This window comes from Lagenorhynchus albirostris, chromosome 15, assembly GCF_949774975.1.
Source record: "Lagenorhynchus albirostris chromosome 15, mLagAlb1.1, whole genome shotgun sequence".
NCBI lineage: Eukaryota > Metazoa > Chordata > Mammalia > Artiodactyla > Delphinidae > Lagenorhynchus > Lagenorhynchus albirostris.
Genome location: NC_083109.1, coordinates 29,699,243 through 29,758,767, shown reverse-complemented (window position 1 = coordinate 29,758,767; position 59,525 = coordinate 29,699,243). Strand labels below are relative to the sequence as shown.

Genomic DNA, 59,525 nt, shown 5'->3' with positions numbered 1-59,525 from the left:
GGGTTATGGGGATGGCCAAACACAATACCTGACACTGAGCAGGTGAGGTTGACAGCACATATACTCACAGCCCAGGGCAGGAGAACACCACAAGCCACCCAGGGCCACACAGGTGTTGCACTCAGGAATACAGTGAACAACCAGGGACTGTGGGAGGCAGACTTTGTAGCAGCAAGAGGGTGAGTGCCCACTGGTTCCTGCAGGGGATCTGATTCGCTTGTTTGAATAAATCTGAGGGCCGGCAGAGAACTGAAACCCACTACAATAGTCAGAGATAAGCAGAAACTGCACCTCATCCATTTGATAAGGAGGATTGTTTGACTAGGGCAACTTTCAGTTAGGCCATTTGAGGCCCTCTAGATTTTTGTCAAGAAAGCACAAAATACTGAATCTTAATTTCAACCATTCCTGGTTAATTATGAGGGTTCTTTGGTGTATTGATTTTTGAATGACTGTTTGGCCTCTATTATGATGATTGTTTTTCTCATTTAACACACTCATGGATTATTAAGTTCATATACAATAATATTTAATTTTATTTCCTTGATTTGTATTTAGGATTTTTTTCCCCCTCTGAACTGATAAGTATGACTGGTTTGTAGTTCTCCTTTCTGATCCTCCTTTATTGCGAATTGTGGCTTCATAAAATGAAATAGTTACCATTTTTTGGTTTTCTGCGCTCTGATACAGACTTATAGGGTGAGGATTATCTGTTCACTGAAAGTTTGAGAGAATTCTTCCATTAAACCATCTGGGCCTAGAGCCTGTTTTGGACATCTTTCTTGGATAATATTTTCAACATCTTTCTTATTTTTATAATTTTATTTCCCAGAAAATTGTCCACATTATCAAGGTTTTCATATGCATTAGAACAGAGCCAGATACGGTTATTCTCTTATTTTCTTGGTGCTCTTAAGATGCAAAACCACATTCTCCGTGACATAAGAACAGAGAACTATAAAAAGAGATTAAGTTGAGATCAAGACAGAGGTGGGTAGAAAATGGCTAAAATGAAAGGAAAATAAACAGAATGAGATATTTTATTAGAGAAAACAGAGTACCTTTGACTCTGAAGAAAATTAAATCAGTGATGTTGAAAAAACAAAAACAAAAAACTTGAGATAGTGTCTCCAGGATTCAGATAAAAGGGACAAAGAGATTTCATTGACAATGGCAATCCAACGTGATAATTTTAGGGGAGAAAAATATCCTAAACAATCTGTTCATAGAATGGACAAGAAAGAACATAGAAGAAAACTTTTCTCAGTTGAAAAGAAGACCTTTTTTGTTTTTGTAAAAGTAACAGAAAAATGCCTATACTGAGAATTATACTGGCAAAATGTTTGACTTTTGAGGGTAAAGAAAAATCCCAACAAGCACCAGGTGAATTGCTTGCCTAAAAGAGACCAGCCCAGGGACTTCCCTGGTGGTCCAGCAGTTAGGGCTCCACGCTCCCAATGCAGGGGACTGAGGGCTCCATCCCTGGTCAGGGAACTAGATCCTGCATGCCGCAACTAAAAGGAGCCCACATGCCACAACTAAAAAAAGATCTGGCATGCCCCAGAGATCCTGCTTGCTGCAACTAAGACCCGCCACAGCCAAATAAATACATAAATATTAAAAATAATAATAATAAAACAGACCAGCCCAGCTTTGTTACCTTTTTTTTTTGAGCTATAATTGACATATAACATTATATTAGTTTCAGGTGTACTTGCTACCATTTTAAGAGCCAAAAGAATGGGATAAGGACAAGAGAGTCTTGATGGGGATAGTTTGAGATTCAAGAATTCTATAAATAGTCAAGCCACCGTGTGTGTAAAGACAGTAGAAAGGCATTCTCACCTAGGGCAAAGACTTAGAAAAAGGTAACATCCCAGAGTTCTCCTTGAAATCACCAGTCAAGTGGGAGATGAGTCTGAATGAGGAACAGAAAAATTAGTGCATAAAAAACTGGCAGTGACATTGTTACTAATTAAACGAAGGGTTCGCAAAAGCCAAAAACGATTGAAAAAGAGGATTTTTTGACTTAAAAAAAAAGTGTAAAAACAAAAGCTGGGTCTAGGGCTTCCCTGGTGGCGCAGTGGTTGAGAGTCCGCCTGCTGATACAGGGGACACGGGTTCGTGCCCTGGTCTGGGAAGATCCCACATGCCGCGGAGCGGCTGCGCCCGTGAGCCATGGCCGCTGAACCTGTGCGTCCGGAGCCTGTGCTCCGCAACGGGAGAGGACACAACAGTGAGAGGCCCGCGTACCGCAAAAAAAAAAAAAAAAAAAAAAGTTGGGTCTATCATCCTAGATTAAGTGGACAGATAAAAGTAAGTGTGAGGGCAGCAGGCCAAGAGATGGAAATTTCTCATTACACAACGAGGAACATAAAAATAAATGATTTGTCATTGACTTTAATAATTTGTGAAATATAAACTGCATTTTTATTTGATAAAGGCAACAACCAGGAGAATTAAAAACAGGCTTTCTGCATTGCAAATCACTATAGCAGATAAAAGCAAATATGGAAAAATTCAGAAAACAGGAAATAGCCAGAAATAAAAACCATAAAATAAGATGACAGATGACCAAACAAGTCATCTGTTAACAGTAGAGCTACAATGGGTTAAATGCCAGCCGGAGTGGAGACGCTGCAGTTTTTAGGACAGACACTTTGTGCCTCCGGGCTCTTGCTAATTCTGAACCCTAGGCCTGGCTTTCTTGTCTACCCTGTTCAAGGCTAAGGCCTCACTTCCAGACAGACTTCTTCCTCCCGGCAGTCCTCCCGGGCCACCAGGGGCGGAATGAGCACTCTTCTCACAGACCTGGCAAGCGCGTGCGAAGCTGGTGCTCCAGATCTGAGACGAACCACCTTACTCCCTCTCACTCCGAAGGGCCGGGCATCCTGCCATGTTCGGCCCACAGGGTGAAGCAGTCAAACCCTGCTCGATTGTAATGTTATGTCTTTTTCCTTGTCAACCGCCTTTTCCCCCACGACGGTGATCCTCCGCGACAATCAAGTTTCAAACCGGTTCCGATTGCTGACGGACAGTCACGACCCGCGAAGCCTCCCCTATGCCCGCGAAGGGTCTTCCAAGCGCGTTGTCGGATCCACTCCAGACGTCTCGCCCCGCCCCCACCTTGCAGACTTGCAAGGTCTCCACGGCGTTCGCTGGGAAGTCGCGTCCCGAAGAACGGGAGCGCGAGAGGAATAGGGCTCGGGGCTTAGCTTCTAGAGCCCCTTCCCCAAGCCAAGGGGCTCCTCCCTGTCGCCAAAGATGTGGGGTTCAAGGAGGGCGCGGTCCTACTGGACTTGTTGAAGAGGAGAGACTGGGGGCTGAGCCCAAGGGTCTTGAGGGTTAACAGGGAATAAGCAGGGGGCTCGGGGCAGACTCGCGGCGCCCTGGGGTGGGTGAAAGAGAGGGGTCCCACGCGCGGGCCTGGACGCAGCGACGAAAGGGTTAAGGCATTGGGCCCCGCCCCAGCCCCGGGATTGGCGGGTCCGGGGGGCGTGGCTGGAGGGCGTGCCCGCGTTTGCCGCAGCCGCGAGTGGGCGGGGCCCAGGCGGGGAGCGGGAGGGGCGCGGAGCGCAGCCGGGCCCGCGCCTCGCGCCCAGCCGGGCGGGCTTCTGGCTGCGCCAGCTAGCCGGGCTGGCGGCGCCCGCGCCGAAGACCCCGCACCGGACCCTGAGATAGCGAGTAAGTGAGGCAGGCCCACTGCGGCGCCCCTCCCGGCTCCGACCTGTCTGTCGCCTTGCCCGCTGCACCGCGAGGCTCATTCGGTAGGACCCGGAGCCGGGGAGGGGGCGCGTCCCACTGCTGGGATCCTTGGGGGTGAGGGGAGTGAAGATGAGGCCGATGATGTCATGGATGCTTCGCAGGGCCTGGGGGAAGGTGGCGGCCGGAGGGGGTGCGGCCCGGATTATGTCACCTCTTCCCTCTGCGCCCCGCCCCCCGGGCCACACGCCTTGGTGGGGAGCATCGAGAGGTGCGGGAGGGATTCCCCCCACCGCAGAGACCACCCCACCCCCGGGCACCTCCTCGGGATGGCCTGTGGCCGGGGTCTCTGTCGTGGGCAGCGCCCGAGCACCCGCCACCCCCCACCCCCACCCCCGTGCGGGAGGCTCGTGTGTGCGCGTGTGTGTGCTCGGGGTGTGTGTGGGGGGGCGCTGTCAGCCCCCTCACTCCTGAAACATGGGATTTATCAGAGCCAGGATCTAGGGGATGGGGCCCTTCCCCCTTTGTCGCCAAGGGAAGATGGATCTTTCCTCACACATCCCAACCAAGAAGTTCTGGAGACCTCTGCACCCCCAAAAGCCCTACAGTGCCCCTGATACCTTTTCTCCCTCAGTCCTTTTTCTCGGAAGCCCTTCCTGATTTTCCTGTCCGATTCACTGCCTCTTTGCATTGCTCATAACTAGCATTCCCACACACATTCTCTCTGTATCTCCTCAGTGCTAGGGGCCAGAGATCCAAGACTCTGCCGTCCGTTCCCCCTGGGGGTACTCACAGGCCAGTCTCAGAATGAAATATCCCTGGAGTGGCCTGAGCCAAGTGCTCCAAGACCACCCTACCCCCTCTCCCAGGGTAGATCAGGGATGCTCTCCTGGGAGGCAGCATTTGGATTGGTCCTTGAAGGATGCAGGATGGGCACAGAGAGCTGAGAAGAGATTTTGTGTGTAGAGTGGAGAGGGGCTCAGGTCAAGGGAAATAGGATGAGCAACAGGAGAGGCCTTGGGGGCCCTGCTTCAAGCTCTGCTCTGGTTCTGAGGGCTGAGAGGAATGCCAGGCATTTACCCATAATACATTCACTTCTTAAGATTCCTGTAGGGTAGGTGTGAGAACCCACGGTGGAATAACCTGCATGCAGTTCCACCCCTAACCAGCTGAGCTGGGATTTACACTTGGAGCTGATACCTCCATAACTCTGTCTATTGCACTTGGTGCAGTAGAATTTGGGCAGAGCACAGACAAGATCGGCTTTGCCCTTTAGAAAGGGTCCCTTGGCAGCTGCACAGGGGAGGGAGTGCTGAGAAAGAAAGCCCAGTGAGGAGCCCCCCGCAAAGATGCTGGCAGGAGGGGCTGCTGAGATCTTTAGGGGGTGAATGGGCTGAGCTTAGGGCCTCTGAGACCCAAGAGAAGGGTGGGGTATTCCTAGTTTTGGGAGGGACACAGCTACGCTGGGGTGGGTGGTCACTGTAGGATGGAAGGACCTGCCCATGTAACCCCCAGGTATTGTCTCTTTGGCCTGTTCATGACCACTAATACTGTGTGTAATGTCCTAGGCACTGAGAGCTGATAGGACAGAGATAGAGGCAGAATCGGGCAACAGGCTGTCATCCCAGGTTGTTGAGCTGAGGCCATGAGCCTGTCTTTGCCGACCACACTCAGCTACCTGGGCTAGTTCAGGACCCAGACCCACAAATGAAGCTCAAACCCTTCCCCTGGGCTCAGTTTCCACCTATCAGGGAAACATACGCCCCTGCTTATCCTACCAGTCCCTGCTGGGGTTTTGTGGAAAGAAGCTGCAGCAGCCCAAGCTTGGGAGAGAGAAGGGGCAGGGAACGCTTGTATGGGGCTGACCATAACAGGTTAGAATTATGGCAAGAAGCTGTTTGGAGAGCGAGACTCCAGGGAGAGCTGCAGTGGGTTGGTAGTCAAAGATTCCCCAGGTAAACCACAGGGATAGGAGGCTCAGGAAACAGTTCTGGGACCTCATTTCCATCCATCCAGGACTCTGGGCATCCAGGCCTTCCTGGGGACCACACACAATCCAGGGAAACAGTGGGTCTGGGTGGAATATGATCAGCCCCAACCTATGGTCAGATTCTCCTTTACTGAATCTCAGAGAAGGTAGTATTGCATGTTTGTACTGCACCTTACAGTTTGCAAAGAACCTTCCTGTCACTCTCATGATCAACATGATCACTTCTGAGGTTTGCTCCTGTCCACATCCAGGCTTTTGGTGGCGCCCCCATGCCAAGATCTCTAATCTCACTATTGATGCCTTCCTTCAGGATATCACCACACTCAGGTTTCTACCATGTTAAATTCTAAAATTAGAAGAGAGCCCTTGGATCCCAAACCACCTTAAATTACTGCCTTCTCTGGCCTCCTCTTAAAAGAGAGGGGAGGCTTCCCTTGTGGCGCAGTGGTTGAGAGTCCGCCTGCCGATGCAGGGGACGCGGGTTCGTGCCCCGGTCTGGGAAGATCCCACATGCCACGGAGCGGCTGGGCCCGTGAGCCATGGCCGCTGGGCCTGCGTGTCTGGAGCCTGTGCTCCGCAACGGGAGAGGCCACAACAGTGAGAGGCCCGCGTACCGCAAAAAAAAAAAAAAAAAGAGAGAGAGAAGGGAACTCTTCCATCTTTCCCTCCAGACCCCCCTCCTACTCCTGTAGTTTGGCTCTGCCTTGCACCACTTTTCTGAAATCATTCTCTCATAGACACGTGATGTTTCCACCTGCCAAATTCAGGACACCCCCGCCAATCCCAATTTTACCTGGTCCCTTTAAAAAAATTTTTTTAATATAAATTTATTTATTTTTGGCTGCATGGGGTCTTCGTTGCTGGGCACGGGCGTTCTCTAGTTGCAGTGAGCGGGGGCTACTCTTCGTTGCAGTGCGTGGGCTTCTCATTGCAGTGGCTTCTCTTGTTGCAGAGACGGGCTCTGGGCGTGTGGGCTTCAGTAGTTGTGGCTCACGGGTTCTAGAGCGCAGGCTCAGTAGTTGTGGTGCACTGGCTTAGTTGCTCCGCGGCGTGTGGGATCCTCCCGGACCAGGGCTGGAACCCGTGTCCCCTGCATTGGCAGGCAGATTCTCAACCACTGCACCACCAGGGAAGCCCTGGCCCCTTTTTTAACACTAGGAGCTGCCCCCACATTCTTGCAGCCCACTCCATCTTGGTCTTCAGGGCCTGCCTTCTCCTGGCCTTCTTCCCACTCCCACACCACCTCCCAGTCTTCTGGGGCTCTACCACTCGAGCTCCATGCTGGGCGCCACCCACACCACCCTTGAATGCTCATGATTCCAGTCTCTCTTTCTATCCGGTATGTGACAGATATCTTTCTCTGGTCTTCCTCAAATCACCCATTTCCCCCAAACATTCTCCTCCTGTCAAGTTAAGGGTGTCACATCCATCCTGGTGCCCCAGTCCAGATTCCTCCCTTGCCCCCACCCCCTGAACACCATCTGTATGAAATTCTGTCCGTTCTTCCTCCCTGCCCATATCTTCTCACTGGTTCTAAGCCTCAGGCCTCACAGCCTCCACCCTCTCAATCCCTAGCTGCTCCCTACACTGCGTCCAGAGATGGCAAGAGAAGAGGGTCATGCTTAGAATCGGAGGGGGATATCTGGGCTGGAGTACACTGGGAGTGGAGACAGCATGGCCAGGGTGAGTCAAGAGGCACGTAGGGCTTCCCTGGTGGCACAGTGGTTAACAATCTGCCTGCCAATGCAGGGGACACGGGTTTGAGCCCTAGTCCAGGAAGATCCCGCATGCCGCCAAGCAAGTAAGCCCGTTCACCACAGCTACTGAGCCTGCGCTCTAGAGCCCTTGAGCCACAACTACTGGGCCCGCGTGCCTAGAGCCCATGCTCTGCAACAATAGAAGCCACCGCAATGAGAAGCCCATGCATCGCAAAAAAGAGTAGCCCCCATTCACCGCAACTAGAGAAAGCCTGCGTGCAGCAACGAAGACCAAATGCAGCCAAAAATATATTTAAAAAAAAAAAGGGAGGCACCTAGGTCACCAGATGAAAGGAGGCACTCACTCTCAGGGTCCTGCACTTGCTGATCCTGCACCTAAATTGAGCCCTAGGTGCCTCTCTTGACTCACCCTAGGTCTCAGCCTTGTGGGACATGTGGAACAGATTAGCTTAAGGGAGCAATGTAGTAAAGTCCTGTTCTCCACACCTGGGGGGTCGGGGGGAGATGCTGATAGAATGGAATTTTACAAAGTCAGTGTGGACTGGTTTGTGGTAAGTTTTCCAACCACCTAGGGCTGTAATTCCAGGTGTGATGGCCAGAAGACTGAAGGGCAAGAGTTTTGTTAAGGCTCCCCTGGTCAAACACAGCATTAAAAATGGGCATATGGGTAGAAGACAGTTTGAAGTGCACTCAAGGGGCCGAGGGCTGCTACCAGTACCCCTTCACCTTGGCAGAGAAGGAAGGCTCCCTGCCTGGTTTCTGGTGGGAACAGGGGTTAAAGGCCTGAAGGGCGCCCCCTGCCATTTCTGGCACACGTATTTGAGCGTCTACACTCACAGCAGGCACTGCCTGCTCCCACTGCCCGGCTGGATATGAGGATCTCTGGGGCAGGTCTTCCCAGGTGCTGACTTGAGACAAAGGAACCAGGAAGCGGGGCCTTCCTGAGCGCAGGTAACCCGAGGCCCTGCTCCCCCTGCTTCTGTGGGCCGGCCCTGGGGGAGGAGGGACGCACGTCCACTGAAGGGCTCAGAGAAATTCATGGTGAACTAAGCAGGGTCAAGGTCCACAAGGAGCGGGGGAGGGGAGTAATCCAGGAAGTCTTCCCGAAGGCAGTGAATTCTTGGAGGGGTTCTGCAGGCGCGGAATCCTCCTGGGCGCCGCTGGGCACGGAGGCCCCGCTCCTGCCCCCGCCCACTTGTAGGAACAGCAAGCCAGGAGGGAGGCATGGCAGGCGCCCGCGCTGGCGGCGCTGCGTCCTCTGCCCCGGCCTCAGCCAGCCCGGGGGCCTCTGCTGAGGTACTGACCATGGGTAGGGGGCCCTCTCGTGCCAGGCCCCCATGCGGCGGAGTTGGAAAGACCTCCGGGAGGGCCCCCTGCTAGGCGCTGCAGCTGGGGTCCCCGGCAGTCCGCGAGGGGCGGGGCATGCCCTTGGTGGCCCAGATAAGCGCCGCCGCGGCAGCTCCCGCCCACCAGACCCCCAATACCTTTGTCCCCTCCCCGCGCCCGCCTCCCTGGGGTGCCTGGCATGCGGCAGCTCTGCGAGGTAGGTCCTCCATTCCTCCCATTTCGCAGAGGAGAAAACTGCAGTCCAGGATGGCTCAGTCGGCCCGTCCAAAGTCGCGCAGCTGGTCCTGGCCGAGCTGCGAGAGTGAGGCACATGGCCCCTGCAGACCGGGCCTCGGAGGGTCCAAGGCTTGAGGACCCGTCGGCCCCCCACCCCCTTGGAGAGGCAAGGAGAGGATCCTGCACTGGTAGTGAGCCTCCACTTCTGCCCTTGACTGCAACACCCTGGGTTAGGGGCCCGGGAAGGACTCCCATCCACAGTTTTTGGATAGGGGTGGGTTTCTCTCCCTCCCTTAAGTTCTGAGGTTCCCTACTGAATTCAGGTACTGCTGTCCCCTTCCAACCCCATCTCCCCAGCCCATGAGGTTGGGATATAGGGGTCCAGACCCAGAGTAAAGTACACCTGAGTTCTGGGGGTTGCAGTTAAGAGTTGAGGGGGTCACTGTGTCTGGGAGGCTCATGAAGGAGGTGGGTTTGAGGTGGGAGTTAAAGAATGGAATACTGAGCAGAGCAAAGCTAGGAGGGTAGGTGCATAGTCCCTGGGGGTTGGGCTTTGTCAGGTGTGCAACGGGCAGCCCCTATTACCAAGCTATCATTATTTACCCAGCCCCATTCCTTTACCTTGGGTGTTTGGGAACTCTTGTACCCACTATAAGGAAGGAGACACTGAGGGGCAGGGTGCAGGTGGTGCCGGGTCGGGCTTGCATGGGATGGTGGGAGTGGAGGTGGAGCTGACCTATCTGCTTTCCCACCTGTGCCCACAGTGCCCCCCTGGCTTAGTCATGGCGAAGCTGGAGACACTGCCTGTGCGCGCTGATCCAGGGCGGGATCCCCTCCTGGCCTTTGCCCCTCGGCCCTCTGAGCTCGGACCCCCAGACCCTCGTCTGGCCATGGGCAGTGTGGGCAGTGGGGTGGCCCACACTCAGGAGTTCGCCATGAAGAGTGTGGGCACCCGCACGGGGGGTGGGGGCAGCCAAGGCAGTTTCCCTGGCCCCCGTGGCAGTGGGGCCAGCAGGGAGAGGCCAGGCCGCTACCCCTCGGAGGACAAGGCTCTCGCCAATTCACTCTACCTCAATGGCGAGCTACGGGGCAATGACCACACAGATGTCTGCGGCAATGTGGTGGGCAGCAGTGGTGGCAGCAGCAGCAGCGGCGGCAGTGACAAGGCCCCACCACAGTATCGTGAGCCCAGCCACCCACCCAAGCTCCTGGCCACCTCTGGCAAGCTAGACCAGGTCAGTCCCTGGGGCCTTTTCCTGGGGCAGGAGGCAGCCCATAGAGGAGGGTGAAGTGGGCCTTCTTGGACGTTTTTGGGTTGTAGGGGCTGAGATAGAAGCTGGGCTGGGGAGCCTTGGGGGCCAACTCCAGCTGGTAGGTCTAGGGCAAAGACCTGGCTGTGAGGGGGGCAGGTGGTGGATATAAGGTGGGACTCCAGCCAGGAGGGACTCCCAGGATGGAGATCCAATGGGGGTGGGAGGTGGGGCTGAACAAGTCTAGATCAGAGGGAAGAGACTGGGGGCAAGGCTAAGGTCCCATCCTGATGTCGACTCCCCCTTCCTTGCTTTTGCGCAGTGCTCAGAGCCGCTAGTTCGGCCTTCGGCCTTCAAGCCTGTTGTACCCAAAAATTTCCACTCCATGCAGAACTTGTGCCCCCCCCAGACCAACGGGACCCCTGAGGGACGACAGGGCCCTGGTGGCCTCAAGGGTGGACTGGACAAGTCTCGGACCATGACCCCAGCGGGTGGGGGAGGGGGCGGCCTCTCAGACTCAGGCCGGAACTCACTCACAAGCCTGCCCACCTACAGCTCCAGCTATAGCCAGCACCTGGCGCCCCTCAGTGCCTCCACCAGCCACATCAACCGCATTGGCACTGCCAGCTATGGTAGTGGCAGTGGTGGCAGCAGCAGCGGTGGTGGGTCAGGCTACCAGGACCTGGCAACCTCTGACAGTGTGCGGGCCTCCAGCAAGAGTGGGTCATCCTCATCCATGGGGCGGCCAGGCCACCTGGGATCAGGGGACGGCGGAGGTGGAGGCCTGCCATTTGCGGCCTGCTCACCACCCTCGCCCAGTGCTCTGATCCAGGAGCTAGAGGAAAGGCTGTGGGAGAAGGAACAGGAGGTGGCAGCTCTGCGGCGTAGCCTGGAGCAGAGTGAGGCGGCAGTGGCCCAGGTGCTGGAGGAGCGTCAGAAGGCCTGGGAGCGTGAGCTGGCCGAGCTGCGGCAGGGCTGCAGTGGGAAGCTGCAGCAGGTGGCCCGTCGCGCCCAGCGCGCCCAGCAAGGCCTACAGCTGCAGGTGCTGCGGCTGCAGCAGGACAAGAAGCAGCTGCAGGAGGAGGCAGCCCGGCTGATGAGGCAACGGGAAGAGCTTGAGGACAAGGTTGCCGCCTGCCAGAAGGAACAGGCCGACTTCCTGCCCCGGATGGAGGAAACTAAGTGGGAGGTGCAGACTGGGGGGTTGGGCATCTCCCTGTGTCCCCTTCCTTCTGTCTCTCTGGAGAAACCCAGAGCAGCAGCCCACAACTATCACAAGGGGTGTGAAGGTTGTGCAGGGATCAATTAGGAGTGTCTGTGAGGACCAGAGCTGTCCCAGGCTGTGTGAGATTAGCCATGTCTGTCCCAAGTCTGAGGAGGGAAGCCTGCATGTCATTTCTGCCATGATGACGAGCTGACCCTGAGCCCTGGGGCAGCTTGATGCCCTGGGGCTGGATATGGGGGCTGGGGTGTGGGTGAGCAGAGCTCTGCCTTCACCCTGACTTCTCTTCTCACCTGTCCCTGCCCAGGTATGCCAGAAGGCTGGGGAGATTTCCCTACTGAAGCAGCAGCTGAAGGACTCACAGGCGGATGTGTCCCAGAAGCTGAGTGAGATTGTTGGGCTGCGCTCGCAGCTGCGGGAGGGCCGGGCCTCACTGCGGGAGAAGGAGGAGCAGCTGCTCAGCCTGAGGGACTCCTTCAGCAGCAAACAGGCCAGCCTAGAGCTGGGTGAGGGCGAGCTGCCCTCTGCCTGCCTCAAGCCGGCGCTGACCCCAGTGGACCCGGCCGAGCCGCAGGACGTGCTGGCCACCTGCGAGAGCGACGAGGCCAAGATGCGCCGTCAGGCTGGGGTGGCTGCTGCCGCCTCCCTGGTTTCCTTGGATGGGGAGGTGGATGCTGGGGGGGAGAGTGGGACTCGGGCCCTGCGGCGGGAGGTGGGGCGCCTGCAGGCTGAGCTGGCAGCTGAGCGGCGAGCCCGGGAGCGCCAGGGTGCCAGCTTCGCAGAGGAGCGCCGAGTGTGGTTGGAGGAGAAGGAGAAGGTCATCGAGTACCAGAAGCAGCTGCAGCTGAGTTATGTGGAAATGTACCAGCGCAACCAGCAGCTGGAGCGGCGGCTGCGAGAGCGGGGGGCTGCGGGAGGTGCCAGCACGCCTACACCTCAACATGGGGAGGAGAAGAAAGCCTGGACCCCCTCCCGCCTCGAGCGCATCGAGTCCACAGAAATCTGATCCCCTACCTGGGCATGTGGCCTTTTGACAAATACCCAGTCAAAGGCCAGAGTCCCCAGTGTCCCCCCCTCCGCCATCTCTTTTCCCCATCCCCTGTATCCCCAGACCAAAGAGGTTCTCAAAGCAGCTGTGACCAGGCCCCTCCCCTCCCCTCCCCTCACTGGGTGTCTCCCAGCTCTACCACTGCCCCTCTGCGCAGCCCACTCGACCCTCCTCCCAAGGAGGAAACAGGGGAAGGGCAGAGTGAGTGGGGATGAGGAGCCCAGGCAGCAGGGGAACTCATGCTCCTTTTCTTGGCACTCCCTTGTTGGAGAGGTGGCAGGCCTTGCAGTGCCATGAGGTGCCCAGCTCCTTGGTGGGTCTGGGCTGCTACTGTCGGCCACCCTGTGTCCAGAGATGCTCTCTGTACCCATCTCCTTGGCCACGTAACCTGAGGGGGCTTGCGTGCGTTCTGCCAAAGCTGACACCTTGGACTCCTGGCCTCTCTCCTTCCAGTACTTTTCTCCTTCCTTGGGCAGATTGGCAGGACAAACGGGAGCAGGTGGCCTACCTGTGGTTGAGAGGGCTACTTGCCCAGCCCCTCCCTGCCAAGGTCTCTTGGACTCAGGCCTCAGAGCCTGGCCTGGTCCTGAGTGTGTGTCCATATGTGTGTGTTGGAGGAGAGAAGGGCTGGGGCTGGAGGCTCAGTGCCCAGGGAAGATCTGCCATCCTATTCTTGAGAAGGGTCACCTGGAGGCTTCTTAGCTTTACCCTCACCCTTCTGACCAGGATCCCACAGGACAACAGCCCCATCTGCTTGGCTGACCCCACACCCAGGGCCACTGTCCAGCTCTAACTACAGCTATTAAGTGCCACCTGCCTCTCAGGCACTCCCCTCACCTAGTTTCTGAGGTCACATGAGTGTCTGTGATGTCTTCTTGTGTTTTCCCTGACTTGATCCCTCAGCCACCTTCTGCTTTCGTGCTCAGCCTATTGCTTTCATGCTCAGAACATCATTGTCTTAGGCCATCTCTTCCCCCAAACCTCACCTTTTCTTCCAGTAGAAAACTGCTTGATCTTTGGTGCACTGCCCACTTCCAAGTTCCACTGGGCCCAAGCTTGAGCCTGAGGCCCTTGTTTTGGGGGGTGGGGGTGGCTATGATTGCTCTTGAAGAACAAGACTGAACTGAGAGGATCACTGACCTCTGGGTCCCAGAGGCCTGAAGTAGCCCAGTGTTTGCCCAGGGTAGGCCTGGCATGGCCATCAGTGGGGACTGGGGAAGCCAATGTCACTTCCTCCTCTGGGGGCCCTCTCAGAGTCCATCTCCCCAAAATAAGAAGGGAAAGGCAAATTTCTAACACACCAGCAATAAAAATCAGAGGAGGCTTGGCCCTCAGCCCTTGTATTTCTCTCTTTTTACTCTCTCCTTCCCACCCACAGACTGGGTTTGTGGGGCAGGGTGGAGGGAGCTGGCAACTACTGTGAGCAATTCCCCGACCCCTGACCAGCCTCCTCCCATGACTGGTGACTGTTTAACGAGCTGTGCATCCCCCACAAAAACAGGAGTGCCTCTGTGGCCTCTGTCCTTCTGCACAGCCCTTTCCAGTGCCCCTCACCAGATCTCTGAGCTGGGTGGGGGGCTGTCCTGGCAATCACTGCCCATTCCACTCACCCTTCACTGCACCTGCCCCAGAAACTGGGCCTGGGCCAGAGGGGCAGGGGGAAGAGGAGGCATTAGTAGGTTAAAAAAAAATAGAAAAAAATATGAACAGACTTAGCTTTGGGATTTCCAACCACAAAAGAAATTATATATAAATATATATAAATATATATCTCTACCACATGTGATGGAAAGACTTCGTTTTCTTTTCCCAAAGAAATAAAATGGAGAAAGCCTCTTGAGTGGCACTCTTTCGGCATGCTTGTGTCTTTGCAGGTGTGGGAGGTGAGGCTGGGTGAGGGGGGTGTGGAGGGCAAAGCTGGAGTAAACATTTCCCAGAGGAGGCATGAGACTGGAGGTGCTCACTGGGCCATGCCAGGAGGTTGGCCCAAAGCCCAAGCTCCTCCCTGTTGCCCAGGAGGAGTAGTGGTTCCACGTTTCTGCCCAAAGGGGCTTTCTCTTCAGCTCAGACTGTTGCCAAAAGGGTTTCAAACTAGTTCCAGCTCAGAATCTGGATAACAGACTGCTGGTCAGAAGGCAGGTGATGCAGGACAACTAGATGCAGCCTGCAGCATCCTGAGCCACCTTACAGTGATTAGCCAAAGTCTGAGGGCAGAACACATGAAGGCTGAGAACCGGTTTGTAATTAGTGGTGAGGCCCCAAAGGCAGAAGCGACCCAAGCGTGCTTCAAGTAGGAAGCTGTCCTTTATAATTCCTTTGGTCATCCTCACAAAGACCCTCAATCAAGAATGCACTCTGCTACAAGTAACACAACCTGATACACAGGACCTCAGAGTGGTTCATTTTTCCTCACCTGACAAAAAGTCTGGACATAAGCATCCTCTAAGTGTCATAGGTGTTGGTTCATCAAGGACCTAGACTTTTCATCCTCCTCCTCTCCCATCTTTTGCATGTTCCCTCCATGCCACAAGGCGGCAGCCACCGCTGCGTGAAGTGACTGAGGCAGCAGCACTCTATCATGAAAGTAAAAGCTTTCCAAGAAGCTTCACAGCACCATTCCCTTTAAATTTTGTGGGCTGGAACTGAGTCACATGCTCTTCTCACTTCAGGGGAGCCTGGGAAATTGAGTATTGGCAAAGAGGAACGGGATTGTCGTGGCTGCCAAGGAGCCGTTACAGTTCATTTCATCGCCTAGGCTCTCTCTCTGGGTTCTGCTGGCAAGGACAGAGTCGTAATTAGCAACTCACAGTGTTTGCTCTGGTCCAGCCCCGGTGAGAGAACCCTCTCTGAGCAGTGGTGTCAGTGGTCTAGGGCCCAAAATGCTCACCCCCAGGCAAACAGTGCCCTCCACAGAGCTCAGGAGTTGGGATGCCAGGCTTGCCTCTCCTTGCAGTGAAGTGTCCTCCCTCTCAAGACGGTGCCCTGGAGGGAGCACCATTTCTCAGGTCCCCTTCACAGCCCTTAGGATGGGCGGACCAGCAGCCAAAGCACGGACAAGGTGTGACCACCCTGATCACACTGATCGTCTCCAGTGCCCCCAGGGACGGCCGTCTGGGGCCAAGTCCTCCTGGAAGTCTCGAGAGTCTCTTCCCTGCCTAGTTGCCCATACCCACTCAGGTGGGAGCCCGCCTACTTGGGGAGGTGGAGGATCACCCTGGCTCATCTGCCAAAGCTCTGGCCTTTTCAGCCCAGCTCCTCACATCCATTTCTCCTAACAGGCTCGTCTATCCATCACTAACTCTCCTCCTGAGAACGCTTTCTAGATATATCTCTATTATAAATGCATGATTACCTCATTGGGCAGATAAGAAACTTGGCTTAGAGAATTTACGTGACTTCCCCAAGGCCATAAACCCTGTGTAGCGGTCTGAGATTCCAACCTGTATCTAGGCTATTCAGTGACTTTCAGAGCCGTCCATCCACAGCGCGGTTTTCCCTTCGCAGGTCCTGTCTCTGCAGCAACATCTTCCTGTGGAAAACGTCTTTGGAAAACGCTGACAGAGTCTTTTGAGCCTCGGCAGCACCCGTCACTCGCACAGCATACGGAAGTAAGGGGCAGTTGGCCGGAAGTGGGGCTGTGCGGCCCGGGGGTAGCTGGAGGAGTCGCCGAGCCGCGGCCACTCGCGGGAGTGGCGACTGGTGTTGCGGCGCCCGTGCTCCACAGGCTCAGGTGAGTGACGGCGGCCAGAGAGGAGGCGGCGGCGCTCTCTGCCGAGCTGGGCTGCGCTTCCCGGCGCGGGCTGCGGGCACCTGTCCAAGGCCCGGCTCTAGGGAGAACCTCGGCGACCCGGAGTTCTGTGGCCTTTGGCAGGCTGCTTACCTGAACCTTGAGTTTTCCTCTGTGAGACGGAGATGATAACAGTACTTGCTTCACAGGTCTTTTGTGAGAGCGTAGTGAGATATTCTGCCGCTTCTCTTATCACACTTCAATCTGCATGCGATTCACTGGAATCTGGAGGTTCGGATTCTGTAAGTCTGGGGTGGGGCCTGAGATTCAGCGTTTCTCACCAGTTTCCAGGTGAGGCTGATGCCGCTGCTCCGCAGGCCGCACTTTGAGCAGCAAGGCCTTGCGGCATTTTGCTCAGTACCTGGGAGAGGTTGAGTCTTCAGTAAATATCACTACGATATATACCCTTTCCCCATTTTTTAACAGATAGTTTCTGGTTGCACAAGTCTAAGGGTGTTATTGATGTCCCCCTCCCTTTTTTCTCTCCAGGGAAAAGAAAAATAATTGCCATTTCTCTTTCCGTACAAATCATGACACAGCTCTTCTTTCCTGACTCAGGGAGCTTTGGGCCCTCTCCATACCAGTTACGTGCATGGGCCTTCTCGGGTGATGCTTCATTGCCCACTCACTGCAGACCCTTGGACGGTGCTTCATCCTGTGGAGCTGGAGCCAAGTGCTTTAGCACCAACATGGCTAATGTTTTGTGCTTTAGTCATTTGTTGCTGCTGGAACCTGAATTTATGTTTTCTGCACTTTGCTCACACTTTGTGAATAGTAAGAACGGTCACCTAGATTCTGTGACTCACTGCTCTGAATGGCCTTGGGCAAGCTCTGGGATGAATTTGCTTCTGCCTGGTAGACCAGAATAAAACCTAAAGACTCTGTGCTGCATAAGACAGCTGAGAAAGTGAGGTTTTTGGCAGTTATGCACATCTAATTTGTCAGTATGATTTTCTTCCCCATTCCTTGGTTTATTTTTCCTGGTCCCCAACAAAGCCTTGTCATTCATCATGCAAATAAGTCAACTTTGATACCAAAGAATTCTGATGCTTCCCCTTCACTTGTCTGAGATACTATACTGTGCAGCCTTGCAAATCTAGGAAAACAGATAAAGCCAAATGTTCGGTTGTGCTAACAGTGATAGGTACTTGGACTGTTTATTTGGAAATTTTTTCACATGGTTGTGGGTGCACGTAGTTTACATGTTGGGATTTTTGTCAATCTTCTCGTAGACTGCAGTGCCTAGAGGCAGTTCGTTTTTTGCTATTTTAATTCTCAGGGCTACTCAACATATTATTTGCTAAAACAAAAATGGAGTTTGAAGTATCCATTTATTTGTGGTAATTTTATCAGGATATAAGTGGGTTAAATTTTTCTAGCAAAAGAATCAAATCAGAATTAAGGGATGAGATCCGGTAACTGGTAAATTGAATATGCTGAGGGTGTCATATACTTAATCTACAGTTAGCATGGCTGCCTTCCTCCGCCTGGCTCCCCTCCTCTAACTTCTGGACTGTAGTTTAAAACGAAGCTATTCGGCCTTGCTCAGACCTGTACCTGGAAGGTGGAAAGGTAAGATTTCTCACTCTTGTGAAATCACATCATTCAGGGTGGTTTGGGCAGTGCCTTTCAGAACAGCCATGGTTGGTCCAGTGGTCTCTGAGGCTCCACTCTGGTTCTTTAGGACCCCTAAAGAGGAGATGGGAAGGAGAGTATCCTTGGGGCACTTAACTAGGAAAGGGGTTTTGTGAAATGATGTCACATAAATTTGAACCTTTAGAGGAGACATCGGGAGTTATTGATTGGGCATCTCATAGTGTTCTCTTTCCAGCTTTCTTATGGATTGTTTGGGAGCCCTTACGTAAGGAGGAACTAACTCTCAGCTATATTTTTCTCTATCTGGGAAAAACATTCTGGCCTCCTCTATTTTGTATTGCCTTTTCCCCCCACTCTTCTGCTTTATTGGTTCTGTATCTTCCTTGTGTTTCTTCCCTTTCCTTCTCCACAGTACTTAATACCCAGCTTCTGAAGTGGTTATATTTCAGATCTCTATACATAGATATGGTGTCTATACAGTTGTGCTAAAAGTTACATGGTGAAAAAGTGAGTAGCTGCTGTTTGCCATTTGCAATTTCACTCTGCATGGCTCTAAGATTATTTATTTTGTCATCGTTCTGTTACTGGGCATCCACAGAGAAGTTCTACAGACAATAGGAAGTGCTTGTACTAGAAATAACTTTTCAGCATTTTCCTTGAGTATGTAGGTTTCTTTCTTTTTTTAAAAAAAAAAATTTATTTATTTATTTAATATTTTTTGGCTGTGTTGGGTCCTCGTTGCTGCACGCAGGCTCCCTCCAGTTGCAGCGAGCGAGGGCCGTTCCTCGTTGCAGTGCACGCGCCTCTCACGCAGTGGCTTCTCCTGTTGCGGAGCATGGGCTCCAGGCGCGCGGGCCTCAACAGTTGTGGCACACAGGCCCAGTAGTTGTGGCTCGAGAGCTCCAGAGGGCAGGGTCAGCAGTTGTGGTGCACAGGCTCAGCCGCTCTGCGGCATGTGGGATCCTCCAGGACCAGGGCTTGAACCCATGTCCCCTGCATTGGCAGGCAGACTCCCAACCGCTGCACCACCAGGGAAGTCCCAAGGTTGCTTTCTCTATCCACTGATTGTCTTTTTTTTTTTAATATTCATTTTTATTTATTTATTTTGGCTGCACTGGGTCTTAGTTGCAGCATGTGGGATCTTCGTTGCGGCATGTGGGATCTAGTTCCCCGACCAGGGATGGAACGTGGGCCCCTTACATTGGCAGCGCGGAGTCTTACCCACTGGACCACCAGAGAAGTCCCTGATTGTCTTCTTGAAGAACACTTTAATTTCCTGTTAGAACATGCATTTTGTAAATTTAAGTTTTTAAATTAAAAATACATGGCTTGGGGCTTCCCTGGTGGCGCAGCAGTTAAGAATCCACCTGCTGATGCAGGGGACATGGGTTCGAGCCCTGGTCTGGGAAGATCCCAAATGCTGCGGAGCAACTAAGCCCATGTGCCACAACTATTGAGCCTGTGCTCTAGAGCCTGTGAGCCAGAACTACTGAGCCCATGCGCCACAACCACTGAAGCCCACGCGCCTAGAGCCCGTGCTGCGCAACAAGAGAAGCCACCGCAATGAGAGGCATGCACACCACAACAAAGAGTAGACCTCACTCGCCACAACTAAAAGAAAGTCCGTGTGCAGCAACGAGGATCCAATGCAGCCAAAAATAAATAAATAAATAAATTTATTAAGAAAAAAAATACATGGCTTATGTAGTTGAATTCCCTGGTGGCCCAGTGGTTAGGACTCTGCACTTTCACTGCTGAGGGCACAGGTTCAGTCCCTGGTCCAGGAACTAAGATTCCACAAGCCATGCAGCGCTGCCAAAAAAAAAAAAAAAAGAAGGCAAATAGTTTGACAGATCTTATAACACTAAAATTAATTTCCTTTCTTTTCTCCCTCCATTTTTGTTACCCAGAGTCACTTTTCAACTATTTGCCTGTTTCTTTTGGCATTCATTGGTGTATTTCTAAATAACATTTGTGTTTCTATTTCTTGATTTCTAGGATATATCTATGTCTATAAAATCTCTTGACTTCTTTGTTATGGACTTTGATGCTCTAGGTCTCTTGTATCACTACTCAGTTTTCTTCTACCCCACTTCCCCTCCCTTTAATGTCCCAACATAGGTTGCTCATAATTTTTGGTGAGGCAGATATTCAAGGTTTATATAAGTAAGATTATGTAAATATTGTTTACAGCTGAGTAAGGAGAGTAATATAACATTTTCTGTCTTGTACAACTTTTTTGTGTTGTTTGGAATTAATCATTTTTGTTGCTGTTATTGGCTTGGTTTTCCATCTACCTATTACTTGTTCATCCTCAGATTACCCATCAGAAATGTAAATCTTCTCTCCTATGTAATATCCATCTCCTCCAGCATAAACTAGTTGCTCTTTGTGTCTGCTCACAGCTGTAGTCCTGGGATCTTCATCATTATCCTGGGATTTCCCTTTACTTCCCTTCTATGTTGAACTTATGTATAAACTTCAATTATAGTTCTCTTTACCTTAATACTGGGGCATCTTGTTTTTGTTTTTGTTTTTTTTTCTGCGGTATGCGGGCCTCTCACTGTTGTGGTCTCTCCCGTTGCGGAGCACAGGCTCCGGATGCGCAGGCTCAGCGGCCATTGCTCACGGGCCCAGCCGCTCCGCGGCATGTGGGATCTTCCCGGACCAGGGCACGAACCTGTGTCCCCTGCATCGGCAGGCGGACTCCCAACCACTGCGCCACCAGGAAAGCCCGATACTGGGGCATCTTGTAAACTCATTCCTTCATGTAGATTTTGGTCTTTGAGATTTTCTTTTTGTTCTTTTTATAAGTAGTATATACTAGTGATAGCTAGGATCTTACACTATTAGAGGTACGAGGGGCTTTTGGGCTCACCCAGTTCTAGTCCTCTAGCTTCCTGGCACCTGGAAACCGTATAGATTGTTTGGGGTCCCCTCCACACCCCTGTCTGGAATCTGACTCCCCTTCTTGTCTCTCCAATACACTAGCAATGTGGGTTTTGGAATCAGATAATCTTTGATGTGATGTCAAACCCCATTCTGTCCCTTGGCTGTGTAATCTTCAGCAGGTTTCTTAATCTTGTGAAGACTCTTTTTACTTATCAACAGTATGGAGATAATAAAACTTACCTTACAGAAAAGTTGTAAGGATTGGAACTGATGCAGATAAAGCAGCTCATTCAAGGCTTGCCACAGTGGAGACCCTGAGACAATTGTGGCTCTTGTTATTTCCATCTTGGGACGTAGCCTGTATTTTTTTTTTTTGGCTGTGCCGCACAGCATGTGGAATCTTAGTTCCCAGACCAGGGATCGAACCCGCGCCCCCCTGCGTTGGACGCGTGAAGTCTTATCACTGGACCAGCAGGGAAGTCCCTTAGCCTGTATCAAAAAGAGCCACATCAGTTCGAAACACTGGATCTACACCAGTCAAATGATGTTCCACGTGGTTCTTTTGTTCATTTCAGGACCACATACAGTAATCTCATTAAGTACTCTTAGGTAGTATTAATTGCAGTAACTTAAATTATTTAATGTGCTTTTAAAATTATATTATTTATAAAAGTATTTGTTAAATTAATCCATGTACTCTTCTATTTAACAGTTTTAACCCCAATAAAAAGGAAAAAAAAGTGAATTTATCAAAGGTGTAGCAGAAAGTCTCCCAACAAAGAAGCTACATAGTTACTTTCCTTTTATAAAAGTTCATTTGGAAAAACCCGAATGAACTTTTTGGCCAACCCAGTGTATTTTAAGTGATGGCACTTGTTGTGTTCTGTTTGTTCCACTGACTATTTGTATGTACTTTTTCATGAGTGGATGCCTGACACACACTTATTGTGTAAATCACCCTCCTCATTCTGGAGAGACATAATGGGTTTTCAGTTTTTTTGCTATTGTTAAAAAATTTTTTTTTTTTTGCGGTACGCGGGCCTCTCACTGTTGTGGCCTCTCCCGCCGCGGAACACAGGCTCCAGACGCGCAGGCCCAGCGGCCATGGCTCCCGGGCCCAGCCACTCCACGGCATGTGGGATCCTCCCGGATCGGGGCACGAACCCGTGTCCCCTGCATCGGCAGGCGGACTCTCAACCACCGCGCCACCAGGGAATCCTCTTAAAAAAATTTTTTTTGTCTTTTTTTTTTTTTTAAGTTATTTCTTCAGATCTAGTTCCCAAGATGAGAAGAAGGACTTTGAACAATTGCTTTAGTTGCACGTTGTGTTGAATTAAATTTAGATTCCAGGTTCCGAAACAGGTATTCTTTCTTTTTTTTTTTTTAATATTTATTTATTTGGCTGCGTCAGGTCTCAGTTGCAGCACGCAGGACCTTTGTTGTGGCATGTGGGCATTGCGGTGTGCAGGCTTCTCTCTAGTTGTGGCACGCAGGCTCCAGAGTGTGCGGGCTCAGTAGTTGCAGCATGCGGGCTTAGTTGCCCTGCGGCATGTGGGATCTTAGTTCCCCGACCAGGGATCGAACCCACATCCCCTCCATTGGAAGGTGGATTCTTAACCACTGGACCACCAGGGAAGTCCTCTGAAACAGGTATTCTTAAAAGCCCTGTCAGCTGAAGAGTTCCATTAATTGCTCTCTCCTTTGTTCCCACCATGCCTGTGCTGCAATATTAATTGAGATTCCTAGTGACTATTTTGAGGCATAAATCTTTAATTATCATCTAAGTGTTAAAGAAAAATTTATTTCAGTACTGTTTTTCTGATGTTTTCTAATTTTTAAAAAGTGGGCCATATGCATTCATAGGAGTAAGCTAATGGTCTATAGCAAACTTTTTCTGTAAAGGGCCAGATAGTAAATATTTTATGCTTTGCAGGCCATATATTCTCTGCCAAAATTACTCAACTCTGCTCTTGTAGTGAGAAAGCAGCCATAGACAATATTTAACAAATGGCCTGGCTATGTTCCGATAAAACTTTACTTAGAAAAACAGATGGAAGGGGACTTCCCTGGTGGCGCAGTGGTTAAGAATCTGCCCGCCAGTGCAGGGGACACAGGTTCGAGCCCTGGTCCGGGAAGATCCCACATGCCGCGGAGCAGCTAAGCCCGTGCGCCACAACTACTGAAGCCTGCACGCCTAGAGCCCGTGCTCTGCAACAAGAGAATCCACCGCAATGAGAAGCCCACGCACTGCAACGAAGAGTAGCCCCCGCTCGCCACAACTAGAGAAAGCCCACACGCAGCAACGAAGACCCAACGCAGCCAAAAATAAAAATAAATTTAAAAAAATTTAAAAAAAAAACAAAACAGATGGAGGGCTGGATTTGGGCTCTGAGCCATAGTTTGCTAACACCTGATCTATAGCATCTGGACCCACAGATTGAAACATAGTGGGCAGAATGGTCCCCAGGCCACAGTAAGAAACCAAGCGTATAAAGATTTGGCATGAGAGAATTCCGTTCTGGTTCACAAAGAAATTAGAGCATACATTTCTGCCATCCAGAGAAGCCTGTGTAGCTGGGCTACCTGAAAAAAGCTACTGGCCTGCCCTGCAGTCCTCTATTTCTTATGCTGTGGGCTCTGGAAGGCAGGGACTGACGGGAGTTGCTTAGGCATTTCAGAAAGTCATTCTGGCACCCTCAGAACACTCATGGGATTTTCTGCAGCAAGAGCCCTGTCTGGTCCATATCTTGGCAGCTTAGGGCTCCCTGGGTTTTCTTTGTTGGGCCTTGGTATTTCTCAAGTGGAGGGAAAGACAATAAACATTGAAAGCAAGAGTACAGCAGAGTCATTTTCATAGCCTCTCATGGTTTCTACTATAGGAGAAAAATGGGACTTGGGCTGCTCACAGGCAGGATAATCAACACCTGACTCACTGGAAGCATTGCTAATCTGCCTCCTCCAGAGGAAAGCTGTGCTGTCCCCTTGTCAGCAGGGCAGTTGCATGAATTGGTGCTCCCTGAGCCCAGCTTTGAGATGCTCTTTGTGTCCCACCCATGAATTGACAGTGAGTAGGGCCTGGGCCTTCTGCCCTCCCCAACCAAAGTGGGTGAGTTTTTTATTTTTTATTGGAGTATCGTTGCTTTACAATGCTGTGTTTCTGTTGTACAGCAAAGTGAATCAGTTATACATATACATACATCCCCTCTTTTTTAGTTTTCCTTCCCATTTAGGTCACCACAGAGCACTGAGTAGAGTTCCCTGTGCTGTACAGTAGGTTCTCATTAGTTATCTATTTTATGCATAGTAGTGTATATATGTCAATCTCAATCCCAATTCATCCCACTCCCCACCCTTGGTATCCATACATTTGTTCTCTACGTCTGTGTCTCTATTTCTTCTTTGCAGATAAGTTCATCTGTACCATTTTTTCTAGATTCCACATATAAGCTATATTATATGATATTTGTTTTTCTCTTTCTGACTTAATTCACTCTGTATGACAGTCTCTAGGTCTATCCATGTCTGCAAATGGCACAATTTCATTCCTTGTGAGTGAGTTTTTGAGTTTACTTCCCAAGTACATGACTACTCTGTGTTAGTGATTTAGACTGGAGAGGTCTGGAAGGAGGATAGGCATCTTCTAAGAGGTACAGGAGCAGCATTAGAACAACCAAATTCTGTAATCAAAAGGAGGAACAGGGAAGGTTGTTGTGGGTATAATTAATTAAACTTTACCCCAAATCCCACTTTTTACTTTAGCTGTTAGTATGGCAGCTTTTACCAACTTTCTTATTCTCCAAGTGTGCTCTTTATGTGTTGATATCAAAGAGGTGGAATACATTGCTCACTTTTGTTCCCAGCTTTCTTTTTGGAAATCTGCCTGCCTCCTTCCTGTTGGATGTTAGTGGAACAGCTGTTTCTAAGCATAAAGGAAGTCTGTCCAGAGGACAAAGGAAGTTCAGACTGAGGAGCAGTCCGAAGAACTGCCCAATAGTACCCTGGGTTTGGGGCTTTCCTGTGCCTTTACGCAAGATACATGGGGTTTATCCTTGATGTATGCTGTCTTGTGGTTTGGGCGTTCACCAGCATTGAATTTACTTGAGTGGACAGTGGTGTAGTTTTAATCCATTTTTTATAGTGTGTAAGTTTTGGTATTATGATAGGTGGAAGCCACTTACTCTTCATCTGCCCTTCTTTCAGTATCTGGCACCAATTCTGGCCCAGTCATTTGTGATCCATGGCTCTTGTGATATGCCGAAGATTTCCAGGCAGTTTCTGTGGAATGCCTTCTCCTCCAGCTCTAATCAAGAACCATGTAAACAAGAAATTGCTTGGTCAAACCAGTGAGGACTGTGTTCTGACTGCCAAAATGATCAGTTCTGACACCAGAATGGCAGCCACTCTCAAGCTGTTAAAACCTTTAAGATATCGAGCTTTTTGCAATCCTTTTACCTACATTGCAACCCAAAGTGTGGCATGTTGGAATATGAGAAGCTGCACATGGCGCAAAGGACAGGACTCTCCAGAAAACAGCCTCTGCCATCCTGCCAAAAAAGTTAACATTTGTAGCACCTCTGCTTCTGGGAGAATTCTGACAATTAGCAGTACCCTCCCCGGTTTGGAATTCAGCAGGGCTTCTGCCTCTAAGGCCAGCACGTTGAAGCCGGGCTCACCCAGGGCCATGAGAGTTGATGAAGAGGATGTAGAAACTTTTGATTCCTTTGAAGACCCTCGAGTTTTCCTACAGCTAAGACCAGAATACCAGCTTCACAGCTATAACAGGTCTGAGACTTGTCAGCCCCTGTCTGTTTCAGAAGGTGAACTAATTTTGCACAAAGTCACAGTTTATCAAGATAATCTCCAGCCTCAAATTATTGCTGACTATTTTTGTAAGCTGAGCTCTTTGCCTGCAGAGCAGCATCCTGTTTTGCTGTCCAGTGCCAGCTTTGCTCTGCTCTGCCAGCTGAGTGTGAAAAACATAAATCTCTTTGATGCCCCAGATCTGATCAGTATTTTGAAAGCCTTTGTCAGTTTAGGAATTCCTCATTCCCATTCAATGCTAGATGTGTTTGAAACCAAATTTTGCCATAAGGTATGGGAGGTGAGTCTGGATCAACTTCTCTTGGTGGCTGACCTCTGGCGGTACTTGGGCCGCAGAGTACCTCGGTTTTTAAAAATCTTTTTTAGTTATCTTAATTTGCACTGGAAAGAGCTATCCTTGTCCCAGCTGATTCACTTAATTTATATTATAGGTGAAAGTCGTCAGGCACCCCAGGACCTAATGAAAAAATTGGAATCATTAATCCTCAAGTATATAGATTTGATTAATTTAGAGGAGGTTGGTACAATCTGTTTGGGGTTTTTTAAATCTAGTAGTAGTCTCTCTGAATTTGTCATGCGGAAAATTGGAGACCTGGCTTGTGCTGACATGCAGCATCTGAGTAGTTATGCCTTAGTGAATATTCTTAAAATGTTCCGTTTCACTCATGTGGATCACGTAAATTTCATGAAGCAGTTTGGACAGATTGCTCCTCAGCGAATTCCTTCCCTGGGAGTTCAAGGTGTCATGCACCTGACTCTTGCCTGCTCGGCCTTACGCATCCTGGATGAAGGAGTAATGAATGCTGTAGCTGCTTCTTTGCCTCCTAGGGTAGCATACTGTCGAAGTAAAGATGTTGCCAAGATTCTGTGGTCATTTGGAACTCTGAATTATAAGCCACCCAATGCAGAAGAGTTTTATTCTAGCCTGATAAATGAGATTCACAGAAAGATGCCTGAGTTCAACCGATACCCAGAACACCTGCTCACCTGCCTGCTGGGCCTGGCATTTTCTGAGTACTTTCCAATAGAGCTCATAGATTTCGCTTTGAGTCCAGGGTTTGTCAGGTTAGCTCAAGAGAGAAGTAAGTTTGAGGTCACCAAGGAGCTTTATACTCTTGATGGTACAGTTGGCATTGAGTGTCCAGATTACAGAGGCAATCGTCTTAGTTCTCACCTTCAGCAAAAGGCATTGGAAATGCTGTGGAATTTAGCAAGGAAGGATATGAACTCAAAGCCTGAATTCCTAGAAGCTCTCTTTTTACTTGAGACCATGTTGGGTGGGCCCCAGTATGTCAAACACCATATGATTTTGCCTCATACCCGATCTTCTGATTTAGAGGTTCAGCTTGATGGTAACATGAAGCCATTACCTTTTAACAGAGAAGCCACACCAACTGAAGATGTAGCCAAATTAAGGCTTAAGCATGTGGGAATCAGCCTTACAGATGATTTGATGAATCAGCTACTAAAAGGGAAATCAGGAGGGCATTTGCAGGGGGAAACTGAGTCAGACAGTGGGCAGCAGCCCATGAACTTAGAGGAGGAGGCGGCCATACCTATGGGGGGCTCCCTTTGCAATACGGCAGACAGATTGGAGGCCATGGAGATGGCTGGCCTGTGTCCCCCGGCCTGCAGGCAGGTCCCACAAGTGAAGCTGGCTATTCAGTTAACAAACAAGAACCAGTATTGCTATGGTTCCAGGGATCTGCTTGGACTACATAATATGAAGAGGCGGCAGCTGAATCAGCTTGGATATCATGTGGTGGAGTTATCTCACTGGGAATGGCTCCCACTACTGAAACGAACTCGCTTAGAAAAGCTGGCCTTTCTCCATGAGAAAGTGTTCACCTCTGCTCTCTGAAGGGCCTTCAGGGTCATTTCTAGTCATAAATGCTGTAGATGTGCACTGTGCCAGGTGTTGTGAAACAGTTATAAAAGCCAGAATGTAGATTTGGTAATAAAATCATCTGTTGAGGAGACTTGGTTGTGTTCTTGTCTGTGGCAGATAGAAGCTAGCATGCGTTAGTTACTGTGAATTAATTGTAACCTGGTTCAGTTGTATAAGTTTCTGTTAATTTGTGCAGGTAAATAATAAACATCTTAAAATGTCTTATGGTCAAGTAACTCCTATCTCATTTTCCTTTCAGTTTACCGGCCTCATCTCATGGTTATTTTGAATTTTTAGGACAGAAGTGTAGTCAGGCATTGTCTAAAGCTCATTTTAAATAAGTGATTTTCTTATACTTTGTTTTAAGTAAGAATCTTTTACAGCTTCACTTACATTTCACCATTTTTCCCCCATTCATGTTTTCTTCACACCCTCTGAAATTAAAGTCCTTTTCATTTTCGTTTAGATTTGATTGGTTGTCGTTAGTTGCTCGTTCTTCCTGTTTCAAAGAGCCATTTCAGAATTACCTTACCTTCCTCTTAGCTCCCTTGTCTGCATTTCTACTTCTCTTATATAATCCCTCCTCGCCCCACTCCCAAGGATATTTTCTCCTTAAAATTGGACCTAGAAGAGTAGAATTACATGAGTGCCTGTTGGGCCAGTGGTTCCCAAATCTGATGACCAGGCAGAATGTTTTTCATGGCAAGTAGCTCTGACAAGAAGGAAATGTATTACTCCCATAATAGGTAGTCTAGGGGGCTTCAGGTTTGTATTAGAGCCACAAGCATAAGAAGATTATATATATGTAAGAAACTTGATACAGGTAACTTTTATAAACACTTGGGGTCTATGAGAATTTGTTTTAAAATGGACTCCTCCCACCATTATTTAGGTTTCCTCTCAAAAGTCATTTCCCCATCCATGCTAACTAAAATTACCCCATTGGCCTTTGATCATGCTCTATCACCTTCAGCTTCATTATCCTCATTGCATTCAGCAGTATCAGAAATTATTCTTTATTTACTTACTGGTTTCCCTGTTGGAAGGTAGCTCCTTGAGTTAACTTTGTCTAGAATTTATCTGCAGTGCCTAGAATGGGTCCTGGGACATAATAATGTTTAGTGAGTGTGGTCAGGGAATTTAGAGTGGTTAGGCATTGCTGGAGAGTTGGGGGTAGAAGGAAGGCAGAGGGTGGGGCTAGAAAGAGAGAATATCTGGGTCACAAGCCTTATGGCCTTGCTAAAGAGCCTAGGTTTACAGGGGCTAGAGTGCCTCTAAAGGATCTAAGTCGGGGAGTAATTGGAGAGATTCATGTTTTAGAAACGTTAGGTAAAAAGCAGGGTAGAACTAGATTGAGTGGTGGGGGTGTGTGAGATCAATCAGGGAGAATATTTCACAAATGTGTGCAAGAGCTCATGTGAGAGACAATGAAGGCCCAAATTATGGGAATGGAAAGTTTAAATTTCAGAGATGTTTGGAAGGGGAAAAAGATCAATACTTGCTAATTGATCAGTTTGGGGAATGATGATTTTAGTGCCTAGATTGATAGCGAGTCAGCAACTAAAATTGAGACTAAAGCAGGAGATGTGTTTGGGTACAGAGTTAATGCTGAGTCTGCCCGGGTCATGCTGAGATGGGCCTCTAGGCAGAAGGGTCCAGGCTGGGGTCTCAAGTGGGCATGAGGTCAGATGGCAGAACCATGAGTGAAATTTCCTAGGACAGGTGGAAAGTAGGTTATTGCAGGTAGGGAGGGGAAAAGATGACCAAGAGTAGAATACCAGAATTTATAGGGAGGGCAAAGCAAAGGGATCCAGTGATAAAGGCAGGAAAGGAACAGATAATCAGACTTAGGAAAAAATAGGGGCATAGAAGTAAGTCTGGGCTCCCCAAAACCACTTTCACTAGAATGATTCACAAAACTAAGAAAAACTTAGAGTTATGGTTTATTATAGTGAAAGGATACAGATTAAAATCAGCAAAGGAAAAGGCACATAGTGTAGAGTCTAGGAGAGGCCAGTCACAAGCTTTCAGTTGTCCTTGTCCAGTGGAGACATACAGTCTGCTCTTAATTCATCCCAACAATGATGTTTGCCAATATGTACAGATATTGCCAGTCAGGGAAGCTCACCTGAGTCTTGGTGTGCAGGGTTGTTATTTGGGGTCAGTCGTGTAGACATGGAGTGAGTGCCCACATGGCTGACCTTAGTTACTCAGTCCCCAACCCCTCCAGAGGTCCAGCTTATACAGCATGACACAAGGCTCCCACCATAAATTACTTTGTTAATGTAAACTATCTGGTGTGGCCCGAGGTCCTAGATGTATATAAAACAGTCTTATCAGGCACAGTGTTCCAAAGGCTTAGAGATTATATCCCAGGACTTGGTGAAGTTTCTTTGGAATGTGCAAGACTTGAATACCCCAAACCTGCTGAGTTAACCTTTCACTGCACAGAAGCCAAGGGTAAAGAGTATTTCAAGAAGGAAGGGGTTTGTATAGTCAGTTGCTAGGGAGAGAGCAATTAAGGCAAGAACTGAAAAATCTTCAGTCAGTTTAGCAACTTGTATATCACTGATGACCTTAACAATAGCAATTTGAATTGAATTGTCAGGGCAAAAGCCAGACTGCACACCTGTTGAATGAGTGGAGTTAAGGAATGGATTGCAAATATTGAGGCAATTCCTTGGGAACCTTTGAAGGGACGGGGAAACTTGAGCAGGATTTAGAATGGGACTAGGATTGCCAGATAAAATATAGTATGGTCAGTTAAATTTGAATTTCAGATAAGTAGTGAATAATGTTTTGTAAAATACATGTAAAATTGGCTATTTTAAACAAAGTGTACAATTCAGTGATATTTAGTACATTGATAGTGTTGTGTAGCCAGTCATCACTATCTACCTGCAGAACAGTTTCTTCACCCCCAAAGGAAACTCCATACGCATTAAGCAGTCACCCCACATTTCCCCCTTCCTCAGACCCTGTCCACTAATCTGCTTTGTCTCTATGGATTTGCATATATGGATATTTCATATAAATGAAATTGTACAATATGCAGCTTTCTGTGTCTGACTTCTACTTAGCATAATATTTTCAAGGTTCATCCATGTTATAGCATTTACTAGTACTTCATTCTTTTTTATGGCCAAAAAATACTCCATTTCATATATATACAATATCTTATTTATCCACTCATCAGTTGATGGACATCGGGTTGTTTTCACATTTTAGCTATTATGAATAGTGCTGCTGTGGACACTCATATACAAATTTTTGTTTGAACACCTGTTTTCAGTACTTTTGGGTATATACCTAGGAGTGAAATTGCTGGGTCATGTATTAATTCTACGTTTAACTTATTGAGGAGCCACCATACTTCCGCAGTGGCTATACCATTTTACATTCCTACCAGAAAGTACTAGGGTTCCAATTTCTCCACATCTTTTTTTTGTTTTGTTTTTGGTTTTTTGTTTTTGTGGTACGCGGGCCTCTCACTGTTGTGGCCTCTCCCGTTGCGGAGCACAGGCTCCAGATGCACAGGCTCAGCGGCCATGGCTCACGGGCCCAGCCGCTCCGCGGCCTGTGGGATCCTCCCGGACCAGGACACGAACCCGCGTCCCCTGCATCGGCAGGCGGACTCTCAACCACCACACCACCAGGGAAGCCCTCTCCACATCTTTGCTGTTTTAAAAAAAATAGCCATCCTAGTGGATGTGAAGTGATATCCCATTGTGGTTTTGATTTGCATTTCCCTAGTGACTGATGATGTTTAGTAGCTTTTCAATCTTAATATCAAGTATTCCAACCCATGAACACAGGATGTCTTTCCATTTACTTAGCTCTTTAATTTCTTTCCTTTTTTTTTAAAAAAAAATTATTTATTTATTTAGGTTGCGTTGGGTCTTCGTTGCTGTGCACGGGCTTTCTCTCTAGTTGTGGCGAGTGGGGTTCTACATTGCGGTGCGCGGGCTTCTCATGGCGGTGGCTTCTCTTGTTGCAGAGCACGGGCTCTAGGCTCGCGGGCTTCAGTAGCTGTGCAACGCGGGCTCTAGAGTGCAGGCTCAGTAGTTGTGACGCATGGGCTTAGTTGCTCCACAGCATGTGGGATCTTCCCGGACCAGGGCTCGAACGCGTGTCCCCTGCATTGGCAGGTGGATTCTTAACCACTGCGCCACCAGGGAAGTCCAGTCTTTAATTTCTTTCAACAACATTTTGTAGTTTTCAGTGTGTAAGTTTTGTACCTTCTCAGTTAAATTTATTCCTAAGTATTTTATTCTTTTTGATGCTATTGTAGATGGAATTTTCTTAATTTCCTTTATGAATTGCTCATTGCTAGTGTATAGAAATACAACTGATTTACCCTGCACCTTTGCTCAATTCTTTTATTAGCTCTTGTAAGTTTTGTGTATGTATATATGTATATTCGTTAGGATTTTCTATATATGGGATCATGTCATCTGTGTATAGAGATAGTTTTACTTCTTCCTTTCCACTTTGGATACTTTTTAATTTCATTTTCTTCCCTAATTGCTCTGGCTAGAACTTCTAGACAAAGTTGAATCGTAGTGGTGAAAGCAGGCATCCTCGTCTTGTTCTGGATCTTAGGGGGAATGCTTTTAGTCTTTACCACTGAGTATGATATTAGCTGTGGATTTTTTGTAAATGTCCTTTATTGTGTTGAGGAAGTTCCTTTCTATTCGTAGTTTGCTGAATGTGCAATAAATAATTTTTTAGTGTAAGTATGTCCCAAGTAGTACATGGAACATTCTTATACTAAACAAACAACCAAAAAAAATCCATTGTTTATCCAAATTTCAGATTTAAGTGGGCATTTAAAATTTTTATTTGCTAAATTGACAACCCTAAGAAAGACAAGGCTGGGTTCTTTTGAGGTGGCTGATGGGGGCAAAAGAGACTTGAATTGTTGTTTACATGTTGAGGAAAGAGTCCAATAGTCAGAGATAAGTTGAAGATTCAAGAGAGAGGCAAGAACAGATGGAATAAGGCCCTGGAGGAGAAGGACAGAGTTAGGGTCAGGTTTGTATGTGAGGAGCTTGGTTGCCTTACCTGGGTTCTCATATAACTTTTCTGACACTGCTATTAAGGTACCGAGTAAATGGTATTAGAACCCTTCCCCATCTGTGCCTTGTTTTGATCGTGTGAGTTTCTTAAGAGTAAAAACTGTGTCCACTTGTGCCTAGCAGAGTATCTTGCACATATTAAGCTCTTGAAGGGTGAATTGGCTCCAGGTGTATAACATTGCAAGCTTCTTTTGGGCCTACACCTGGGTTCTGGTCTTCCTGCTTCCCTCTCATCTGTGGGTGACTATGTGGGATAGGCTGGGACAGCTGTCTTTCATTTTAACCAGCTATAAAAAAATGCACACAAGTCAGATTTTTTACTTGGATGGACCAGTAACTCAATTTAGAAATTATAAGAAGTATTGTACTTCTTTAAAAGCTGAAATGCCCAATTTATGAAATTGCTCAGTGCCTTGGTATTCCACCTACTCTTTGATGCTAAATGCTTTTCTCTTATTTGACAGGTAATCTTTTTTTTTTATTCTGTAACCTGTTTGAGCCTAGTCTTTAAAATATGTGCATCTGCCAGAATTACTTTCCATTACATTTTCATGAGACTCAAAAATCAGCTTGTATAACTCAGCTATGGCAACTTCTTTGTAAGCCAAAGGAAGATGGATGCACATGTGTCCAGAAAGTGTCATGGTCACCTTATTCTCTTCTAAGTTATCCCTCCACACTTCCCCACCTCTAGGTTCTGAGTCATCAGCAACAAAAAGGTTTGCTTGGCTGCTTTAAGCTCCAAGGAAGCACAGACAGAAACCTTCCAGATAGGATGTCCCAGTTTGCTTGGGACTTTCCTGGTTTTAGCGCTGAAAGTTCCACATTCTGAAAAAAACCCTCAGTCCTGGGTATACCATATTGTTGGTCACCCTACCTCTGGGTCCCTTCTTAGTCCTTCCCTTGCATTTTCCCTTCCTCAGCCTGGTACAGGGAGGCAGAGGAGAAAGGTCTGTCTCCGTGTGGACATCCAGTCCCATAGGGGCTGTCAGCTGCAAGAAATACTCCAGAGCATGTATCTGGAGCCTCATTCTTCTTCCTCTTTTTTAAATATATTTATTTATTTATTTATTTTTGGCTGCGCCCAGGTTTTCTCTAGTTTTGGCGAGCGGGGGCTACTCTTCGTTGCAGTGCACAGGCTTCTCATTGCGGTGGCTTCTCTTGTTGTGGAGCATGGGCTCTAGGCCCACAGGCTTCAGTAGTTGTGGCATACGGGCTCTAGAGAGCAGGCTCAGTAGTTGTGTTGCATGGGCTTAGTTGCTCCGCAGTATCTGGGATTTTCCTGGACTAGGGCTTGAACCCATGTCCCCAGCATTAGCAGGTGGATTCTTAACCACTGCGCCACCAGGGAAGTCCCTCAAGTTTGTTTCTTATAGTGTGGGTAGTGGAATTAAACTGGAGTCTTCAGTTGAGGAGCTTAGATCTGGGTGAGGAACTTTAAGACTTCTGTGGTAGTAGAGTATTTGGATTTATAAAGGACAGTACAAGGGATCCTTGTGATGGAACTGTTCTGTATCTTGACTTTGGTACACACAAAGTGATTACATAAATCTGTGCATAGAATAAAATTGCACAGAACTTAATAAACAGGCAGACACAAATGAGTACGTGTAAAACTGGTGAAATCTGAGTAGGATCAGTAGATCCTATCATTGTCAGATTCCTGGTAGTAATGTTGCACTATAACTATGCCTTTCCAGCCCTGCTTTCTCCAGCTAAGTGGCATATTCAGCATTTCCTGGATTGGCCTCACGTTGTCCTGTTTCTGTGCCTTGAGTCTTACTGGTCCTTCTCCCTAGTGCTCTTCCTATTTTGTTCCTGTTCTTGTCTCTTGGCTCCTATAGTCAAGCACATATTGTACGGTTTACCACTAGTATGTGGTATCTGTCCTTCAAAGTTGTCCGTGAGGTCAGACATGTGTCTTAGTTGTCTCTAGTTCAAACGTTACTCCTGTGAATTCTTCCCTGACTTCTGGGTATACCTTTGGCCAATGTTTTCAGTCTTTTTCATCAAAAGCCACAGTACATTTTATATTGAACCTAGTATATATTTGTTATATGTATTTGTATAAAACTGAAACAAAAGTCTCCTGAAATAATGCACTATGTGCACTTTGGTATTTTGTACTTTTTTAGTTCATATTTCTTTTCTTCAACCTATAACTTGATTTTAAAACAACAAATTGAAAAACATTGATTAGACCATCCTTCCCTACTCTTAATGTCATCTGTGAAAAGCTCTGTTACAAACCTTTGTATTCCATAATCACTGTTGGAAGGAAGTTTGTAATGCTTCAAGACTTGAGGACAGGACCGTGTTATTTAACTTTTTTTCCCCACAAAAAGACTTATAGAGAATATTTACTGCAGCTTTTTTTCATAGTAAAAAAATTAAAAATATAAGTAATAGGTCAATGGGGAAATAAACTGTGTTTTAGTCATACAGTGGAATACTATGAAGAAGTTAAAATGAACAAACTAGATATACACATTTCAACATGAAAAAACTTAAAATAATAATGCTTAATAGAAAAGCATGTTGCAAGATAATACACGGTAAATTATCATTAAGGTACATTAATGAGACATGAACATGGCAAAATGTTAGCATTTGCTAAATCTAGGTGGTGGGTAGAAGAATGTCTACTATGTTATATTCTTTACCTTTTTATCTAAAATATTTTGTAATAAAAAATCTTTGTAATGAAAATTGATATCTGCTTATAAATATTTATTATCTTACTATCTTATAAGGCCATATTGTCTGGCTTCAAGCTGCTTCTCTGAACTGCAGGGCACTTTAGCCATGGTCTGTTGTCCCCAGCTTATACTCAGACACGGTCTCTCTTGTACTTAGATGCCAAATTTGGATAAGGAGTCTATAATTTGTAAGTATTCACTGGAGAGTGTTTGCAGTGAATTCAGGTAGCTTGGCTATTTCCTAGGCAGAGCTAAGGAGGCCGTCTTCCTGGATGAGACTGTTTGCATTTTCATATGGTGAGCCATTCTTTTTTTTCTGTGTTAAGCATTAAGGCAGGAAATACTTGCCTTAAAAGATCAGGAGTGTTGGAACAAGAGAGAGGAAAAGATCATGCACAGACCTCAGTGGCAACTGGAGTCGTGTAGAATCCTACAGTGTTTGGACATCACTATTTCCTAAAGAAACAGATACCATGATTTGTAAGATTTTCTTTAAAGGATCTGCTACTCTAATCCTGTAATGGCACAGTCACTTGTTTCAGTTTGCTCTCCAGTCCTAATTTGTTTTCAGTCACTTCTTCCCCAATCATTATTATTATTATTATTATTATTTTATTATTATTAGACTATTTAAGAGTAGTTTTAGGCTTACAGGAAAATTGATCAAATAATACAGAGAGTACCCATATACATCCTCTCCCTTGCATACAGTTTTCCTATTATTAACATCTTGCATTAATGTGGTATATCTATTATAATTGGAAGCCAATATTGATATATTATTTTTATCTGACATCCATAGTTTACATTAAGGTTTATTCTTTGTGTTGTACAGTTCTGTGGATTTTCACATGTAGAATCAACAAATAATGCCATGTATTACAGTATCATACAGAATAGTTTCACCACCTGACCATTTCATTTTTATCTCCACTCCAGTTCCTAGCATAGGGCTTGTAAATGTAACATGAATGTGCAGTGTTATCTCATCTAAAATTAAATGTGACCAATCAAATTCAGTAGAGTTTGAAAAACATTTAAAGAACAATCTTCCACAACCAACTAGAGCCTATCTTAGGAATAAAAAGATGGCTTAAAATTGGAAAATTTGGGACTTCCCTGGTGGCACAGTGGTTAAGAATCTTCCTACCAATGTAGGGGACACAGGTTCGATCCCTGGTCCGGGAAGATCCCACATGGCGCGGAGCAACTAAGCCCATGCACCACAACTACTGAGCCTGCACTCTAGAGCCCACGAGCCACAACTACTGAGCCCCCGTGCCACAACTACTGAAACCCACACACCTAGAGCCCGAGCTCCAAAACAAGAGAAGCCACCGCAATGAGAAGCCCGCGCACTGCAACGAAGAGTAGCCCCTGCTCGTCTCAACTAGAGAAAGCCTGCGCACAGCAACGAATACCCAACGCAGCCAAAAATAAATAAATTTATTTATTTTAAAAAATTGGAAAATGTGTTATATCTCAATCTGTCAAATAAGAAAAATAATAAAACTCAATATATAGAGACAATCAGAATTCAAAGCATATCCCTGATTTTCAAAAACCTATGAAAATCAGAGTGCTTTATTAACATAGAAAGAATATTTCAGTCTAACAATCAGCATTATGTTCAAAGATGAAACACTAGAGGTGTTTTCTAATGGGAACAAAACAAGCATGGCAACTCTAATATTATTTTATATAATTCTGGCAGTTCTAGCTAATATAGTAAGATGAGAGACAAATAAGAGTTACCATTTTAAGAAAGAGGCTCTCATTATTATTGAGATTGTAGAACCTCCTGCCCCCCCAAGTCCCTGAAACTTTGTTAAAATCAATGAGCTCAATAGGATAACTGAGGGACTTCCCTGGTAGTCCAATGGTTAAGACTCCTCACTTCCACTGCAGGGGATCCAGGTTCGATCCCTGGTTGGGGAACTGAGATCCCTTGAGCTGCGTGGCACAGCCAAAAAAAAAAAAAAGTAATCAAAAGCTTTTACCAACATGTAGAATCAACATGAATGCAGACTTCTACAAATGTGGACTGTCAGGGGCTTCCCTGGTGGCGCAGTGGTTGAGAGTCCGCCTGCCAATGCAGGGGACGCGGGTTTGTGCCCCGGTCTGGGAAGATTCCCACATGCCGCGGAGCGGCTGGGCCCGTGAGCCATGGCCGCTGAGCCTGCGCGTCCAGAGCCTGTGCTCCGCAACGGGAGAGGCCACAACAGTGAGAGGCCCGCGTACCGCCAAAAAAAAAAAAAAAAAAAAAAATGTGGACTGTCAGATATATTAGCATTTCTGAATACCACAGTGATGTGGATTTCAGAAGTGAATACTTCTTGTTAAAGACCTGAAGTAAAGTATGATCTTCCTGTGGTTGACATGGAAGTTCCCTTCCTAGAAAATTCAGCATGTGTTAAAATCATGTTAAAAACTATTCTGTGTTTATATGTAAAACTGACATAGGGGCTAGGCTGAGATAATAAACATTCACAGGTCTCATGGCAGATCTTCACTGTGCAGAAACTACTCACTAAAATGTTGCAGGATGCCCAACATGCCTGGCCTCTGCAAGTGGCACTTACTGAGCACGACAATACCAAGACCCCAGAGGGTGGCCCTGTCGCTATTGGGAGTTTTTCATGGCCTTGTCTGTTAGATGGAAAAGCATAGATGGCTGGCTGGCCTCATTCAAGGAGTTCAAATCCATTGGAGAGGCTTACCACTGGGAGGGATGTTTCTAGTGCCTTCCCCACTTCTCTACAGAGAAAGACGAAGGCTGTTGGACATTAGTCTTTTTCTTTCAGTTTTATTGAGCTATAACTGACATATAACATTGTGTAAGTTTAAGGTGTACAATATAATGATTTAATATATGTATATATTGTGAAATGATTACCATAATAAGCTTAGTTAACATCTATCACCTCACATAGTTACTTCTTTTTTTTTTTTTTTGTCTTGTGATGAGAACTTTTAAGGTCTGTTCTCTTAGGAGCTTTCAAATGTACAATACAGTGTTAACTGTAGTCACCATGTTGTATATTACATCCCCAGAACTTATTTATCTTAACTAGAAGTTTGTACCTATTAACCACCTTCATCCATTTCCCTTACCCTGCTTATTAGTCATCAAAATGACTACAGTTGACCCTTGAACAGCACCGGTTTGAACTATGCAGATCCACTCACATGTGGATTTTTTTCCACTAAATACATACGACAGTACCACACAATTTGAGGTTGGTTGAATTCACTTATGTGGAAACAATACAGAGGGCAGACTATAAAGATAAACGTGGATTTTCAACACCTGTGTGGAGGGTCAGTGCCCTTAAACCCTGTGTTGTTCAAGGGTCAGATGTGCTTGTTTTAATTTATTTATTTTTGGCTGCATTGGGTCTTCATTGCTGCCCGCAGGCTCTCTCTAGTTGCGGTGAGCAGGGTCTACTCTTCATTGCAGCACGTGGGCTTCTTATTGCAGTGGCGTCTCTTGTTGCAGAGCACAGGCTGTAGGCATGCAGGCTTAGTTGTTCCACGACATGTGGGATCTTCCCAGACCAGGGATCGAACCCATGTCCCCTGCATTGGCAGGCAGATTCTTAACCACTGTGCTACCAGGGAAGTCCCGAGGGTCAGCTGTATTTGGATTAGATGTTCTTTTATATATTTTTGTTTGTTTGTTTATTTATTTAATTTTGGCTGTGTTGGGTCTTCATTGCTGCGTGCGGGCTTTCTCTAGTTGCAGTGAGTGGGGGCTACTCTTCCTTGCGGTGTGTGGACTTCTCATCTCGGTGGCTTCTCTTGTTGCAGAGCACAGGCTCTAGGTGCGCGGGCTTCAGTAGTTGTAGCACGTGGGCTCAGTAGTTGTGGCTCGCAGGCTCTAGAGCGCAGGCTCAGTAGTTGTGGCACACGGGCTTAGTTGCTCCACGGCATGTGGCATCTTCCCGGATCAGGGCTCAAACCCATGTCCCCTGCATTGGCAGGTGGACTCTTAACCACTGCACCACCAGGGAAGCTCCTAGATGTTCTTTTAAGGTGCTTTTCAACTCTAAGATTTTCTACTTCTCAATAACGACATTTTTGATTCTTCTAATTGTTTTCGTGTTAATAAGAAAACATAATTGCATTAACAAGTGTTAAATGACAATGATGCATAGCACCACTATGATTATTTTCTGTGACCCTTTTCATTCTAAACCTTCTGGCTAAGTAGTCCTCTTTTTTCTTTGAGCTCATCCACTTTTGACCCTCTCTTTCCTGTGGGGATCCCCCTGCAGAGCTGATAGGCCCTTGCCTCCACTGGGGCTTTAGAACAGCTGTCATCCAGAGAACCAAACTACACAGTCTGCAAAAGAAATCTGCTTTGTAATTTTTCAGTGACTAATTTCCCAGTATCCCATATAGTATACAAAAAGAGTGAGTATAGACCATGAGAATGTGTGTGTGTTAAAGTTTTATTGTTATCCTGTTTGATTCTCATCTCTTTTTTTTTTAACATCTTTATTGGAGTATAATTGCTTTACAATGGTATGTTAGTTTCTGCTTTATAACAAAGTGAATCAGCTATACATATACATATATCCCCATATCTCTTACCTCTTGCGTCTCCCTCCCTCCCACCCTCCCTATCCCACCCCTCTAGGTGGTCACAAAGCACCAAGCTGATCTTATGAATCAACTCCTAAAAGTTTAGATTTGAATTTTAACTTGTCTAATACCAAGTTTTATTTTTTCATTTAAGGCTATTTCTGATGCTTGGAAGCCATCCTTTCAGCCGTAAGGATGGTAATAAATCTTTGCCTCCCACAGTTCAGACCAAGAATTTACTGCAACAAGGTAAACAAAACAAGTATATACACATAAATAAATATATGACATCTATTTTTCATGTTTTTCCCCATTTCCTGCCTTGTGTATGTAGACTTAATTCAGGCTTAATGTGCTTTCACCCTCATTGTTTTAGAGTCTACCAGATGATATTTAGGTAAGCGTGGGTCAGACTGCACCTCTAGAGTCAGACAGCACCATTACAAGCTGAGTTGTGACTCATTTTCTGGAGGGTTCTCTTCCCTTTGACAGTAAATTTTAATTTCACTCAAGGTCAAAGTGAAGGTAGGAATTCTCTCTCTTAGTTAGTTCTTGCTAACTTCTCATGCTAGAAATAATGGCTTATATTTGTTATATGGATTCCTTGTTCTTTATTATTTGAATTAAGCTGCCTCCCCTTTTGTACAAAGCTGGATATCTTCCACAGCCCAGAGCAGGGAGTAAGGAAACTCCAAGGGGAGAATTGAACTTCTTCCCCAATTTGGAATTTCTGCACACAGCACATTATTTCAGGTTCCCAGATTGTTAAGCTGACTCCTTCAGACAAGGATATCTTAAAATTTCCATTGGTTATAACAAGTATTGGAAACATTAAAAGGGAGAAAGGAAAAAGCTACTCACAATCCCACCCCTAGTACATTCACTGTTTTAAATTTCCCATAGTCTTTTGTGGTCCTTGTCTCTGTGCAACCTTTTCTTTCCAAGTTTCATCATTCATAGATTTACAAGAAGTTCCTTTGTTATGCCTTCCTAGGGAAACTCTTATAATTGATCAAGTCCAAATACAAAATTGAGAATTTCAGTGAACATCTTTATTTTTCCCTAAATCTGTACATTTTCATCCTCTGAATTTAAAAGCAAAAAAAACCACCAAAAACTCAAAAACAATCCAAAAAACACTTGTAAATCTGCCCCCCTTTCACAGACATGTTATTTTGAAGGGATTTTTTGTTGGTTAGGCAGAGTTGTATTGCTCATTTTTTAAGGATGGGCAGTATTTGGGGACACAGTGGCCCTCAGCCTTTGACCTGATCTTGGATGCCTGCCAAAAAAAAAGAAAAGAAAACCCCAGGAAAATTTGATGTAATAGAGGAAATTTCAAATGAGGAACTTCAGATTTTCTTTAAAGAGTTTTCTTAGAAGTGACAAGTTGTTGAAAACGAGTTGTCTTCATTTGGATCTCGTCAAATCAATGTGTCTCATTTTTGTCATTAAATCTAGATATCAGCTGATGGTTATGAAGTAGAAAATCTCATCTCTGAAGACCTCACAAAGAGAAGTCATGGTTTTAGGACAGAGTATTTCATTAAGCCACCAGTCTATGTGACAGTTTCCTTTCCCTTCAATGTGGAAATCTGTAGGATTAACATAGACCTCACAGCTGGGGGAGGCCAGAATGTCACTGGCCTGGAAATGTATACATCTGCCTTGTCCAGCAGAGTGTCTTGGAATACCCCCGAGTGCCAGACCCCAGGCCCAGATGAGCCATCCATTCCGGAGAAAGAAGCGTTCACTTTGGTGGGCAAAGTCTTGTTGAAAAACCAGAGCCAAGTGGTGTTTAGCCACAGGGGCTTCAAAGCCAGGCCACCTTTTGGCCCGATGGAAGCCACACTTCCCTCCCCTGCTGTTGTGGCCCAGGAGCTCTGGAATAAAGGGGCTCTTTCTCTTAGTCATGTGGCCCATCTCAAGATTTGTATCACCCATGTGACAGGCAGTGGTATCCCTTGTATCAAGCGGTTGGAAGTATGGGGTCAGCCAGCCAAAACCTGCTCTCAGGAGGTGATAGACAGTGTTTTGCTGGTTGCCTCAGAGAGCCTCCCTCAGGACTTGTCTCTACAGGCCCCAGCCTTGCCCATGGAGAGTGACTGTGATCCTGGGGGCCAGTCTGAGGGCCAGCAGGCCCCCTCCAGCCTCCTGGAGCTGGCTGAGGTAATTCGGGATGTACCTGAAGAGTTCCTGGATCCCATCACCCTGGAGATCATGCCTTACCCCATGCTGCTGCCCTCAGGCAAGGTCATTGACCAGAGCACGCTGGAGAAGTGTAACCGTAGTGAAGCCACATGGGGCCGAGTGCCCAGTGACCCTTTCACAGGAGTAGCCTTTACTCCGCACTCCCAGCCCCTGCCTCACCCCTACTTGAAGGCCCGGATCGACCATTTCCTGCTCCAGCACTCCATCCCTGGCTGCCACCTGCTTGGGAGAGCACAGACTGCATTGGCAGTGACCCCTTCTTCCATTGCTCTGCCCTCTCAGAAAAGGAAGATGGAGCAGGGTGAACATGCCCCAGACAGTAGCCTTGGCTTAAATGCTTCCTGTTTTTCTACCACAAGCCTTCTGGTCTCACCCACTACCTCAGAGCACACTGCTAAGAAAATGAAAGCTGCCAGTGAGCTCATGGATTGTTCAACAGGTAATCCCTCGTTTTATGTCCAAGCCCGTCGTCATCTCTCCTCCTCCCGGGTGACACTTGGCACTTGCCCTTTGTTTTATGCTTTGCTGGCTTAAATTACACCAAAACTTACTGGCTTAAAGAACCACACATTTATTATCTTACAGCTTCTCTGGTCACGAATCTAGGCATTGCTTAGCTGGATTGTCTGCTTTAGGGTCTTCCAAGGCTGCTATCAAAGTGTTGGCAGGGCTGCGGCCATCTCAAGCCTTGACTGGGGAAGGATTCACTTCAAAGGTCACTCGTGATTGTTGCAGGATTCAGTTCCTTGCTGAATTGTTGCACTGGGGGCTTCACTTCCCTTTTGTCTGGTGGCTGGATTCTACCCTCAATTCCTTGCCATATGGGCCTCTCAGGGGCAGCACACAACATGGTAGCTGTGTACACCAGCATGTGCAAACAAGTGGAAGTCAGTCTTGTAGAACCTAATCACAGAGTGACATCCCATCACTTTTATTGTATTCTGTAAGAAGCAAGTTACTAAGTTCAGGTGGGGTTCATTGGGGGCCATTTCAGACACTCTCCCACACCATTGATTCCTATTTTATTCAATGTATTTACCCAAGATTGGTGGTTGGATTTTGTCTAATGCCTTTTCAATATCAGTAGAGATGATATTATGATTTTTCATCCTTAGATCTTTTAATACAGTAAAGTACATTAATAGGCTTCTTAATATTGAACCACTGTTATATTCCTGCAAGAAACTCCATTTGGTCATGCTGCTTTTAGTGTACTGCTTAATTCTGTTTGCTAGTGTTTTTATTTAGGATTTTTGTCTTCATTAATGAGATTGGACTGCAGTTGTGTGTGTGTGTGTGTGTGTGTGTTGTGTGTGTGTGTACAAGTACACATCATCTGTCAGGTTTTGGTATCAATGATTTGCTCCATAAGAAGAATTAGGAAATTTTCCTTTTCTAAACTCTGGAACAATTTAGTAGTATTGGAATAATTTACTCTTCCTTCCTTCCTTCCTTCCTTCCTTCCTTCCTTCCTTCCTTCCTTCCTTCCTTCCTTCCTTCTTCTATTTCCTTCCTCCCTCCCTCTTTCCTTCCCTCCCTTCCTCCCTCCCTCCCTTCCTTCCTTCCTTCCTTCCTATCTATCTGTCTGTCTATCTATCTATTTATCTGTCTGTGCCGGGTCTTAGTTGCGGCATGCAGGATCTTTGTTGCTGAGTGCGAGATCTTCGTTGCGGCATGCGGGATCTTCTTTTTTTTTAGTTGCTGTGTGCGGGATCTTTTTTTCTTTTTAGTTGCGGCATGTGGGATCTAGTTCCCTGACCAGGGATCGGACCCGGGCCCCCTGCATTGGGAGCGTGGAGTCTTAACAACTGCACCACCAGGGAAGTCCCTCATTTACTCTTTACATGTTTGGTAGAATTCTCCTGTGATCGTCAGTGCTTGGTGCTTTTGGAGATAGCTCTTTGACAACTTTTTCTTTCTGCTTATAAAAACTAGTCTGTTTAGATTCTGTCATTCTTTTTTTTTAACATCTTTATTGGAGTATAATTGCTTTACAATGTTGTTAGTTTCTGCTGTATAACAAAGTGAATCAGCTATGTGTATACATATATCCCCATATCCCCTCCCTCTTGAGCCTCCCTCCCACCCTCCCTATCCCACCCCTCTAGGTCGTCAAAGAGCAGTGAGTTGATCTCCCTGTGCTATGCTGCAGCTTCCCACTAGCCATTCATTTTACATTTGGTAGTATATATATGTCAGTCCTACTCTCTCACTTCGTCCCAGCTTCCTCTTCCCTCCCGTGTCCTCAAGTCTGTTCTCTACGTCTGCATCTTTATTCCTGTCCTGCTACTAGGTTCATGAGTACCGTTTTTTTTAGATTCCATATATATGCGTTAGCATACGGAATTTGTTTTTCTCTTTCTGACTTACTTCACTCTGTATGACAGACGCTAGGTCCATCCACCTGTATCATTCTTTAAAGTTCCTCTCTTAGTCTAAAAGGCTTATGCAAACAGCACTTAAAGGTTACGTATGTATCTTCTCTGGCTTTGAGTGCAAATTTTAGTTAACAAGACCCCCAGAAACTCCTGGAAGCATCTGAGGTGCAGTGGGGCAAGATGAGGAGAAAGGTACTTAGACCTTGATGTTTGTGGAGGTCTCCAGTGGTGTTGGCCTTGACAGATTTGTTGGTGACACAGGACCACGCTGACCAGTGCTCCTTCAAGGCCTCAAGGTGATATCCTATGTCCTACATACTGTAGACCAAACATTCCACTCCCCGCTTTGGGGTACTTTTATGGTGCTACTTTGGGGAAGCCCTGCTATCAGGCAGATCTCTACGTCCTTTCTTCAGCAGCGGTCCCCATCTCCTGTTACCTTCACCCTCAGCCCATATCCAGAGAAGGCCCTATAGATAGTGGAGTGGGCAGAGTGAGGTCTTCATTATTCCACTCGATAATAACTGCTTTGCTTTACCTAGGAAGCAAGAGGACACGAACACCAAGGGAGTGCAGGCCAGTGGCCCTGCAGAGTTGAGGGGGCCCTAGCAGGGAGGAGATGGGGAAAGAGCAGACTAAGGCTGTTGGGGAGGGAATGGGGGCAGGGAGCAGGGGTACAAAACTGGGTGTTTACTTGCCCCAGTCATTTCCTTGGCGGGCAGGGAGGCCTTCAGAAAGTAGGGTACAGTTCTACAGGTGAGCCAGGAGGTGGCCCAGGCCTGCCCAGCAATTTGTACAGGAGGAGAAAAGCTAGCGCAGAGCCCAGGAATCCTGAAAGCAGTGTGGGATGGGTAAGAACTGCCAGGGGCCCCAGGGCTTTAACTTCTGGTATCCTGTCATCACAGTCTATTAGTAGACATTAGGGAGGACCTTCTTTATGTTTGTGTCTGTTTGAAGTTAGAAGTACCATTTGTGGTTCTCAGAGGACTTTGTGTTTTGGTCTTCGCTTTTGCCAAACCTCTGGATATTGTGGTCTGTGCGTCTCTCAACAGGTCCAGTATCCCATGAGCAAAAGCTGTCGCAAAGCTTGGAAATTGCCTTGACGTCAACCCTTGGCTCCATGCCCTCCTTCACAGCTCGGCTGACCAGGGGACAGCTCCAGCACCTCAGCACAAGAGGGAGCAATACTTCCTGGAGGCCAGACTCCAGCTCGGGTAAGAGGGGCCCTGTCTGTCTCCTCAGAGCCCTTGAACAGGATGCCGGGCCATGCCTCTGGGGCTCTGTGAACCTCTATGCCCAAGCTCCTTAGCTCCAACACCTAGGCCTTTACTTTTCCAGGGTGAGTTCAAGGGCTGCCTATGAAGTTTAACTCTTCACAAGAAAGTCATTCTTTAGTCAATTCTTAGTAATTCTGTGGCGTTGGGGATTGGTGTTTTTTGGTAAGATCTAATGTTAATTACTCTGTCCTGAGGACTTTTGTTTGTTTCTCCCTTTTTGCTTATTTTTCTTATGTAGTCTGTCTCTCATCTGACATCTGGGGTACTTTATGTAAATGTGGAGGGTGGTTTCTAGTTGAGTATGTCATCTTCATCCCTTCCTATTAACATTTTCACCAGTATCTTAGAACAGTGATAGCTTACTGAGCTAAGTTTTGCCTAAAATGAACCTGGGACCACAATGGATGATAGAATCGGTTAGGATACAAAGTGAGAGAATCTGGAGCATTTTTTACAAGATGAAATCTGGTGGGGCTAATGATAAGGTATACACTTGCTTCCTCCTGCCTGTCCAAAGTTAGTCTGTTCTCTTATTGCCTGGATCCCAGGCCATCTTACCTTTTCTGCCCTTGTCCCCTCCTCCCTGTCTCTCTGATTATGTTTCCATCCTAATCACTCCCAGAACCTGTCTTGTCCAGGTGACCAGCAATTTCCATGACCCCAAATTCGATGGACACTTACCCTCTCAGCAGCGTCTATTGTGGCTAACCAGCCTCTCCTTTCTGAAACACCTGTCTTGGCCTTCCGGATGTTTTGCTCTTTTTCTCCCCATTTTCAAGAGTCTCTCTTCAATTTCCTTTGCTGATTCTTCCTTCTCTTCCAGACTCTTGTCTTAGACCCTCTTCTCTATACTCTGTGTCACTCAAGTGAGAGCCCACTTGGCCTGTGACTGCCCATATTCACCTGTAGCTCCTTCGTCTCCTTGGAACTCAGACCCTGACCTCCCTTACAGCTTCTTGGTGCCTCTGTGTGGGAGATTCATGGATATCTTAAGTGAATTTCTAACTCAGAACTGCAGGCGCCTCCAAAGGTTTTTCCCCATAGCCCCCCATCATCCAGTCACTGGTAAAAAGCAAGCATCTTCTACCCTGTGGTCAAGCCTATAACATGGATGTCATCCTTGGTTTCTGTCAACATTCCTGACATTCTGTTCATCATCAAGTTTTGTTTACACTGCTCCAAAATAGATCTCAGGGATGTCCTCTCTGCTCCATTACTCTTGCTGCTACCCTGGCCCCAGCTCCTGCACTGCTCCCCCAGATTCCTGTAGCAGCCTCTGCTGCTCCTCCACAGTCACCCTTGCCTTGCCCATCCTCCTCACAGGAGCCAGAGGGATCTTTTTTTTTTTTTTTTGCGGTACGCGGGCCTCTCACTGTTGTGACCTCTCCTGTTGCGGAGCACAGGCTCCGGACGCGCGGGCTTAGCGGCCATGGCTCACGGGCCCAGCCGCTCTGCGGCATGTGGGATCCTCCCGGACCGGGGCACGAACCCGTGTCCCCTGCAGCGGCAGGCAGACTCTCAACCACTGCGCCACCAGGGAAGCCCAGAGAGGGATCTTTTTATGTAAGCCAGATCATGATACTCCACTTCTTAGAATCCTTCCAGGGTATCCCACTGAACTTGGAATAAAATATAAATTGCTGCCTGTGAGGTCCTACATGTTCCAGCCTGCTCCACCCTCCTCTGCCACTCTCTCACACATCACACCTTTGTTTTTTCTGTTTCTTTAATGGACCAGCCACTCTTTGTACTTGCTGTCCCTTTGACTCATGCATGGCTGGCTCCCTTTCATTCTTATGGCTCTTCACCCAAAAGGTCATCCTTGCCCTCTCCAGATGGGTGTGGACTGGGGGAGAAAGATCAGCCTCCCTAGGCCAGGGCCACGAGAGAAGGGCAGCAGGTATAGCTTGGGGAGGAGGGGTGGCAAGACCTGCCCGCTGTGGCCCTCATTCAGGAGGCTCTGTGGGAAGCATGAAGGAGAGAGCCTGCAGCACAAGAAAGGGATTGATGGGTCAGGAGGGGAACTGCTGGGCTACAGGCTAAAGAGACTCAGGTGCCAGGCTCAGCAGGCAGGTCTGCTACAGACAGACCTCAACCCTGCCCCTCTGGTGACCTCCATCCCCCCTTGACCTGCCCAACCTGGGTACCTCAGACCATTTTTTGCTTTTTCTTCTTGTCACATCTCACCTTTCTTGCAGTTTATCAAGGTTGTCAGGGTGAGCTTGTGCCTTGCTCTGACCTTGGCAGCCTATCCAGGGGAAAGTCCATCTTGCTGGGAGAGCAGCAGGAAGGGCCCAGTGCTGCCTAGCAGCCCTCAGAAGCCAGCTTTTCTTGAGCATTCATTGGAGCACCGAGATTTGATTATGGAGAGGAGGCTCCCCAGATTCTCAGGCTCTCTGGCATCCTCTCCTCCCAGATCAGTCAGAGGCGGCCTAGGGAGGGAGGAAGCCAGGCTGCTGAAGGGATGCAGGGTAGGGAAGCTTCTTGTCCTACTCCAGGCACATGCCCGCCTCCAGGATGGAGCCTGGACTGGGGGCAGCTTTTCCTAACCCTGGCCTATTTTCTTCCCTGATTCACCAGAGCAGCCTGGGAGCATCCTGGGCCCCGAATGCACATCCTGCAAAAGAGTGTTCTCTCCCTACTTCAAAAAGGAGCCCGTGTACCAGCTTCCCTGTGGCCATCTCCTGTGCCGGCCCTGCCTGGGTGAGAAGCAACGCTCCCTGCCCATGACATGCATAGCCTGCCAGCAGCCATTTGCCAGCCAGGACGTTCTGCGGGTTCACTTCTGAGTGACTGGCCTCAACCTGAGAAGACCCATCGCTGGGAGGAGCTGAGGAGGAGCGAGTGGGGGGTCAAAGCTCCTGGGGTCTGGCCAGGTCCCAGGCACAGGGGGGCCTCTGCTTTCTCGCGGGCTTTCCCTTTGTCTCCTCCCACAGCATAGCACATGGGCCTGTGGTGTGAGGGGTCAGGGAAGGGGCTCTCCACGCCTGCTCAAGTGGCAATAGGATAACAAAGCCATAGTTTGAGCTGGGAGGGATGGGGGAGATGTCCCTGCCCTCCTGTGCCTCCCTGCCAGCACCCCCCTGCCAGAACCCAGGGCCTGCTAGAGCCAGCCCCACCCTCTGAGGCCCCCCAGGTCGTCTGCACACACCCCTCAGCCTACAAGGTGGATGTGAATGTGGCTCGGGATCTCAGAGAGAGCCTCCACCTTCAGTGTCACCCAAAAGTGGAGCATGGCAAGGATCTGTGGAGTAAATGACTCAGCTCCTCTGACTGGCAAACCACTCCGAGCCTTAATAAAGCAATGGTTGACGTCCGCTGTGGGCTTCCTCTTGTCTGTGTCATCATACTCCTCTACCCTGCCTGCACCCACACAAAGTGGGACTGTCACAGGGCAGCCGTGAGCAGTCACTGCAACCCTGTCAGATTGTAATTTGGGTCAATGGCCTGAAGGGACAAGAAGTTGCATTTGCAGGTGCATCTGATGCATGAGGGTTTGCAGGTGGGTGTGCACGCCAGTTGGGAGGGTTGAGCAGCCCCCTAGGCTGGTGACAGCTTGCTTAGCTGCGTGTTGGCAGAGCTGCACTGCCTTCTGAGGGGAGAAGGTACCTTTTCTGCATGGGGCCTATTTCAGCAAAGATACTTGTGGATAGATTGCACTTTTTTTTCCCATTCAAAGTTTTGGAGTCCCAGAGGGAAAATATGTATTCCTACAACTGTTTACTGTATGGAGTAGATCCTAGTCATGGAAGAATATCCGTGAAAAAATACACTCTGCTATTCCCTGTTTCCTCTGAGCATGTTTGGGAAGGAGGAGCGCAGTGATGCTTCTTATTTTATTCTTGAGATTTCATCACAGCCACTGGTGGACAGGCTGTGGGGGTCCCTCAAGCCACTCAGGATACTGAGCCATCTGCTCTCCACTACTCCCACAGGCCTGCTGCCTCCGGGACCCTCCAGGGGAGGAGGACAGCATTCTCTCTGGCCTCCACGCTTTGCTCACAGGGCAGAGAGAACTATAGTTCTTACACTAATGGGGGAAGGAGGGAGCTTATTAAAAATTCCATTCTTGGACTCCAGATCTAAGAATTTAGAGATCTGGGGCTGGGGTTAGAGAATGTGTTCTTAAGAGTTCCTAGAAGGTGTGTATGGCCACAAAGGTGGCTGTGGAGGCAATCCCACCCTCCCTTCTGCCTCCTGGTGACACTTCTCTTGACCCCTCACATGAGCCTCCAAGGTCTGCATTGGTGGGCTTTCCTCTTGGCTGGTGAGACTCCCGTGTGTCCTTTGGCTTTAAATGTCTGGGTCAGTCCGGATTATTGCCTTATCTTCCTTGTGTGCTTGTGTTCTAGGAAAAGCCCCACCATTGCAGCAAAAGCAGTGCTACAGAGGGGAGGGCACTTCCTACCCTCAGCCTGTCATGGCCTCAAGATAACAGCCTAGTTCCCCAAGAGCAAGTTCACTGCTGGGAGGCCTTCCCTCTGGGGTTTGTCTCGTCTCTCCCAACCTGGGAGCCTGAGGAAGTCGCCAGCGTGGGGTCAGCATAAAACAGAGTGCCCAGATGAGGGCAGAGGTTCCTCCCCTCCTGCGGGGGGCCTGGTGATCTGCATTTTGAACAGGCTGCTACTCCCCAGGTAGCTCTGGGAGGAAACCAGGCATGGGAGCCCCTGTGATGGACAGGTGGAGCCATAGCCACATCCTTGGAGATGCACCATTTTTATCTTAAAGGGTCCCCTAAAATGAAGTGGTCTTTTCACCACCCTTGCCAGAACACACAAAGCACTGCTGGGCTCCGTTTCTCTCCCCTAGAAAATGAGAATAACTTTTCTCTTGCTGCCAACTAGACTCAAAGGATTTCTCACCAGAGCCCAGGGCAAGCGCAAAGCAGCTAACCAATTAACTCAAGGAGCTGGACTCTATTGACTCTGAGAAGACTCAGGACTTCAAAGCCTTGTGACCCCACTGCCCCCTTGCTTGACCACAGGGTCTTTGGGGGTACATGTCCCCTTTCCTGTAGCATTTAACCCAAAGTCCATTTGGGGGCACGCAGCCCTGGGCCCTTTGAGAGCAGGAAGCTGGGCCCCAGTGGCTGGTCTCCAAATCTTCATCCCCAAGGTGCAGAGTGAGGCCTTGCCCCATAACCTGGCCGTCCCCTTGTGGGGCCAAGGCCCCAGGCCTTGGCTACTCCACCCTCACTCATGCTCCCTCTGCCTTCGCCCTCCAGCCCCAGGGGCAGGCAGAAGGGAGGGCCACTCAGAAGTAGTCCTGAAGGTAGAAGAAGTAGGGAAACCAAATCACCAAGAGGAGCAGCTGCTCTGTGCCCGGAGTACTCCATCTCCAGGCGGCTGCGTCTGGGTCCTGGAGCTGAAAGGCTCCCCCATCCCCTCGTCAGCCCTGCTTCCTCCCATGGGTCTCCAGCCTGAGGCCGCTCAGTTGCTGGGTGCTTTTCCATTCCCCAAGAAATGGTCCTCTGCTGCCTGGGTTGCTGTAAGGAGGTCTGCAGACAAAGAGACCTGCCCCTGGAGGGACCCCACCCCCACCCCCCCGCCAGGCTGCCGGGCTGCCAGGCTGCTGCTCACCTGCGGTCTGCAGTATTGTGATGCTGGGCTGGCTGCCTGTGTGCTGGCCACTGGGGCAGGGACGGGGCTGCTGGTGTGCTGGGCCCTCCCGCGGAGCTGCCCTCTCCCCTCTCCAGCCACACCGGCCTGCTTGGCCTCTCAGTCCACTTACACAGGCAGGATCTTTCCTTCCAGTTCTAGGTTGGAAGGGGCGTGGCTGGATGGGGAATTGGCCAGTAGAGTGGCTTTTTAAAGTAAATAAAAATAACTCAGGGGCTTCACTGGTGGCGCAGTGGTTGAGAGTCCGCCTGCCGATGCAGGGGACACGGGTTCGTGCCCCGGTCCAGGAGGATCCCACGTGCCGCGGAGCGGCTGGGCCTGTGAGCCATGGCCGCTGAGCCTGTGCGTCCGGAGCCTGTGCTCCGCAGCGGGAGAGGCCACGGCAGTGAGAGGCCCGCGTACCGCAAAAAAACAAAAAACAAACTCAGTTCCTCAGTCACACCAGCCACATTTGAAGTACTGAATAGTCACATGTGCTAGTGGCTACCCTGTTGGACAGCACAGATACAGAACATTCCACCATCAAAGAAAGTTCTATTGGCCCTTGGTGTTCCCTTTACCGCTTAGGAACCTGTCTCCCGGGAAGTAGGGAAACACCCCTACACGGGGGTGGAGCTTGTAACGGAGAGCAGGACAGTGGGGTAGAGTAATCAGATGCGCCAGCACCTTGCCGGCCCCCACCCCCACCCGGCAGAGGCCGTGTCCACAGCCTCCTCCCTGCTGTAATGCACTCCCTCCCTTACAAAGAGATGCCTTGGCCCAGAGGGTGACAAGATCTCCCGAGTGGCACAGGGAGGAGGTGAGGAGGAAGGAGGAAGAGGCAGCCATGTGGCAGTTGGCAGGTTTTTTCCACCAAGGTTTGCATCAGTAACAAGGTAATGCTACCCATAGCCATACTACTGAGAGATGACCACTCAAACATGGCTCTCCTGGCTCTTTTCCCTTCCAATAATTTTTTATAAGGAAAAAGAGGCACGTGTATATACTGTGTGGTTCTGTTGCCTGCTATTTCCCTTAACATTATTTAATGGACATTTGCTGTCATTACACACTATTCTTATTATAAAGATCTTTTTGAAGAACAAGCCAGAATAACTAGAAAAAATCTGAAAATGAACAGTTTGATTTGGGGGTGGGGAAAACTAACCCATGAATACACAGACAGAGCAATGAAAAAAATTTTAAAATCCAGTAACAGACCCAACTGCATAAGGAAATTGGGGCGGCGGGGGGGCGGGGACCTCTCAGCAAGTGGTGCTGGAGTCACTGGAAGAAGGAAACCATCTAAGAACTAGAAGAAAATGGAAAATGAGGAAATTCTTGTAAAGCTGGAAGTGAGAAAACCTTTCCTGATTTCAGAATCCACATATAGTTTAGGGGAAAGATTGATAAAGTTGACTACATAAAAAATAAAAACAAAAAAACCCTCTTACATAGAAAAAGAAAGCCACCATTAGCAAAGTAAAAACACAAATTACAAACTAGGAAAATACAATATGTAAGTTGTATTACAATGGTTAATATTCCAATATATAGCTTCTAAAAATAAAGACACACAAAGAAATGCAAATGGCCTTTTAAGCATGTCAAAAGATGCTCAACCTTGCTCATAAATACGATGAAATAAAAATACGCCTGAAATACCATTTCTTGTTTAGCAGATGGGCACAAATCTCAAAATTTGGCCACAATCTGCTGATGAGGCTGTGGGAATGCAAGGAGTACACCCTCTGTGGAGGTGAATATCTAGCAAAGTTACATATGCATGATCCCTCTGACCCAGCCATCCCACCTATAGGATTCTAGCCCAAAGATTCTTCGGCAAAAAATGAAGAGAACGATTCCAACCCTACCAACAGGCAGCCTGAGCAGCCAGGGCTGGTCTGGGGGGCTTAGAGCCACATCACCCCCTGTGGAGTGGCCAGCTGTGTCCAGAAGATGGGCCCAGGAACAAGTGGTTTGCACACACATGATTTTGCATGAAATATCAAGGAGATTATAGAGAATTTGAAGCCCATCCAGGTATGAAAAACAACAACAACAAAAAAAACCTTTGCATTCAGAAGTCTTTCAGGTGGTCCAGTGGTTAAGAATCTTTCTTGCAATGCAGGGGATGCCGGTTCAATCCCTGGTTGGGGAACTAAGATCCCACATGCCAAGGGGCAACTAAGCCCACACGCCAGAACTATAGAAGCCCGAGCACCACAACTAAGACCCGATGCAGCCGAAAAAAACAAATAAAAATAAATAAATAAGTCTTTTAGAAAGTTTCTATATATTGAGCATGCCATCCTGGGAATTGTGCTAAGCACTTCATACATATTACCTCATTTAATCCTCACAACTCTCAGTAGAAGGAGTAAGCTGAGGCCCAGTTCCATGAAGAGCTCATCTGACTGACTCCAAGGCCACCAACTTAACCCCTGAGACTCTCTGAAGGTAGTAGAGGCTGGCAAAGATCAGGCGCAGGTCCCCTCTACAGGGGTGGCCTGGATGTTGTCACCACAGAGCCGCTAAGGATCCCTCCTTTGAACGGGAGCCTAGTACAGGGAACAGGGTACTGCCAGCACTGATCTGGTGGGAAACCACCCAACTCCACGACCTACTAGAACCTTTCCACCTGGGCCCAAGCCCATCATGAGACCCAGATCTAAAGGCACAAACAATTCTATGGAATAACAACTCATGACCAAGCTACAGCACAGCTTTTGAAAATTCAAAAATATTATACCTCTAGGCACAAAAAATAAAAGAATTCCCCTTCCCCCACCACCGCCAATAAAGACTCAGCAGCATTAACTTCCTGTAAATGGATACATCTTCTGGTTGAAATGAAAATGGAAAAGTACCTGTCATGTACAGTTACTGAAAGAGGTGAGTGTGGGAAGGAGCAAGGAGACAGGTGGAAGAGTGGCTCAGGAATGGTCTCTGGCAGGCTGTGGCCAACGGCAGTGGGTGCTAGGATCCCGAGATGTGGTTGCCATGGTACAGACAGCAGCTCCAGTTGTGTGATGTATGTGGCTGAGGGAGAAAGAGAAAGAGAAACTGGGTGATGGGGAAACAATAGCTAATGAGCTCTATGTGGTCCTGGGGGGTGGGCAGGCATAAGGGATGGACAGACTGGGGGACAGTCCCAGGAAAATATCAGGAAGCAGAGGTAGGTGTAGGGAGGAAGGGGGGCTGCTGACACCCTCTAAGGTGGTAAGAAGAACTGGGTTTGAAAAGAGAGCATCTAGAGAACGAGGGTCAGGGAGGCAGAGACACAGCCTGGCCTCCACCTCCCATGATTCCTCATACTCTTCCCTTGGGCCCAGGGCCCAGACATCACCTGTGACTCAGCTGATGAAATGCAACCTCATGGCTCATTAATTAGGAAGCCTGTAATTAGCCCGTCTCAGAAACCAGGATCCCCCAGAGAGAGCCCCTCTCACCTGCCTTCCTCTCCCCCCCACCCCAAGAATGAGATCAGGCTTGAGGGGATCTGGCCCCTGGGAATGAGGAGGGGAGGGGAGCATGAACACCGGGGGTAAATGAGATGCCGAGGCATGTGTTTATGCACCAGGCGGCCTTGGCAAATTGACCTTCTGTAATGAGATGGCGGAAATGATGGTAAGTGCCTCAGCCCCTGAAAGTTTCCTCAACTCAAGAAACCTGTGGGCAGGCTTGAGCGGCCTGGGTGGACCTGTTCAAGCTTGGTCTAAGGCCTGCAAAGCTGTGGCCCACATGTCTCAGTCATGGAGTGATCTGGAGCAAAAATACAGATTCAGCTGCCAAAACGCAGTTTCACATGATACGTGATGTCTGTCAGCAACTCTTCTTCAAATTCCCCCTTTATCCTCCCATCTACCTCCTGCAGTCCTTTTGTGCCCCTGCTCCCATACCTATTTTTCCAGTGCTCCCTGGAAACATCTATTCCAAACCTCAGTCTTCATCCTTTCCTCCTGACTTCATGACACTGGGATGATTTCAAATGATTGGTTGCCAATTATTCAGCACTCCTCCCACCCAAAGGGGCACTTTGTTCCTTCTCTTGACCCTGGACAGGCTTGTGGCTGCTTCGACCAATGGAGTGTGGCAGCAGTGACCCTATGAGATTTCTGAGGCTGCCAGTCTGCTTAGTTTGCTGGAACGCTCACTCTTGAAGCCTTGAGCCACCAAGCAAGAAGTCCAACTACCCCAAGGCCACCAGGCTGTGAGGAGCCACACAGAGAGGCCACAGGCAGGCAGGCACTCCAGTTGGCAGTCCCAGCTGGGCCCAGCCTCTGAGTCATCTCAGCCCAGGTGCCCAGGCATGTGCATGAAGAATTCTCCAGATGATTCCAGCCCCAAGCCATTCACTCTTTCCAGCAGGGACGCCACACATTGTGGGGCAGAGAAAAGGTGTCCTTGCTGTGCCCTGTTGGGGCTCCCGACCTTCAGAATCCATGAGCATAAAGAATGGTCGTTGTCTAGAGCACTGCATTGTGGGTGGTTTGTTACACAGCAGTAGTAACTGGAACAACCACAAAATCCTAGACAAATGCTGCAGAGGGGGCTGGGGAAGGAGGGGGAGAACCTGGGAGCTCAAAACCAGAATCCTCTTAGCAGAGAGGGGAGGGGAAAATCTAAAAATATTCCTATGCTAATATTTTGTACCTGACCGTGGGCAGCCAGCACAGACAGAGGATCCTAATGCTTCCAGGCTGGCCAGCACACTGACTTGGCCATTTACTAAAGAGCCAGTGAGGGGCCCGATGCAGGGTCCTGGGGACACAAAGATGAAAGAAACACTGTCTAGTGGGGCAGGGAGACGGGGAAACACATGATTAAGGGATGTCTAGGTACAGTACTACATCAACCTGCAAGGAGAGTCAAGTCTGCTAAGGTCAGGGATGGGGGCAAGAAAGATGGGACTCTGGTACTGATCTCAGTGGATTTTGTGGGGAGGCATCCGCTGACTCTTCATAATAGCGTCCTGATTTTCTTTTAAGGTACTACCCTTTCTCCATTGGCTACAGACTGAGGGAGCTTTAAGGAATGGACATATGACTCTCAAGAACATGAGGGGCAGGTAGGATTCTTCAGGAAGGGGCAGAAGGCAGTGAAATGGGTCTTCACACTCTGGTTTGGACCCTGGTGTCCTATGACAGGCGAGGAGGAAGCAGCTGAGTCGTTGGAGCCATGTGCCTACTGAGGGCAGGGCTCTGGCAGACTCAAGGACCATTAATGTCTAAGACCAGACCAGAAAAGCCCTTAGAGGGCCTTCTCTGGCTCTCCTCAGGGTGAGACCAGGGGACATGCCCACACAGAATCTGTGCACTGAGGGTTGTGGCCTGGAACTTGCTGCCTAACTTTCCCATGACTGTATCTATGGCTGGAAGAGTCCTCTTCCATGGGTCTGTGGCCCAGGTGGACTGCCCCTCAGCTGTGCAAATGTGCCTACGTGGCGGGAAGGGGAGGCAATTTGTGAGGTGCACAGGCAGAACCCGGAATGTCCACCAGTGTGCCTGTCCCTGGGATGTGGGACAGAACAAAGCTATAGGGAGAGACCAGCCCCCGAGGCTGCCAAGTTCTGCTGCAGACCTCCAAATCTGAACATGGACTTCAGGTCATCATGAACATATATTTTTCAAGGTAGGAGGACAGAACACGTTTCATTTTACATTTTGTTAGCTTGACTTACAACTTTTATATATTTAGTCATATTTTACCCCAGGTCCTAAAAAAGGTGGAGCTGATACTTAAAAAAAAAAAAAATTTATTATGGAAAATTCCACACACATACAAAAATACAGATTAGTATAATCAACTCTCATGTACCCATCACCCAGTTTCAACAACTCTCAATTCATGGCTAGTCTTATTTCTTCTTTACTTACCCTCACCCAATTCACCCCTCTCATGTTATTTTGAAGCAAGTTAGGGTGGCATCAGATTAACACATTTAGGACATGATTTGTAGGAGCTCCTGGAGTTCTGTCTTCCAAAACAACAGCAAATCACAACCTGGGATAGCCCATCAAAGCCTTGAAAGGTGCAGGGGTGGGGACCCCTCTCCCTCAGGGTGCTCTGGTGTTGGGGTCCTGCCCCTGCTCCTTGCTGGCTGTGGCACTTCAGGAAATTGCTTAACCCTTTTAAGCCTCAGTTTCCACAGCAATAAAATGGTGATAAACGTATCTTCTGACATTGTTACACAGCTTATAGTGTAGTGCTGGGAACACACTGTCAGCTTGCAGTAACTGTTAGCTGTTCCCCATCACCCCTGTTTAGGCATTTTCCCTGTTTAGTGTAGAAGATGGACAGATAAGTTTCTCCTCCCTGAGAAAGGAGAGGCTCGGAGGAGGGCACCCATTTTGTGACTGCCTCCCTTGCCATGAGGAGGGACACCCAGACATGAAGAAGGTGCCAGAGGCAGTAAGGAATTCCCAGGTGACTTCCCTGGACCCCAGGCCAAGCATAGGACCATCAACCTCCAACCCCGAATTCTAAATAAGTTATAAATGTCCTGGTGGTTTAGTCACTGTTAGTGGGTTTCCAGGCAATGGAGTGGTAAAGAACACAGACTCTGGGGACTGTGTTTCAATCCCAGGTCTGCTGTTTATTACCTGGGCCTCCTGGGGCAACTTCTCGGTCCCCCAGTTTCCTGTCTACAAATGGAGATAAAAATGACTTCCTCCTTCCTAGGGTTTTATGCGGATTCAAGGAGGAAAGGTTTGTAAAAGGCTGAGAACAGTACTGCCAGGTACCCAGGGCTATGGAAGTCTCTGTTGTTGTCCGGGGTTCAACAGGCCTGTTCTTCCTGTGTTATGTCCCGCCCCCCCGCCCCCACGCTTAGATCCTCTTCCTTCACACCTTTGCAGCACAAGTTCTTTATCCTGCCAGCTGCGCCCTCCCTGCCCCCTCTTCCCGGAGCTCCCCACTCAGCCTTCACTCTCCAAACTACAGGCACCGAAGGTATTCCGGAGAGGGGGACCTGCCCTGTGCCGTTGCCCCGCTGCCCACGCCCCGCGTGGCCACCCTGCGCGCTTTTCTCCGCCGGGAGCGCGGGGCTGGGGCCGGGCCGGGCTGGGCCAGGGTGTCAGATGGCGCAGCGAGATTCCTCCTGGGAGCCCCAGCCGGTGGGCCGTGCACCCCGGCAGCGCCGCCCGCTTTGTGCTCGACCCCGTCGGGTCCCCGAGGCCCACGAAGCTTCCTGACTGCGCTTCTGCTCCCCTCGGCCCGCGGCATTTCTGGCCAGTCCTCTGGCTGAAGCGTGAGAGAAGCGCATGTGGCCCTCCGCTGGCTCTTCCCAGCCGACCAAAGGGGGCCACCTCGATCGCCCCCTCTCATGGGCGGTCCCTGGTTGAGGAACTAAGATCCTGCAAGCCACAAAGACAACTACCCTGGTGTAGGCCTTGGAGCGGGAGCCCACAGTCCCCAGATGTGAATCCACCCACCTGGCTGCTGTACAGGCTTTTAATACAGAAAAAAGCCTGTCAAAAATATTTTTTCCTAGGTTATGTTGCTTTTTACTTAGGTTATTTTTGCAGGTAAGACTTTTTATGATGACCTCTCATTTCTGATTTCTTTTAAGCTTAATGTAACCCTCTTTAGAGATCTCATATTCACATTCAGCTCCCTCCCGTCTGATGAAGAAGGGAAAAAAGCTTTTTTATTTTTTCCTTACTGCTGGTGCAGACCCAAGGCAGTTTCATGCTAAGGCCCAGCATTTTTCTTATGTTTGTTGCCCTGCTCAACGCGCCCTCTTCAATTCATTCAGTCAGCAGTTCTTGGGCTCTCACAACGTTTGCTCACTTTCGTTCCTCTGCATAGTTCACAGAGCATTTGTGTGACCACACTGCTGAAGGTCCTTGAGTCAGACTAATAGGAAGCAGATGAGATGAGACGCTAGCAGACCTGTTTGAGAATGAGGCCACCCCCTTCGGAGGGTAGCAGAGATGTCATTATAGTACAAGCACTGGGTTGACCCTGAGAAAAAAGGAATAAGAAACAGGAGTGGGGGGCAGTTGTTACCTGTTCTCAGAAAAGAGGGTCTAAGGGTAAGGAAGTATTTAAAGAACATTCTGAGACTTGGAGTTTAATCTGGAGGCTTGCAACTCTTTGTTATGTAAAGATTTCTGAAAATTCTAATCCCTTATAGCACCTTCAGATCTGATTCCCTTAAGACCTCAGTGAGATAGGACATGGGGTCAGTACATCAAGCAACCTTGGGAACAGGTGT

General features: G+C 48.3%; 3 protein-coding genes across 14 annotated transcripts; all 3 read left to right on the top strand.

Moving 5' to 3' along the window:
* Positions 1 to 3,556: 3,556 nt before the first annotated feature.
* LZTS3 (leucine zipper tumor suppressor family member 3) lies at positions 3,557 to 14,325 on the top strand. 9 transcript variants are annotated; one of them, XM_060124923.1, is made up of 6 exons: positions 3,573 to 3,684; positions 8,145 to 8,361; positions 8,983 to 9,164; positions 9,738 to 10,208; positions 10,546 to 11,412; positions 11,753 to 14,325. In XM_060124923.1, the coding sequence occupies exons 4-6, from the start codon at positions 9,756 to 9,758 to the stop codon at positions 12,449 to 12,451; spliced, it is 2,019 nt and encodes a 672-aa protein (XP_059980906.1). In that variant the 5' UTR covers positions 3,573 to 3,684; positions 8,145 to 8,361; positions 8,983 to 9,164; positions 9,738 to 9,755; the 3' UTR covers positions 12,452 to 14,325. The 9 variants fall into 9 exon arrangements, with proteins under 9 accessions (XP_059980905.1, XP_059980906.1, XP_059980908.1 ...); XM_060124925.1 differs by having other exon boundaries at positions 3,588 to 3,684; positions 8,250 to 8,361; XM_060124924.1 differs by having other exon boundaries at positions 3,641 to 3,767; positions 8,250 to 8,361.
* Positions 14,326 to 16,095: 1,770 nt separating this feature from the next.
* Positions 16,096 to 27,450, top strand: FASTKD5 (FAST kinase domains 5). 2 transcript variants are annotated; one of them, XM_060124919.1, is made up of 2 exons: positions 16,096 to 16,223; positions 24,969 to 27,450. In XM_060124919.1, the coding sequence occupies exon 2, from the start codon at positions 25,006 to 25,008 to the stop codon at positions 27,448 to 27,450; it is 2,445 nt and encodes an 814-aa protein (XP_059980902.1). In that variant the 5' UTR covers positions 16,096 to 16,223; positions 24,969 to 25,005. The 2 variants fall into 2 exon arrangements, with proteins under 2 accessions (XP_059980902.1, XP_059980901.1); XM_060124918.1 differs by lacking the exon at positions 16,096 to 16,223 and adding an exon at positions 17,742 to 17,852.
* On the top strand, positions 16,097 to 49,024 carry UBOX5 (U-box domain containing 5). 3 transcript variants are annotated; one of them, XM_060124930.1, is made up of 5 exons: positions 16,097 to 16,223; positions 39,996 to 40,090; positions 41,303 to 42,491; positions 45,483 to 45,644; positions 48,288 to 49,024. In XM_060124930.1, exons 2-5 carry the CDS (start codon positions 40,037 to 40,039, stop codon positions 48,494 to 48,496), a joined length of 1,614 nt encoding a protein of 537 aa, XP_059980913.1. In that variant the 5' UTR covers positions 16,097 to 16,223; positions 39,996 to 40,036; the 3' UTR covers positions 48,497 to 49,024. The 3 variants fall into 3 exon arrangements, with proteins under 3 accessions (XP_059980913.1, XP_059980914.1, XP_059980912.1); XM_060124931.1 differs by lacking the exon at positions 16,097 to 16,223 and adding an exon at positions 17,742 to 17,852 and having other exon boundaries at positions 48,293 to 49,024; XM_060124929.1 differs by lacking the exon at positions 16,097 to 16,223 and adding an exon at positions 17,742 to 17,852.
* Positions 49,025 to 59,525: the final 10,501 nt, after the last annotated feature.

Excerpts from the sequence above, each read along its gene's own strand:
- LZTS3 (XM_060124928.1), top strand. The coding sequence starts at position 9,068 with ATGGCCCCTGCAGACCGGGCCTCGGAGGGTCCAAGGCTTGAGGACCCG. Across the intron at positions 10,209-10,545 it reads CCTCTGGCAAGCTAGACCAG|TGCTCAGAGCCGCTAGTTCG; the intron begins GTCAGTCCCTGG and ends GCTTTTGCGCAG. Across the intron at positions 11,413-11,752 it reads TGGAGGAAACTAAGTGGGAG|GTATGCCAGAAGGCTGGGGA; the intron begins GTGCAGACTGGG and ends GTCCCTGCCCAG.
- FASTKD5 (XM_060124919.1), top strand. The coding sequence starts at position 25,006 with ATGGCTCTTGTGATATGCCGAAGATTTCCAGGCAGTTTCTGTGGAATG.
- UBOX5 (XM_060124930.1), top strand. The coding sequence starts at position 40,037 with ATGGTAATAAATCTTTGCCTCCCACAGTTCAGACCAAGAATTTACTGC. Across the intron at positions 42,492-45,482 it reads GCTCATGGATTGTTCAACAG|GTCCAGTATCCCATGAGCAA; the intron begins GTAATCCCTCGT and ends GTCTCTCAACAG. Across the intron at positions 45,645-48,287 it reads GAGGCCAGACTCCAGCTCGG|AGCAGCCTGGGAGCATCCTG; the intron begins GTAAGAGGGGCC and ends CTGATTCACCAG.